The sequence below is a fragment of the Pongo pygmaeus genome, chromosome 9, assembly GCF_028885625.2.
Source record: "Pongo pygmaeus isolate AG05252 chromosome 9, NHGRI_mPonPyg2-v2.0_pri, whole genome shotgun sequence".
Taxonomy (NCBI): Eukaryota; Metazoa; Chordata; class Mammalia; order Primates; family Hominidae; genus Pongo; species Pongo pygmaeus.
In genome coordinates this window covers 12,378,987-12,450,824 of record NC_072382.2, presented here as the reverse complement: position 1 = coordinate 12,450,824, position 71,838 = coordinate 12,378,987, and the positions used below count along the sequence as shown (strand labels likewise).

The following is a 71,838-nucleotide window of genomic DNA, read 5'->3' as shown; positions in this document are numbered from 1 at the left end:
AATCTTGGCTATTGTGAATGGTGCTGCAGTAAACCTTGGAGTTAGATATCTCTTCAAAATCCTGATTTCCTTTCTCTTGGGTATACACCTAGCAATGGGATTGCTGGATCATATGGTAGCTCTATTTTTAGTTTTTTGAGGAACCTCCAAACTGTTCTCAATAGTGGTTGTACTAATTTACATTCCCACCAACAGTGTGCAAGGGTTCTCTTTTCTCCACATCCTCCCCAGCATTTGTTATTGCCTGTCTTTTGGATAAAAGCCATCTTAACTAAGATGAGGTGATATTTCATTGTAGTTTTGATTTGTATTTCTTGGATGATCAATGATGTTGAGCACCTATTCATTTGCCTGTTTGCCATTTGTATGTCTTCTTTTGAGAAATGCCTATTCAGATCTTTGACCCACTTTTAATCAGATTATTATTATTTTTTCCTATAAAATTGTTTAAATGTAGCCAGGCATGGTGGCTCACACCTATAATCCCAGCACTTTGGGAGGCCAAGGCAGATGGATCACTCAAGGTCAGGAGTTCGAGATCAGCCTGGCCAACATGGCAAAACCCCATCTCTACTAAAAATACAAAAGTTAGCTGGGTGTAGTGGTGGGTGCCTATAGTTCCAGCTAATCGGGAGGCTAAGGCGCGAGAATCGCTTGAACCCAGGAGGCGGAGGTTGCAGTGAGCCGAAATTGTACCACTGCACTCCAGCCTGGGTGACAGAGTAAGACTCTGTCTCAAAAAAAAAATTGTTTACATGTAATGTTTGAGCAGACAGGTTGACCTTGGAGGGAAGAGTTTGGATGACAAGTCTGCTGGTGGCAGGAATGGAGTGGGGTGAGAAGTGAGTGGGTGGTGGGATGGGAACACAGGGAGAGAAGAGGTTTTTGGAGAGAAGATAACGCAGTTGGCAGATTCTCTAGAGCCTATCAAGGCATTGCCTTGTGGGATGAAGTCATTATAAGTTTGGGGTCTCAAAAAAACAATGGGCATAGGGATCATGCAAAATCCTGAATTTAGGCACAAAGCCTCAGCTGCCCACGTATAAAACAGGCCAGTGTGAAACTCCCACTTGCTCATGCTTCTGAGGAGAGTGTCTGTTCATCTGACACTAAGGCAACACTGACCTTTATAGCTCCAACCGAAAGCTGATGATTCTGGCTTTCAAGTCAGGGATCTGTGGTTATCAGCCCTGGGTAAACTTGACAAAAGGAGTGACGGGCAGAATTGCCTGGAGCAGTGATGAGAAAATCCAAAACCAAAAAAGATATATAGGATGACTCCTCTGGGATACTTGGACATGCTCCCGGAGGCTCTGCAGTTAACCTGCATATAGGAGGGGAGGAGCCTGGGATTCTGTCGCTGACACTCCAGCTTGTGTTGCATCCCCTCCCCACTTTTCCCAAAGGCACAGCAACTCCTTGGGTCATCGTACATTGGCAGGAGGAAGCTGGGTTTGCCATCAGACAAAGAGGATGTTAACCTCGGTTAACAAAAGTAAAACATTTGGGAGGCCAAGGCGGGTGGATCACCTGAAGTCAGGAGTTCGAGACCAGCCTGACCAACATGGTGAAACCCCATCGCTACTAAAAATACAAAATCAGCTGTCCATGGTGGCGCATGCCAGTAATCCCAGCTACTTGGGAGGCTGAGGTGGGAGAAGAGGCTGAGGTGGGAGAATTGCTTGAACCCAGGAGACAGAGGTTGCAGTAAGCCAAGGTCACACCATTGCACTCCAGCCTGGGCAACAAGAGCAAAACTCCATCTCACAAAGAAACACAAACAAAAACAAAAATAAAACAACAGGAATGCCAACGAGGAAAGGCAGCTCTGGGTCAGCAAGCACACCCTTCTTTGTCCAAAGGGCAGAACCCAACACCAGCAGCAAAGAAGGAGCCCAGGATAAGCTGGAGGAAGACATCAGCTGGCAGCTGGAAAGGCTGCTCCAGGGCATGTCAGGCAAACTAAATGAACTCAGCCACACCTATTTTATAAAATAACAATCATGTCCGATATATTATTCTCGTCTACATCTCAAAAAGTACTTTCACATACATTATTTCTTCTCATTAATCAATGGGGAGGAACATATTCTAGAGTGGCTCCTGGAAGAGAATGGTCTAGATTTATTTGAGCATAGCGAGGATAACAGTGTTGGTCCAGCTCAGAAGAAGCAAGTTAGGCTGCCAGGGTCACCCCAGGCAGACACACAGCATGGAGATTTCAGCACGGGCCCTTGACCCTAAGATGCACAGGAATGGAACACTCAGGCTTCATTTTAAGCTTTCCCTGCTTGTGAAGGTTAATTTCAGGTGTCAGCTTGACTGGATTAAGGGATACCCAGATAGCTGGTAAACCACTATTTCTGGGTGTGTCTGTGAGGGTGTATTCAGAAGAGGTTGGCACTTGAATCACTGGGAAGATCCACCCTCACCCAATGTGGACCCAATCAGCTGAGGACCCACATAGAACAGAAGGGCAAAAGAAGGGTGAATTTGCTCTTGCTGTCTCTCTGCTGGGGCTGGGACACCCTTCTTCTCCTGCCCTAGGCCATAGGAACTTCAGGTTCTCTGGCCTTTGGACTCTGGAACATACATCAGCTGCCTCCCAGTTTCTCAGGCCTTCGGCCTCAGACTTCCATTTCACAATATCAACTCGTCTGGTTCTCAGGCCTTTGGGCTTGGACTGAGACATGCTTCAGGCTTCCCTGGTTCTCCAGCTTGCAGCTGGCCTGCCATGGGACTTCTCAGCTTCCATCCTCACATAAGCCAATTCCCCTAACAAATCCCCCTATATATTTATGCAAATATATAATTATATATAATCTCCTATTGGTTCTGTCTCTCTAGAGAACCCCAATGAACACACTGCTCTACACAGCTCTACAGTAATGGAGGTCTAAATGATAATCTAAGTAAAATGTTTGCTAACTACCTGTCATCTCTAATTAGCTACACCATTAGCTAGATCAAATAGCTAATCAACTAGCTAGACCAACATGCAAAGGAGAGAATCCTCCTCTCATTACACATCCTTCTGGAAAGGCTAATAAGTGTAGAAGAAAGAAAAGTGTCAATCGCCTAACTCAGGATCAGCAAACTTTCTGCAATGGGCCAGGAAGTAAATATGTGAGGCTTTGTAGGCCACCGTGGTCTGTTCCAGCTACTCAACCCTGCCACTCTAGGGTGAAAGCAGCCAGAGACAATATGTAACAAACAAATGAGTGTCAACTAATGAGAAATAAGGGCTGGACATGGTGGCTCATGCCTGTAATCCCAATAATTTGGGAGGCTGAGGCGGGTGGATCACGATGTCAGGAGATCGAGACCATCCTGGCCAACATGGCGAAACCCTGTCTCTACTAAAATACAAAAAATTAGATGGGCATGGTGGTGCGCACCTGTAGTCCCAGCTACTCAAGAGGCTAAGGCAGGGAAATCACTTGAACCCAGGAGGCAGAGATTGCAGTGAGCCGAGATCACGCCACTGCACTCCAGCCTGGGGACAAAGCGAGACTCCGTCTCCCCCCACCAAAAAAAAAAAAACCCTGCAGGGCAGCAAACAAGAGAGGAATTGCAATGCAGGAGACACAAATCTAGCAAGCAGCTAAATCATGTTCCCTCCAAGTGAGGTTGAGCAAGAGCTTTTAGAGGTTTACTGTAAATTTACACAAGTGGGACAATTTAGCATGGTCTATGATTAATGGTGATTGATTGACAGCTTAGAATGTCTCTAGCTGATGATCAGCTTATGTTGGCACAGCTCTCTCCCCAGGAGATTTGTGATCAGGCCCAATATAAATAGGTTAAACTAAATGTACCTGCTTCTTCAGGATGTTTACAGTTTGGCCCAGTTCCACAGGTGACATTCTGTCTGGGTGTGTATAGGCCTGGGTCCAACTCTTCCTGCTCACCCACCAACTTTTTAGATGCCTCTGACACAGCCATTTCCATCCTGGATTTGCTTTCATATAAATATGTTTGTTTCCCAAGAAGACTTTATTTCTGAACCCTGAAATTTGATTTCACATAATTTCCATGTGTCAGAAAGTACTGTTCTTCTTTTGATTTTTTTAACCATTTAAAAATATAAAATCCATTCTTAGCTTTCGGACTGTATCGGAAAAAAAAAAAATGTGTAGGGCTGGTTTGGCCCACAGGCCATGGTTTGTGAACCGCTGATCTAACTCACAAAAGATCGCCAGCCCAGATAAGATTTACTAATTTTCACAAACCTTCAGGGATCAGATAATTTCTATGCCATTTTGACTGTTTCAGAGCACAGGTCAAACAACAATAGCTAACATTTATTGTGCATTTACTATGTGTCAGGCAATGTGTTACGTTCATTCTACCCACTATTTAAATAGTCCATGTTCCAGAATACTAAACTGAGGCTCAGAAAGGGTGATTTGCCAAAGGTCACAAAGCTAGTAAATGAATGAAAGGATCAGGATTTGAACCTGGGTCCTCTGCCTCCCAAGCCCACACTGTTGCTTTGAGGGTATGAAGGCATCACATCTCTTCTGAGTTTTGAATCAAGTGAAAAATATGCCTGGGAGTAAAATATTACTTTTAATGGCAAAAACGCGCAATTACTTTTACACCAACCTAAGAGCCATTACAAGATCTCGACATCAAGTTAGATTCTAGGCCAAAATGAACTTTGCGAACCACCGTGTCTCCATCTCCAGGCCTGCCCCAGTGAGCTTAAAAACGTTCAGAAGGGCCAGGCACGGTGGCTCACGTCTGTAATCCCAGCACCTTGGGAGGCCAAGGCGGGCAGATCGCCTGAGGTCAGGAGTTTTGAGACCAGCCTGGCCAACGTGGTGAAACCCTGTCTCTACTAAAAATACAAAAATTATCTGGGCGTGGTGGCGGGCGCCTGTAATCCCAGCTACTCGGGAGGCAGAGGCAGGAGAATCACTTGAACCCAGGAGGCGAAGGTTGCAGTGAGCCGAGATCACGCCATTGCACTCCAGCCTGAGCGACAAGAGTGAGACTCCGTCAAAAAAAAAAACAAAAAACAAAAACAAAAAAAACCATTCAGAGGGCAGAGCAGAGGATGCATGCACGTGGAAAATGAGAATAACTCTCTTACCTACGTTCAGCAGTGCTCTAACAATTGCAGACGATTATACCCCAGAGGTCGCAGGAGGAAAAGACTTAACCCTGAAGGCAGGCAAGCCCCTGGGAGAGCCAAGAAGAGGCAAAGCTTTACGTGCCCTCTAGCCCGCTACCCACTTCCAGAGCCAGGTAAGTCAGTTCTCCTTCTGAGCAGGTGAGGATTCCCTCCTACGGCTAGATGAAGAGTGATTTCTATAAACAGCCCCGGCTCCGGGCAATGTGTGTACCGCCATGATCATCACAAATATGTTTACATTTGCTAAGATCGCAAACAATCTAAACAACCACCGATAGCGCTGAGAGAGAATGGTGTCCGAGATATACTACTGAGTGAGAAGAGGAAATCACAGGTCACCCAGGACGTTACGCAGGGCGCACACTATTTGTATCAAAGAAGGGTGGTCACAGACGGAGGAGGCTCCCACCAGAGGCCAACGATCCCTGGGGAAACAGCGCCTCCTTGTGGCCGGAGAGCTGTATCTGCACCCCACACCTCCGCGTTGGAGGTGTCAGGATGGCTGAGGCCGCCTTGGAGGGCGCTGCTTCATCTCACCGACCCCTGGTGAAGACGCTAAGAAATGATGGTGCTCTGAAAGAAGTCTCTTCGGCTGTTTCGTTTATCCCATCAGAAAAGAACAGAGATTCAAATCTCACTATCACCATATTGCCTCTTCATCATCAGGATTAGCCACAGCACAAGCTATTGAGAAGCTGCTTGGCAAAACTCCTGTGCCCAAGAGAATTGTGTCTATGGGCTTCAGACACAATCTCTGCCAAGGAGAACCTGCAGTCTAGGATGAGGAAACAATTATAGAGAGTAGATAGATAAAAAGATATAAGTATTTACAAATCCACAGTATAGGGTTGGTAATAAATTACTAGAACAAACAGGAACTGATTTATTACTTACATCTTAGTTCTTTCCAAAAAAAATTGTGAGTTATAATATGAAACTGCAGAGGATGTCAAATCATTTAGGGACAGGGAAAGTGCAAGGCTTGGAGAAGGGAGGACAGAATTCCATCCCTGCCCCTCTCACTTCACACTTGGTGTGACTCTTCACCTCCCTTTGACCGGGAGTTTTGGGGGCACCAAACTCTAGGTGAAAACCTCTCTATACAATCAAGTCAAACTGAGGGAAGAGAGACCCTCTCATATTGTTTTATACTGTTTTATACTCAGTACTTGTTTTAAGAAAAAATGACAAGGAAGTAAAACCAAAGACAGGCAGTAGACGGAATATACAGTTGGGTTTTACTCCGAGACATTCCATTGCCCAGGGACGAGCTGGAGACAGATGCCTTCCTCTTATCTCAACTGCAAGGAGGGCTTCCTCTTTTACTAATCCTCCTCAGCACAGACCCTTTACAGGTGTCAGGCTGGGGTACGGTCAGGTCTTTCCCTTCCCATGAGGCCACAGTTCAGACTATCACATGGGGAGAAACCTTAGACAATACCTTAAAAATCTACATGATTTTTAACTGTGAGTTAAAAATCAACTCATAACTTAGAAATCGATGTTATTCATAGATTCCAGACATTGTATAGAAGAACATTGTGAAGGTCCCCGCCCTGTTGTTTCTCTCTGACCACCGGTGCACGCAGCCCCTGTCACGTACGACCTGCTTGCTCAAATTAATCACGACCCTCTCATGTGAAATCTTTAGTGTTGTGAGCCCTTAAAAGGGACAGAAATTGTGCATCAGGAAGCTCAGATTTTAAGGCAGTAGCTTGCCGATGCTCCCAGCTGAATAAAGCCCTTCCTTCTACTACTCAGTATATGAGAGGTTTTGTCTGTGGCTTGTCCTGCTACAAAACCTCTTGGTATGATACTCAAGACTAATATTAAAACTGACATTAACCATCCTCCAGGAACTAAGTGGGGTAAGTCAGGAAGTCAGATGTTTATGGAATTATCTCTAAAACAAAAATGACTAGTAAAAGGTTTAAGACCTAAGTGATGAGATAATCTGTACAACAAACCCCTATGACACAAGTTTACTTGTGTGACAAATCTGCACTTTTACCCCTGAACTTAAAAGTTAAAAACAAAAAAGGTACATTAGAACCTAGTCCTTTAAAATCTAGACATAATTTTTTAAATATATTAAGTACTTTGAGAATTTTACTTAGAAGGTTCTTTGTGGGGAAAAGAGAGATGAGACTGTTACTGTGTCTATGGAGAAAGAAGTAGACATAAGAGACTCCATTTTGTTCTGTACCAAGAAAAATTCTTCTGCCTTGAGATGCTGTTACTCTGTAACCCTACCCCCAAACCTGTGCTCCCTGAAACATGTGCTGTATCAACCCAAGGTTAAATGGATTAAGGGCTGTGCAGGATGTGCTTTGTTAGACAAATGCTTGAAGGCAGCACACTTGTTAACAGTCATCACCACTCCCTAATCTCAAGTACCCAGAGACACAATACACTGCGGAAGGCCACAGGGACGCCTGCCAAAGAAAGCCAGGTATTGTCTAAGGTTTCTCCCCATGTGATAGTCTGAAATATGGCCTCATGGGAAGGGAAAGACCTGACCGTACCCCAGCCTGACACCTGTAGTAAAAGAGGATTAGTAAAAGAGGAAGGCCTCTTTGCAGTTGAGATAAGAGGAAGGCATCTGTCTCCAGCTCGTCCCTGGGCAATGGAATGTCTCGGTGTAAAACCCAATTGTATATTCCATCTACTGAGATAGGAGAAAACCGCCTTAGGGCTGGAGGTGGGACACGCTGGCAGCAATACTGCTCTTTAAGGCATTGAGATGTTTGTGTATATGCAATCAAAAACACAGCACTTTTGTCTTTACCTTGTTTATGATGCAGAGACATTTGTTCACATGTTTTCCTGCTGATCCTCTCTCCACTATTACCCTATCGTCCTGCCACATCCCCCTCTCCGAGAAATGCCCAATAATGATCAATAAATACTAAGGGAACTCAGAGACTGGTTCCGGCACGGGTCCTCCATATGCTGAGCGCCAGTTCCCTGGGCCCACTTTTCTTTCTCTATACTTTGTCTCTGTGTCTCTTTCTTTTCTCAAGTCACTCATTCCACCCAATAAGAAATACCCACAGGTGTGGAGGGGCAGGCCACCCCTTCAGTTCTTCACTTAATCCAAGCACATTTTTCTGAAGAAAACAGCACAGGAAACATCATAGCAAAATAGGCGAATGAAAAGTGACAGTTCTCTGGAAGAGAACCATCATTATAAAGAAAATTTGGGCTGGGCACAGCAGCTCATGCCTGTAATCCCAACACTTTGGGAGGCCGAGATGGGCGGATCACCTGAGATCAGGAGTTCAAGACCAGCCTGGCCAACATGGCAAAACTCTGTCTCTACTAAAAAATACAAAAATTAGTTGGGTGTGGTGGCAGGGGCCTGTAATCTCAGCTACTCAGGAGGCTGAGGCAGGAGAATCACTTGAACCCGGGAGGTGGAGGTTGCAGTGAGCCAAGGTGGCACCACTGCACTCCAGCCTGGGTGACAGAGTGAGACACCATCTCAAAAAAAAAAAAAAAAGACAAAGAGAGAAAAAGAAAAAGAAAATTTGAATTCATATGAATTACTTTATTATACTTAACGTTTTATATGATTAAAGAAGCTTTTTAAAAATAATTCTTTAGAGAATCCTATATAATCAGTGTAGACAGAATGACAGAAAATCTCCTTTTACACATGTTGTCATTTGTTTCATACTAATTATTGCCAGGCACAAAGTGTGAGGATTTATAGTCCAAGCTATATAGAAATGTCATCATTAATACATAATGCATCACAATAACAACAACAAAAGAATGACTAGTGAAGTCTATAACAACACTTATGTGGAAAGTGCTGGGCCAGGCACGGTGGCTCACACCTGTAATTCCAGCACCTTGGGAGGCCGAGACACGTGGATCACCTGAGGTCAGGAGTTCGAGACCAGCCTGCCCAACATAGTGAAACAGCATCTCTACTAAAACTATAAAACTTACCCAGGCGAGGTGGCAGGCACCTGTAGTCCCAGCTACTGGAGAGGCTGAGGCAGGAGAATGGCTTGAACCTGGGAGGCGGAGGTTGCAGCGATCCAAGATTGTGCCACTGCACTCCAGCCTGGGCAACGAAAGTGAAATTCCATCTCAAAAAAAAAAAAAAGAAAGAAAGTGCTGAAAAAAGTGCTAAAGGAGCTAACGATTTTGACTCAGTAGGAACTGGATTAGGTGTCTTGGAACAGATGAGCTATGATCTTGGGAGAAAGTGGTTCCCAGCAAAGTAAAGGCCTAGAAGAGAAGCCACACATGGTCCCTCAGAAGAATGGATGTCAAATCAGTGTGGCAAGAACATGAAATACACAGAGGGGAAAGGGAGGGAATGGAAGAAAAGTATAGAAAGGTACTTAAGGCTAAATCTAGGAGGGCTCTGAGCGCTCCTTTTTTATATGAGTTTTATTCTAGAGATAGTCAGAAATTATAGAAGGCTTTTGAACAAAATAAGCACACGCTCAGGCATGTGCTAAAGCATAGAACAATTATTCTGTTAGGGAGTCACTTGAGGACATTCTCCAGCAAAATGATGAAGTAAATCAACAATGTAAGATTCATGCGTTGGCTGGGTGCGGTGGCTCACACCTGTAATCCCAGCACTTTGGGAGACCAAAGCGAGTAGATCACGAGGTCAGGAGTTCAAGATCAGCCTGACCAACAAGGTAAAACCCCGTCTCTACTAAAAATACAAAAATTAGCCGGGCATGGTGGCACGTGCCTGTAACCCCAGCTACTCAGGAGGCTGAGGCAGGAGAATCACTTGAGCCCAGGAGGCAGAGGTTGCAGTGAGCCAAGATCACACCACTGCACTCTGGCCTGGGCCACAGAGTGGGACTCCATCTCAAAAGAAAAAAAAAAGATTCATGTTTTAGTCAGGGTTCCCAGAGAAACAGAACCAATAGGATACATACATAGATACATAAGAGATTTATGGGAATTGGCTCACATGATTGTGGAAGCTGAGAAATCCCTCCATATGCCCTCTTCAAGCTGGAGAACCAATCCAGAAGGCGCTGGATCCAACTCTTAAGAAAAATGAGGAGAGATCTTCAGGACAGAGTAGTCAACAGACCTGGGGAACAATCAATGTATATGAACATGGAAAGAAAAGAGAAGGAATCCAAGGAAAGGAGAGGACCCTGGCCATTTTCTACTACACTCGGGAATGGCAACAAATTAAAGATCTGCTTTGGGAGGCCAAGGTGGGCAGATTGGTTTGAGCTCACGAGTTCAAGACCAGCCTGGGCAGCATGGCAAAACTCTATCTCTACAAAACACATAAAAATTAGCCAAGTGTGATGGTGTGCACCTGTAGTCCCAGGTACTCAGGAGGCTGGGGTGGGAGGATGGCTTGAACCCAGGAGGTGGAGGTTGCAGTGAGCCGTGATCACGCCACTGTGCTCCAGTCTGGGTGATAGAGCCAAACCTTGTCTCAAAAAAAAAAAAAATTAAAGATCTGATAAGGCAGATAATGAAAGAAGAAAAGAAACATTGCACACTTACAAAGAACCAGGTGAAAAGAAAGAAATTTTTTAAAAAAGAAAAAAAATGAACAGAACCCAGGGATGGGGAAACACTACGCCCAACAAGAACTATCATCATCGTGCATGATCTGAATCTGCAGTGAACGCATTTTACACAGTCTCAGTAGTGCAAACACAAGTTATTTATCTCTGACTTCTAGAGTCCACCTATGGCCCAATCACATAAGACTTTACAGTAGTTCCATATCCAAGGAGGAAAGAGTTCCATATAAAGGGGAAAGAAATGAAGGGAAGGAAACGACACCAATATCCTGCTCTTACAATGTGGGAAGGCAAGAGATATTGTTTCTAATTGATAGAACTAGAATTTAAGAGTAAGTTTATTACTTAAATTTCCAATGATAGGCTGGGCATGGTGGCTCACGCCTGTAATCCCAGCACTTTGGGAGGCTGAGGCGGGCGGATCATGAAGTCAGGAGATTGAGACCATCCTGGCTAACATGGTGAAACCCCGTCTCTACTAAAAATACAAAAATTAGCTGGGCATGGTGGCAGGTGCCTGTAATCCCAGCTACAGGTGCTGAGGTGCTGAGGCCTCCCAAAGCAGCTACAGGGAGGCTGAGGTCGAAGAATTGCTTGAACCTAGGAGGCAGAGGTTGCAGTGAGCCGAGATCATGCCACTGCACTCCAGCCTTGGTGACAAAGCAAGATTCCGTCTCAAAAAAAAAAAAAAAAAAGAATAAAGCAGAAAAGGAGAAGCAGTAAATGAGCCAATCTGCATCTAGCCAACCAAGAAGTCAGTAAGCAATGTTAAATCAGGGAATTGTGGGTGTATACATTTATCCGTAAAAGATGTGGTGCAGCTTTTCCCTGGTGTCATTCCAACCTGCGTGGCTGTTCTCTTGAGCAGTGGTCATTTATCTCCATCCGCCTTCTCTCCCACCTAAGTGCGTCTTCCCACCACCCGATGGAAGATTCGATGGACATGGACATGAGCCCCCTGAGACCCCAGAACTATCTTTTCGGTTGTGAACTTAAAGGCTGACAAAGATGACCACTTTAAGGTGGATAATGATGAAGATGAGCACCAGTTATCTTTAAGAATAGTCAGTTTAGGGGCTGGTGCAAAGGATGAATTGCACATTGTTGAAGCAGAGGCAATGAATTATGAAGGCAGTCCAATTCAAGTAACACTGGCAACTTTGAAAATGTCTGTACAGCCAATGGTTTCCCTTGGGGGCTTTGAAATAACACCACCAGTGTCTTACGGTTGATGTGTGGCTCAGGGCTAGGGCATATTAGTGGACAGCACTTAGTAGCTGTGGAGGAAGATGCAAGAAAAGATGAAGAGGAGGAGGATGTGAAATTCTTAAGTATATCTGGAGAGCAATCAGCCCCTGGAGGTGGTAGCAAGATTCCACAGAAAAAAGTAAAACTTGCTGCCGATGAAGATGATGATTGATGATGATGATGATGATGATGATGATGAAGATGATGATGATGATGATTTTGATGATAAGGAAACCAAAGAAAAAGCACCAGTGAAGCAATCTATATGAGATACTCCAGCCAAAAATGCACAAAAGTCAAATCAGAATGGAAAAGACTCAAAACCATCGTCAACACCAAGATCAAAAGGACAAGAATCCTTCAAAAAACAGGAAAAAACTCCTAAAACACCAAAAGGACCTAGTTCTGTAGAAGACGTTAAAGCAAACACGCAAGCAAGTATAGAAAAAGGTGGTTCTCTTCCCAAAGTGGAAGCCAAGTTCATCAATTATGTGAAGAACTGCTTCCGGATGACTGACCAGGAGGCTATTCAAGATCTCTGACAGTGGAGGAAGTCTCTTTAAGAAAATAGTCTAAACAGTTTATTAAAAATTTTCCATCTTATTTCATTTCAGTAACAGTGGATATCTGGCTGTCCTTTTTATAATGCAGAGTGAGAACTTTCCCTACCGTGTTTGATAAATGTTGTCCAGGTTCCATTGCCAAGAATGTGTTGTCGAAAATGTCTGTTTAGTTTTTAAAGATGGAACTCCACCCTTTGCTTGGTTTTAAGTAGGTATGGAATGTTATGATAGGACATAGTAGTAGCGGTGGTCAGACATGGAAATGGTGGGGAGAGAAAAACATACATGTGAAATAAAATTCAGTATTTTAATAAAGTAAAAAAAGAGAGAGAGATGTGGTGCAATCTCCCAGAAGATATAACCAAAAGTTGTAAAGTGGCTGCCCCTGGGTAGAAATGCCAGCGTTGGCAGGTGGGGGAGTGGGGGGTCATGATGGGGGAGAGAAGAAGACTATGCCTTTCATTTTAAATTATTTTGTGCCATTTCATTTTTTAACTATATGCAATGGAATAAAATTATGTGCTTTTCCTCTCTCTTGTATTTCTCTTCATATCATGACTCTCCTCCCAATGAGACTTCCAGACTTCAGTTTTGTGTGTATGTGTGGTTTTTTTGTTTCGTTTTGTTTTTGAGACAGGGTCCAACTCTGTCACCCAGGTTGGAGTCCAGTGGTGTGATCTCAGCTCATGCAACCTCTACCTCCCAGACTCAAGCATTCCTCCCACCTCAGCCTCCTGAATAGCTGGAATTACTGGTATATGCCACCATGTCCGGCTAAATTTTTTGTGTTTTTGGTAGAGATGGGGTTTTGCCATGTTGCCCAGGCTGGTCTTGAACTCCTGAGGTCAGGAAATCCACCTGCCTCCGCTTCCCAAAGTGCTGGGATTACAGGCGTGAACCACTATGCCCAGCCATTGATTTTGAGTTTAAAAGAGACAGCCCAGATACAAATCAAAATTTTTACAGGAATCCAAATTCAAGCACCCATACATGTCCCATCCTAATGAAACGGGAAAAGTTCCTTATCCCCCTTGCAGGGCATGCAACAGGCGGAGTGGCTCACTTCTTCAGTGCCCCACTGCTCAAACCTCTAGGGGAAGCATACAGATGGGCAGCTTGTGGGGCTCCGACCCCTCGGCAGCACCTAGGGGTGAATGCTTACAGCTCCCGAAGCCCCGGGGGGGTGTGTTACAGGGTGCTCTTTTAGTTTTGCCATCCACAGGCAGCTTGTGTTAATCAGCTCTATTAGACCTTCTGCCTTATCACAAGGACAGAGGGCTTTCTGTATCCCTGGGTTCTTGCCTTGGTGTACCAGAAGAATCAGATCACACATGGGCTTAGAGAATGAGTGCAAGGTTTTTTATTGAGGAGTAGTTCTCACCGAGGCCAGAAGGGGGATGGAGTGGAAAGGTGGTTTTCCCCGCCGAGCCGGGCTGCCCAGTGGCCAGGCTCTCCTCCGACTGCCCCGGCCAAACTCCACCGTGGCTCCACCGCTCAATGGCCTGCCGGCATCTGTTGGCGCCTGTCAGTGTGCTCTTCCACCGATGTGCTTCTCTAAGTGTCCAGCCGCTTGTGTTCCTGCCCCCTAGGGTCTTGAGGTGTTTTTTTTTGTTTTGTTTTGTTTTGTTTGTTTTGTTTTGTTTTTGAGATGGAGTCTCGCTCTGTCATTCAGACTGGAGTGCATTGGCGCGATCTCGGCTCACTGCAACCTCCGCCTCCCGGGTTCAAGCATCCTCCTGCCTCAGCCTCCTGAATAGCTGGGATTACAGGCACGTGCCACCACCCCCGGCTAATTTTTTGTGTTTTTAGTAGAGACAGAGTTTCACCGTGGTAGCCAGGATGGTCTCGATCTCCTGACCTCATGATCCACCCGCCTCAGCCTCCCAAAGTGCTGGGATTTCAGACGTGAGCCACTGCGCACAGCTGGGTCTCGAGGTTTTTATAGGCACAGGATGGGGGCGTGGTGGGCCAGAGTGGTCTTGGAAAATGCAACATTTGGGCCTGAAGGCAGGAGTGCCTGTCCTCACCTAGATCCATGGGCACAGGCCCGGGGGTGGAGCCCTAGCCAGGGACCATGCCCTTCTCTACCTAGCACTTCCCTGCCTCCATCCCATATCACTAACTGAATTACAATTCTCTGGTCAGAGATGAGGAGAAGAAAGTTAGAAAGAACTGCTATCGCACAAAATGCTGATGTGGGCCTCCTAAAAACAGCCTCAGGCCCTGTTCCTGAACAAATTCATGGGTACTAAATCTGCTAAATAAGCTCAGGGATCTCAGAATTGAAAGGTATGTGTCCCGCTTCTTGTTTGAAAGCCCTGGAAGGCGGCAAGCTCAAGATACTTTTACACATTCTAGAATTTGGAGGGAGCCTCACAGATTCCCATCTTGCCCCCAGTGGGGTCAGCCAAAAGCCTTTTCCTCATGTAGCTGAGATTGGTAGGGATGGGAAGTTGCTAGGCAGTAAGAATGTAGTAAAGGCAGCCTGCCGGTTCCCCAGTGGACCTTCAGAAAATGTTAGTTGCAGCCAGGTGTAGTGGCTCACACCTGTAATCCCAGCACTTTGGGAGGCCAAGGTGGGCAAATCACTTGAGGTCAGGGGTTCGAGACCAGCCTAGCCAAGATGTTGAAATCCTGTCCCTACTAAAAATACAAAAATTAGCTGGGCGTGGTGGTGCATGCCTGTAATCCCAGATACTTGGGTGGCTGAGGCAGGAGAATCATGTCTGAGCCTCGGGAGATGGAGATTGTAGTCAGCCAAGATCACACCACTGTACTCCAGCCTGGGCAACAGAGCGAGACTCCGTCTCAAAGAAGAAAGAAAGAAAGGAAAGAAAGGGAAGGAAGGGAAGGAAAGGAAGGAAATGTTAGTTACTTCTTTCTTTTTTTCTTCTCTTCCTCCGTCCCACCCCCATTTCTTCTTTGTCAGTCTCTCTAATATGCCTCCTTCATTTCTGACCCAGACCCTCCCTACCCAGTCCCTCCTTTTCTGGTCCCACCTCCTCTCCCCAACTCTGGCATTCCCTAACCCAACCCTCCACCTCCTAGAACATCCAGAGCCACTGTAGTTAAAATCACCTCCTTGGGGCTCTAGTCAACCTCCCTAGTCACACAAATAGGTTTCTCCTCCCTTCAAATATCCCTCTAAAATGATAGTAAACAATCTTAAAAAGAATACTACCCACAAAGACAGGAAGAATGGGAGAGATGACAATGGCAGGTAAAAAAGGTCACTTTGGAAGATGAATAACAAATGGAAGATTAAAGGAAGTTGTAATCTACTTGAGAGGTGAATCCATTTGTTCTGGAGAACACTTGAGAGACTCAGTGCTTAGACACACAGGAATCTCAAAGATGGGGAGGCAGGAGTGGCAGGTGTTCCCAGTTGTCTCTCCAATAGCCTGTCACCCTTCCTTCTTGCCAAGAGACCTTGATTTTATCCAGGGCCATGATGTACCCTGCTAAAATAAAAACTCACTCCCCAGACTCTTGCCACTAGGGGCAGCCCCCCAATCCAGTTCTGGCCAATAAAAGTCCACTTGGAGGACTTCTAGGAAAGCTAGAGAGCTTTCCTGAATTAAAGGAACAAAGGGGAGCTGGCAAAAGCCTTCTTCCCTTTGCCCTTCCCGATTCCTCCTGCCCCAATAGTGATCAAACTGCCTAGGAGCGCCATAAATGTGAAAGCCACATGCCGAAGGGAAAGAGAAGGAGATGGGACATCTGTGTCACCTTGAAGCTGCTGCACCAGCCTGGGCAGCAACCACTAGATGTCTTGTTGTTGTTATTGTTGTTTTCAAATCAGCAGTTATCTGGTTAAACCACTGTGGTCACGTTTCATCAGGGACAGTTGAATACAATCCTTAATCCATAACATGGTGGTTGATGGAACATCGTCTACAGAGGAGTTAGCCAGATTCCTTCTCCTATCCACAGAGTCAGACAAAAAGATGCTTCCTCTTTCCTCCGCAAAGACCAGAAGTTTATTTTCTAGAGAATTTATCTAAGAGACTTTGGATTGGGATTGGGAATATGAAGCCCATCAGAGAAGTAGATAAAGGCATGAGCCTGAGATGGGAGGATCAAATGGAAACCAACACTCTATCCGCTTGGGCCACCAGCCACCTTCCCCAGCCTCAGTCAGATCATTAAATTCCAGATCAGTCAGGAAAAACAGTAGAGATAGGGTTTGAGTTAAGGCTAGGCATAGGGTAGGGTTCAGGTTCCTATAAATAGCTGAACCCAAATGATGGTGAGCTGTATTATGATGACACAAGTAGGCTCACGACCAACTGAGACATGTGCTAAAATAACCCTCTTCCAAGAGATGAGTGTGGGAGACAGAATAACGGCCCTCAAAGGTGTCACATCCGAATCTCCACCTGTGAACACTCCTCACGTGGCAAAAGGGACTTTGCAGATGAGAACAGAAATTGTAAGAAAGGGAGATTATCCTGGGTTATCTGGGTGGGCCCAATGTCATCCCAAGGGACTTCCTTTAAGAAGGAGGCAGGAGAGTCAGAGTCAGAGAAGAAAATCGTGATGATGGTGACAGAGAGAGAAGTGACGTCGCAGCAGAAACAGAGTCCAGAAGGAGAGAGAGTTAAAGATGCTAGGCTGCTGGCTTTGGCAATGGAGGATGAGGCCATGAGCCAAGGATACAGGCAGCTTGTAGAAGCAGGAAAAGACAGATTCTCTTCTGGAGCTTCCCAAAGGAACTCAACCCTGCAGACCCAGTTTGAATTTCTGACCACCAGAACTGTAAGATAACGTGTGTTGTTTGAAGCCAATAAATTTGTGGTAATCTCTCACAATAGGTCACTAGAAGGGGAATGACCGATCCTTAGTGGGGTGCCAGGGAGAAGGCTTTGCAGGAGGGGTTCATTTAAACTGGGCCTTAAGGCAGGAAACGAAGGTAAAACAGGAGTAAAGGGAATTCCCAAGAGTGGTAAAATGTATTATTAGTTGTGGGCAAACAAGAAGGGAAGGGATTCTCCTATCCACAGGAGATCAATCACAGTTTGCCTGGATCTGTCCCTGTTTATGCCCATTGTCCCAGTATAATTTTTTTTTTCTTTTGATTCGGAGTTTCACTCTTGTTGCCCAGGCTGGAGTGCAATGGTGCAATTTCCACTCACCGCAACCTCCAGCTCCCAGGTTCAAATGATTCTCGTGCCTTAGCCTCCAGAGTAGCTGGGATTACAGGCATGCGCCACCACGCCCAGCTAATTTTGTGTTTTTAGTAGGGACAGGGTTTCTCCATGTTGGTCAGGCTGGTCTCGAACTCCCGACCTCAGGTGATCCGTCCACCTCGGCCTCTCAAAGTGCTGGGATTACAAGGCATGAGCCACTACGCACAGCCTAGCGTTGCTTTTCAATCTGCAATTACAAAACCGTGGCATGCCACTTCACGCTTCTCGCCACCAACCCAACCACCCAGCCCCTAGCCTGGTCAGGAGGAGGAGTGTCCCCGCATGCCACTAGGAAGCTCGGGCCGGCCAAGAGCATAGACTCTGGAGAGGAGTGAGACAGGTGCGCGCCGGACGGGTTTCGGGGCTTTATGGGAACTGGGCCATGCGGCGGCCCCGCCCTCGTGCGCAGGCGCAGAACCGTTGCGGCTAGAGCGGTTGCTGGCTGAGCGGTTCCGAGCCGGCGTCGGGGAGAGGCTGCACCGGGCGGCTGCGGGGCTGGCTCGACCCAGCCTGAGGTCTCGGCGTCCGCCTCCCGCGGTGCCCTGGGTAAGTCGGCGGCCCTCCCGGAGCAGCCGCCCGAGACGCGGGAAGGCGAATGAAATAAACGAAAATAGACATTTTCCCGAAGGCGAAATAGACATCCTCCTTCGGCGCCGGGGCTTGGAGGCGGGCGGCGGTGGGCGCGGGTTAACGTCCCCGGGGAAACTGAGACCCCAGCAGGTCCGGGCCGGAGGCGGAGAGGAACGCGGGAGGGCGCCGGGCCCCTGGGCTTTTCGTACCAAGCTCGACCGAGCCGCCCCTACCCACCCTCAGCTGCGAACCTGGCCTTTCAGAATAGAGACTGGGCATTGTCCCCACGGGGTCTCCCGAGGACCTTGTACCCGCGCGGCTTCCTTGGGCTGGCTTTGGACGACGCTTTCGCCTTCCTGCTGCCTAGGATTCGCCGACATGAATCCCATCGTAGTGGTCCACGGCGGCGGAGCTGGTCCCATCTCCGAGGATCGGAAGGAGCGAGTGCACCAGGGCATCGTTAGAGCCGCCACCGTGGGCTACGGCATCCTCCGGGAGGGCGGGAGCGCCGTGGATGCCGTAGAGGGAGCTGTCGTCGCCCTGGAAGACGATCCCGAGTTCAACGCAGGTAAATGTGCCTTTCAGCTAGTAAATAATGTGAGTCAGGTCAAGCTCCTTCTTCAGAATAAATAGAACCTACGTAAAGTGTTAGGGAATCTAATGAGCTTTGGGGTGAAACTAAGTATGTAAAAAAGAAACAATATTTAATTTTTCTACCTGTGCTGTAAAGAGTCAAACGCTAAAATATTTGAAGAGATTTATACTGAGCCAAGTATGAGTGACCAATGGCCTGTGATACAGCTCTTGGGAAATCCTGAGAACGAGTGCTTTTAGAGAGACATAAAATGTCAATCAATACGTGCAAGACGTACATTGGTTCCATCTGGAGAGGTGAGACTACTGGGAGAGGGGGAGTGGCTTCCAGGTCATAGTTAAGATTCAAAGATTTTCTGATGAACAATTGATTTAAAGTTTTGTCCAAACACCTGGAATCCACAGACGGGAATGTCTGAATTATATAAGGACTTGTGGCTGCAGATGGAATTAATAGAAGGCGGTTTAGTACGGTGGCTCACGCCTGTAATCTGAGCCCTTTGGGAGGCCAAGGCGGGTGGATCACCTGAGGTCAGGAGTTCGAGACCAGCCTGGCTATCAGGCGAAAACCCATCTCTAGGAAAAATACAAAAAAAAAAAAAAAGCCGGGCATGGTGGCAGGAGCCTGTAACCCCAGCTACTTGGGAGGCCGAGGCAGGAGAATAGCTTGAACCTGAGAGGCAGAGGTTGCAGTGAGCCGAGATCTTGCCACTGCACTCCAGCCTGGGTGACAGAGCGAGACTGTCTCAAAAAAAAAAAAGAAAAACTGAAAAAAGAAGGGAATGTCTGCGTTAAGATAAGGGGTTGGGGAGACCAAGATTTCCCTTATGCAGAGGAAGTCTCCAGGTAGCAGGCTATTGAGAGAATAAATTGTAAATGTTTCTTATCAGAGTTGATTCTCTCCTGAATCAGGAAAAAGGCCTAGAAAAGGAAGGGGATTCTCTTCAGAATGTAGATTTTCCCCACAAGATATAGCTTTGCAGGGCTATTTCAAGATATGGCGAAGAAACATAATTTGGGGTAAAATACTTCACTTTCAGGGCTTGCTATCTGTCATGTGATGTCTTACTAGAGTCCCGCTGGAATTTGGTATCTTACTGCTACAAAGTCTGCTTTGTCAGTCTTAAGATCTGTTTTAATGTTAGTGCTGGTCCGCTGGGCCTGAATTCCAAAAGGGAGGAGGGAACAATGAGGCATGTCCTACCTCCCCCGACAAGGTTCCAAAGTTTTCAGGTTAACTTTGGAGTGCAAAGTGTATTCCTTTGTGTTTCGCTTCTTTCACTCAGTCCACCCTTTTTTGGAATACTAATCTTTATAGCTAATATGAGTATCTACCATGTATCAGGCAGTGGTCTAAGAAATTTGCTTGATTTATTGAATCTGAACATTAAATGAGTTGATCATGTAACTCTCAAGTTGGTTAACTTGTGTTAAACTAACTCAAGTTAACTCATAATGAACATTAAATGATTCATTTCTGAGTTAATCACTTACACTCAGTTGAGTTAAATGAGTTAGGTATAAGTTAGGCATAATTATTATTCTCATTTCTCAGATCAGACTAAGGCACAGAAAGATTAACTTGCTGGAAGACATTCATCTCTTTGTTTTAAAATGGAAAACCTAAGATCTAGGCTAGAGATTGAAATACTTCCTGGAATTGTACCACCCACCTAACATCTGTCAGGGAAAAGAATTTCAGGAAATCTTAATTAATCATCAAATATTTACTGTTTGTTCTGTCCCCTTTACGCAGCACTCTTTAACACTTGTGAAAAACTGTGTAAGTCTTCCTGAGACCGGCGCAGTGGCTCACGCCTGTAATCCCAACACTTTGGAAAGCTGAGGTGGGCGGATCACTTGAGCTCAGGAGTTCAATGCCAGGCTAGGCAACATGGCGAAACCCCATCTCTACAAAAAAAAAAAATACAAAAATCAGCTGAGTGTGGTGGCACAAGCCTATAGCCCCAGCTACTCAGGAGGCTGAGGTGAGAAGATTCCTTGAGCCCCGGGAGGTCAAGGCTGCAATGAGCCAAGACTGCGCCACTGCACTCCAGCCTGGGTGACAGAGTGAGGCCCTGTCTCTGAAAATAAAATTAAGTTCATCTGAATTTAAAATGAGACCTAATAGTGTGCTTTCATAGCTCCATTTGTAGAGCCAGAATTTACCAGATAGGCGCTGACTTTGCCAGCAGAGGGAGCAGCCAGCTCTTTCTGTGAGTGGCTTGTTAAACCTTATGCTTCTTAGCACTCAGCACCCCCTGGGCTGTCAAACCCTCACTTATTTACACAGGACCTCCATTTGAAATGGGTCATTCTGGTTTCCAACCATCTCTTATTCTAACAATTTGTCATCTGCATGCATTGGGAAGCACAGATTAGGGAATTGGAGCAGCTAGTTCTCATTTTTTTGCTATGTATCCAGAGGCCTTCCTTCTCAGTGTCTGCCCTCTCATCTTTCAAATGTCTATTCCGCACATTGAGGAAGAAAAGAGTAGAGCTGAAAAGAGGGAAAGCAAAGATTATGGGGGGAAAGGTGGGACTTTTAACAGCGTACTGTGGACCTTGGCTTTTCCCAGCCGAGGTCAGTACCGTCAAGCAATATTTCCAGCAGCCTCTGCTATAATCCTCTAGAATAAATAACTGTTTGGGAACTTCATACAAAAAGCTGACTCCCAGTAGGTATTGAGTTCAGTGGCAGTAATTAGCATTCATGACACAACTTGCCTGAACATTTGTAAAAACGTTATGTTTATTTACATTCTATTCCTGTTTCAGTATGGATTTGACTTTATGTTTAAAGCTTGTTTCATAATAGTTTATTAAAAAGTGGTTGATTTTTAGATACCAACACCGTAAAGATTGAATTTTTAAATTTGAATGCTAGAAATATTCTTTAAAAACTTACTTAGATTGGCAACCAAATGACCATTTGCTTTCACTGGAGCTCAACGATATTTACACAGCACTTGAGATATTCTCTCTACAATTCAATTTATAAGCTGTTAGAGAATCTTTGAGATAACAGGATTTTTTCTTTTTTTTGAGACTGAGTTTCGCTCTGTCACCCAGGCTGGAGTGCAGTGGCACAATTTCGGCTCACTGCAAGCTCCACCTCTCAGGTTCAAGCGATTCTCCTGCCTCAACCTCTCGAGTAGCTGGGACTATAGGCGCCCACCACCAGGACCAGCTAATTTTTTGTATTTTTAGTAGAGACGGGGTTTCACTGTGTTAGCTAGGATGGTCTCGGATCTCCTGACCTCATAATCTGCCCACCTCGGCCTCCCAAAGTGCTGGGATTACAGGCGTGAGCCACCACGCCCGACTGAAAACAGGATTTTTTTCATTTATCCACTCTCTTTCTGGACTTACAATGTAGAATCAATAAGGTAAAAATCTGTAGTGGCGTCTAGGAATTGGTATTCATTTCTTTGTTTTGAAGATTCCCAGGTGATTCTGAGATACGACCAGGTTTAGAATCTACTAGCCTAATACCATACAGTTTTAATGGGTATGGTGTTGGTTTGTTGGTATAATTTGCATACAGTAAGATCCCATTTTTAGTATACAGTTCCATGACAGTGACATATAGTCATGTAATTACCACCACAATCAAGATATAAAACAGTTACGTTACTCTCCCACATCCCTTTGAGTCCACGCTTCCATTCACTCTGAGCCCCTGGCAACAACTAATCTGTTTTCTATTCCTGTAGTTTTGTCATTTCCAGGATGTCGTATGTTTGAAATGTTTGTTTTTTGGTGCCGTAAAGAAATAGTACTCGAACATTAATTTAATTTATTTAGTAAGGCCATTTTTATTTTTTGTAGAAAGGGTACACTTGTCAGCAGTTTTGTCACGAGAGTATACTGAACAAAGGAGACAGGGTTATTTATAACCTGACGCATTTACCCTATTGCTGTGTCCGGTTTCTATTGGCTGGAACGGGACCTTACATTTTCTATTTGTTTCGATTGGCTAGCAACTTAGAATTTTTTAAAAGAGGCAAAGGTAGAGGAGAACAAAGGAAAGAGGAAGTAACTTGTGGGATGCTGAGATAGGTAAAAACACCTTTAAATAAGGAAGAGGAACAGGCTGTGACCTAATGCTTGCTTGGACCAGTATAAGCCTTCCAGGGCAAATATTTAGGCTAAATTGTGGGAGCTAATACGTAAAGTACAGTGCTTTGTTTATTACGGCTAGCAGATATTTAAGAATGTTAGCACAGGTCTTTGAATAAATTTTGCTTCTAAGAGAAGTTACTATTTATTCCTAATTAGGGAGGAAAGTCTTTGAAGAGGAACCTCCACTTTACTTTTTACATATAAATGGCAGCACTTTTGGAGGCCGAGGCAGGTGGATCATTTGAGACTAGGAGTTCAAGAGCAGCCTGTCCAATATGGCAAAACACTGTCTCTACTAAATATACAAAACTTAGCCAGGCATGGTGTGGCACACCTGCAATCCCAGCTACTCAGGAGGCTGAGGCATGAGAATCACTTGAACTCAGAAGGGGGAGGTTGCAGTGACTCAAGATTATACCACTGCACTCCTGCCTGAGCAGCAAAGAGAGACTCTGTCCCAAAAAAAAAAAAAAAAAGTCATAAATGGAATCACACAATGTGTAGCCTTAGTCTGGATTCTTTGGTTAACATAATGCATTAAAGTGTTACCCGTGTAGTCATGGATATCAGCAGTTTTTCCCTTTTTATTGAGTAGTATTCCATTGTATGAATATACCACAGTTGGTTTAACCACGTAATAGCTAAAGGACATGTTCCATTTGGGGCCATTATAAATAAAATCACTGTAAACATTTGCATACAGGTGTTTATGTAAACATAAGTTTTTATCTCCCTTAGGTGAGTACCCGGGAGTGGGACTGCTGGCTTATGGCAAGAATTTAACTTCAGTAGAAACTACTGGCCGGGCGCAGTGTCTCACTCCTGTAATCCCAGCACTTTGGGAGGCCGAGGCAGGCGGATCACCTGAGGTCAGAAGTTCAAGACCAGCCTGGCCAACATGGCGAAACCCTGTCTCTGCTAAAAATACAAAAATTAGCCAAGTGCAGTGGTGGGCGCCTGTGGTCCCAGCTGCTTCGGAAGCTGAGGCAGGAGAATCGCCTGAACCTGGGAGGTAGAGGTTGCAGTGAGCTGAGATCGTGCCACTGCACTCCAGCCTGGGTGACAGAGTGAGACCCTGTCTCAAAAAGAAAAAAGGAACTGCCAAACTTTTACATTCCCACTAGCAATGTATGAAAGTTCCACTTACAGGCTGGGCGCAGCTCATGCCTGTAATCCCAGCACTTTGGGAGGCCGACATGGGTGGATCACAAGGTCAGGGGTTTGAGACCAGCCTGGCCAACATAGTGAAACCCTGTCTCTACTAAAAATATAAAAATTAGCCAGGCATGGTGGCACGCACCTGTAGTCCCAGCCACTCACGAGGCTGAGGCAGGAGAATTGCTTGAACCTGGGAGGCGGAGGTTGTAGTGAGCCAAGATCATGCCACTGCACTCCAGTCTGGGCAACAGAGCGAGACTCCAGCTCCAAAAACAAAAGAAAGTTCCACTTAATCCACATCTTCACCAGCACTAACTAGTGTCAGCATTTTTTATTTTGGCCATTCCAGTAGGCATATAGTGGAATCTTATTATGGTGTTGATTTGCATTTCCCTAAATGGGAAGTGATATTTAACATCTTTTCATGTGCTTTTTTGTCGTTCATTTCTTTTTTTTTTTTTCTTTTTGAGATGGAGTCTCACTCTTGTTGCCCAGGCTAGAGAGCAGTGGCCCAATCTCAGCTCACCGCAACCTCCGCCTCCTGAGTAGCTAGGATTACAGGGCATGTGACCCCACACCCAGCTAATTTTTGTATTTTTAGTAGACATGGGGTTTCATCATATTGGCCAAGCTGATCTTGAACTCCTGACCTCGTGATCCACACACCTCAGCCTCCTAAAGGGCTGGGATTACAGGTGTGAGCCACTGTGCCTAGCCTGTCATTCATATTTCTTCAGTGAAGTATCAAAGTCTTGCTGATTTTTTTGTTGGTGTTGTTTCTTACTATTGAGTTTTAAGAGTTGTTTATATATTCTAGATATAGCTTTTATCAGATGCGTCAATGCAGAAAAATCTGCAGATATTTTCTTCCAGTCTGTGGTTTGTCTTTCTTTCTCAATATTTTATTGCAAAAAGCAGAAGTTCTCAATTTTGCAGAAGTCCAGTTTATCAGTTTTTTTTAAACCAGTCATGCTTTTTGTGTTGTATGTGAATATTTGCCTAACCCAGCATTGCAAACATTTTTCTTGTGTTGTCTTCTAGAAGTTTTAGGTCTGTGATTCACTTTGAATAAATTTTTTTATACGATGCAAGGTATAGATCAAGATTCCATTTTTGGTTTTTTTTTGTGGCTACATGGTAGGTGTATTTACTTATGGGAGTACGTGAGATACTGTGATACAGACATGCAATGCGTAATAAGGTAAATGGGATATTCATCCCTTCAAGCATTTATCCTTTGTGTTATAAACAATTATATTATTTTAGTTATTTTAAGATGTATAGCTAAATTATCGACTATAGTCACTGTTGTGCTATCAAATATTAACTCTTATTCATTCTATTTTTTGTACCCATTACTTATCCCCCCTTCTGCCCCACCCCCACTATCTTCCCAGCCTCTGCTAACCATCTTTTTGCTCTCTATCTTCATGAGTTCAATTGCTTTGACTTTTAGCTCCCACAAATAAGTGAGAACGTGTGAAGGTTTTCTTTTTGTGCCTGACTTATTTCACTTACCATAATGACCTCCAGTTCCATCCACGTTGTTGCAAATGACAGAATCTCATTCTTTTTTATGGCTGAGTAGTACTCCATTGTGTATATGTATCATTTCTTTATTCATCTGTTGATGAACATCTAGGTAGCTTCCGAATCTTGGCTATTGTGAACAGTGCTGCAAATAACACCTCCATATACTGATTTCCTTTCTCTTGGGTATATAGCCAGCAGTGGGATTGCTATATCATATGGTAGCTCTATTCTTAGTTTTTTAAGGAACTCAGGGTTGTTTTTTGTTTTTTGTTTTTTTTCCTGGAGTGCAGTGGCATGATCTTGGCTCACTGCAACCTCCGTCTCCTGAGTTCAAGCAATTCTCCTGCCTCAGCCTCCCGAGTAGCTGGGATTGCAGGCACCCACCACCATACCTGGCTAATTTTTGTATTTTTAGGGCAGACAAGGTTTCACCATGTTAGCCAGATTGGCCTTGAACTCCTGACCTCAAGTGATCCACCCGCCTCAGCCTCCCAAAGTACTGAGATAACAGACGTGAGCCACCACCCCTTGTCCAGCACCAATTGTTGAAAAGGCATATTGCAAGTCCCCTGGTTATGCACACTTCTGTCCAATGTGGCTACAAATCACGGGTTACCATGACCCCCTCCTCAGGCTTGATAATTTGCTATGATGGCTCATAGAACTCAGGAAAACATTTATGTTTACCAGTTTATTATAAAGAATATGATAAAGCCGTGGTCCCCAACCTTTTTGGCACCAGGGACCAGTTTCATGGAAGACAGTGTTTCCACAGAGACTCTCACAGGCACAGTTCACAACAGGGTTCACACTCCTATGAGAACCTAATGCTGCTGCTGATCTGACAGGAGGCGGAGCTCTGGCAGTAATGCTCACGCGCCTGCCACTCACCTCCTGCTGTGGGACCCAGTTCCTAACAGGCCACAGACCAGTACCAGTACCTGGGGGTTGGAGACCCCTGTAATAAAGGATACAGATGAAGAGTTGCATAGGGCGAGGTCAGTTCAGTTCTGACGCTGTCTGTCTGGGGTCACAGTCCCATCCCACAGGTTCAGGGCTCAGTCCCATAAGACTGCATCCCACTTCAGATGCCAATCTTGAGTAGTAGCTTGTCACTTCTCCTTCTGACCAACCAGCTATAAATTGGGGTTCCCATGACTACCTCCTCGAGTTCAGTTAATTTGCCAGAGCAGCTCACAGAACTCAGAGAAATGTATTTACCAGTTTATTATATGAATAATGGATATAATGGAGGATACAGACAGGGAGATGAAGAGATGCATAGGGCAAGGTATGGGGGAAGGGGTGTGGACCTTCCCTGCCCTCTTCAGCACACCACCCTCCTGGCACCTTCACATATCCAGCAATCCAAAAGCTCTCCTATCATCAGCCCTTACAGGTTTTTATGGAGGCTTCTGTGAGACTGAGTAACAAACGTTAAGAAGCCATGTTTGCTCATTTCTGCATGCCAACATCATTTCATAAAGCCCCGATTCTGACGATGTGCCAACGTGCCGCTCTCTGGAAGAATGATTTGAAGACAAAACTGGATAGAGCACACGGCCCCCATGTCTCTTGCCTGAGTCACTGTATGTCTTAAATGATAAATGATCCTAGTCCTTGCCTTTTCGTGCACTTAAGATAACATCTGGGTCGGGCGCGGTGACTCACACCTGTAATCCCAACACTTTGGGAGGCCGAGGCAGGCAGATCACCTGAGGTCAGGAGTTCGAGACCTGTCTGAGCAACATGGTGAAACCCCGTCTCTACTAAAACTACAAAAATTAGCCTCGCGTGGTGGTAGGAGCCTGTAATCCCAGCTACTTGGGAGCCTGAGGCACAAGAATCACTTGAACCTGAGAGACAGAGGTTGCAGTGAGCTGAGATGGTGCCACTGCACTCCAGGCTGGGCGACAGTGAGACTCCATCTCAAAAAAAAAAAAAAGAACATCTGACAAGGTTAGCGATTATACATACCTCTGTCATCTATAGCCAGATGCACTTTTGCACCCAAACTTTGATGTGATTCTGCTTTAATGTAACTTCTGAGCAAGTCTGATGTAACCTTTGAGCATGTACTAACTCTCCACCACCTGTATATCAGCTCTGAGCGGAGACACAGTTTTGAAGCAGTTTGACAGCACCTCTCTGAAGGACCCCTCCGGACTATAGTCATCAGTCTATAGTCCTCAGTAAGATTTCTAAATAAAACTAATTGTTTAAAAGCTCAAAATTTTTTTTCTCTAGTTGACATTTCATGGCATAGGCACAGTTGATTAAATCGTTGGCCATTGGTTATCAACTCACCCTTCAGTCTGTCTCCCCCTCCCCGGAGATAGAGGGGTGAGACGGAAAGTTCAGGCCCTCTAATTACACAATTGGTTCCCTGGCAACCAGCTCCCCATTTTGAGGCTCTCCAGCCGCTAACCATCAGTCATCTCATTGGCATACAAAAAGATAACTTACCACTTTGGAGCTTCCAAGTATTTTAGGAGCTGTGTGTCAGGAAACAGGAAGACCAAACTTTGTGTCCAGGCCTTCCACATCTGTGAATTTACCCAATCTCAGGTTGAAAATATTTGGGAAAAAAAAAAAATCCATGTAAGACTGCCTTTGCAAGCCAGGTGTGTTGGCTCATGCCCATAATCTCAGCACTTTGGGAGGCTAAGACGGGTGGATCACATGAGGTCAGGAGTTCAAGACCAGCCTGACCAATATGATGAAACTAAAAATACAAAAATTAGCCGGGCATGGTGGCTCCTGTAGTCGCAGCTACTTGGGAGGCTGAGACAGGAGAATTGCTTGAACCCAGGAGGCAGAGGTTGTAGTGAGCCAAGATCACCCCACTGCACTCCAGCCTGGGCGACAGAATGAGGCTCCATCTAAAAAATAAAAAAATTGCCTTTGCAAAACTTTAAGTTCCAAAAAAGCAAAACTTGCCTCACACAAAGTACTACATTGAATCCGCACTAATAAACTGATATGGTAGACACTGTATCAGGTATCATAAGTGATGTAGACGTTGTATCAGGTATCATAAGTGATCTAGAGATGATTTAAAGTATACAGGAGGATGTGCATAGATTATATGCAAATAGTATGCCATTTCATGTAGAGGACTTGAGCATCCATGGATTTTGATATTGTAACTGCCCAAGGGGTTTTTCGTGCCTGCTACACAAATAGAGATCGTGGCATTGTAGTAAGGAAAAAATTTAATAGACCACATGGCCAGCCACACCATGTGGGAAATGGAGTTAGTACTCATCATCTCTTCCAAAGCTCCTGGGTTAGGGGTTTTTCAAAAGCAGTTTAGGGAAAGGGGTGCGAATGGCAAGGCTTGCTGCTGATTGGGACAGAGATGAAATGAAAGGGGGTCATGGCCGGGCGTGGTGGCTCACGCCTGTAATCCCAGCACTTTGGGAGTCCAAGGCAGGTGGATCACCTGAGGTCAGGAGATCCAGACCAGCCTGGCCAACATGCGAAACCCTGTCTCTACTAAAAATACAAAAATTAGCCGGGCCTGGTGGCTCACGCCTGTAATCCCAGCAACTCAGGAGGCTGAGGCAGGAGAATCCCTTGAACCTGGGAAATGGAGGTTGCAGTGAGCCGAGATCGCACCACTGCACTCCAGCCTGGGCGACAGAGCGAGACTCCCCCTCAAAGAAAAAAAAAAAAGAAATGAAAAAGAGTTAAAACTGTCCTCCTGTGCACTGAATTGTTTCTGGGCGAGGCCACAGGGGAGAGGGTTGGCAGGTCCAGGTGGAGCCATGCATATCAGACATGTATAAAAATCTGAAAAGATATCACAAAAGGCCAATCTGCAGTAGTGGTGGTACCCGAAGGAATGGTTGGCAGTCTGTGTCTACACCTCATTAGAATCAGGTTCCTCTCCTCCCCCAGCTTGATTGACTTTTTTGTTTTTTTGTGTTTTTTTGTGTTTTGTTTTTTGAGATGGAGTCTCACTCTGTCGCCCAGGCTGGTGTGCAGTGGCACGATCTCGGCTCACTGCAACCTCCACCTCCTAGGTTCAAGCGATTCTCCTGCCTCAGCCTCCTGAGTAGCTGGGATTACAGGCATGCACCACCACGCCCAACTAATTTTTGTATTTTTAGTAGAGGTGGGGTTTCACCATGTTGGCCAGACTGGTCTCGAACTCCTGACCTCGTGATCCTCTCACCTCAGCCTCCCAGAGTGCTGGGATTACAGGCATGAGCCACCGTGCCCAGCCTAGATGAACTTTCATTCACTTTACAAAAGCAGTTGCGTTTGGGGCAAGGCCTGTTATCCTTTTCACTATAGCCTAAATGTCTCTCAAAGTTAGCTCCACCCAATAGCCCAGGAATAATTAAGGGAAAGGCAGGATGGGGTGGTATGTTAGTTCAGATCTCTTTTACTGCCATAATTTTCTCACTGAAATAATTTTTGCAAAGGCAGTTTCCATATTTCCAGGGGTCCTACATCCAATTCCCCACGGATACTGAGGGACAGCTGTATGTGTTTCTCCATGTAAATCACAGTATGACATCCTCCCTAACAACTAGCAATCACTATCTGTTTCTTATCAGTATTATTTTGAGAATGTTCTGTAAATGGAGTTGTTACCAGACCCCAAGAGAAGGTTCTTCGATCTCACGCAAGAAGGAATTCAGGACTAGTCCATAGAGTAAAATGAAAGCAAGTTTATTAGGAAAGTAAAGGAATAAAGCATGGCTACTCCATAGAGCAGCCCCGAGGGCTGCTGGTTGCCCATTTTTATGGTTATTTCTTGATGATATGCTAAACAAGGGTGGATTATTCATGCCTCCCCTTTTTAGACCATATAGGGTAACTTCCTGACGTTGTCATGGCATTTGTAAGCTGTCATGGTGCTGCTGGTAGTGGAGCAGTGAGGACAACCAGAGGTCGCTCTCGTGGCCATCTTGGTTTTGGTGGAGTTTGGCTGGCTTCTTTACTGTAATCTGTTTTATCAGCAAGGTCTTTATGACCTGTATCTTGTGCTGACCTTGTGTCTCATCCTGTGACTTAGAATGCCTTAACCATCTGGGAATGCCTGCCACCCAGTAGGTTTCAGCTTTATTTTACCCAGCTCCTGTTCAAGATGGAGTTACTCTGGTTCAAACGTCTCTGACAGAATCATACAGTATGTGACCTTTTGGAAATGGCTTTTCTCATTCAGCATTTTTGCCCTTGAGATCCATCTAAGTTGTTGCCCATATCATTTATTTCTTTATTGCTGAGTAGTATTCTCTAGTATAGTTGTACCACAGTTTATTTAAACATTCACCTGGTAAAGGATATTTTGGTTGTTTCTAGTTTGGGACTATTACAAATAAAGCTGCTATGAACATTCATGAACAGGTTTTTATATAAACATAAATGTCCATACCTCTGGGATAAATGCCCAGGAATGTGATTTCTGGGGCAAATGGTAGACCCCATATAGTTTGGTCAAATTTTTTATCCAGGCCGGGCACAGTGGCTCACGCCTGTAATGCCAGCACTTTGGGAGGCCAAGGCAGATGGATCACTTGAGGCCAGGAGTTCAAAACCAGCCTGGCCAACATGGTGAAACCCCATCTCTACTAAAAATACAAAAATTAGCCAGGCGTGGTGGCACATGCCTGTAGTCCTAGCTACTCAGGATGCTGAGGCAGGAGAATTGCTTGAACCCGTGAGGCGTAGGTTGCAGTGAGCCGAGATCACACCACTGCACTCCAGCCTGGGCAACAGAGCAAGACTCTGTCTCAAAAAATAAAAATAAAATTATCCACTTTGCCTATATCTGTCTTCTAATTAGTATATTTAGAAGATTTACATATTATATAATTACTGATATGTTGCGATTTAAACCTGCTATTGTATGTCTAGTGTTCTGTTTGTTGTTTTTGCTTTCTTTTTCTTGCCTTTCTATGGGTTGAGCATTTTTTAGAATTTCATTTTGTTTTAGCTGTAGTATTTTTGAGTGTATCTCTTTATATAGATTTTTTAGGTGTTTGCTCTGGATATTATGCTGTACATGGATAAACACATGTAACTTATCACAGTTTAAAAATGTTAACATTTTACCAGTTTAAGCCGACCCTAGAGACCTTACCTTTCTTTATAGTCCCTTTACCCTCCCCTGCTGATTATATAATTGTCTTAAATATTTCCACTATGTACATTGAGAACCACTTCAGACAATGTTACCATTTTGCTTTAACTGGCAAACATAATTTGGAAAATTCAAGAGGAGAAGGAAAGTCTATTATATTTACCCATTTTTTTTCTCCTTCCTTTATTCTTTCTTCCTTCCCAATGTTCCAAGATTCCTTTTTGGCTGAGCCTGGTGGCTCACGCATGTAATCCCAGCACTTTGGGAGGCCGAGACAGGTGGATCACCTGAAGTCAGAAGTTCGAGACCAGCCTAGCCAACATGGTGAAACGCCATCCCTACTAAAAATACAAAAATTAGCTGGGTGTGGTGGCGGGCGCCTGTAATCCCAGCTGCTCAGGAAGCTGAGGCAGGAGAATCACTTGAACCTGGGAGGCGGAGGTTGCAGTGAGTCGAGATCGTGTCACTGCACTCCAGCCTAGGCGACAAGGGCGAAACTCATCTCCAAAAAAAAAGAAAATCCTTTTTTTTTGGTGGGGGTGGGGACAAGGTATTAATTTTACTCTGACACCCAGACTGGAGTGCAGTGGCACAATCAGAGCTTACTGCAGCCTTGACCTCCTAGGCTTAAGTGATCCTCCCACCTCAGCCTCCCAAATAAAGCTGAAATTGCAGGTGAGCACCACCACACCCAGCTAATTTTTTATCATTTTGTAGAGACAGGGTCTCCCTGTGTTGGCCATGGTGGTCTCAAACTCCTGGGCTCAAGCAGTTCTCTTACCTTGGCCTCCAAAGTGCTGAGATTACAGGCATGAGCCACCTCACCCAGCCAAGAACTTCTTTTAGCCATTCTTTTAGGTTAGGCCTGCTGGCAACAAATTCTTTCCATTTGCCCTTATCTGTGTTATGGACTGAATGTTTATGTCCCCCTCCAAATTTAAGTGTTGAAGCCCTAACCTGGCTGTGTTTGGAGATGGGGCCTCCAAGGAAGTAATTAAAATTAAGTGAGGTCATAAGGATGGAGTCCTGAACCAATAGGATTAGTGTCCTTATAGGAGACACCAGAGAGCTTGCCCACTCTCATGGGCACAAGAAGAGGTCATGGAGCAGTGAGCACACAGGGAGATAGTAACCACCTACAAGCCAAGAGAGGAAGCCTCAAGGTTGGGCGCAGTGGATCACTTGAGGTCAGGAGTTCGAGGCCAGCCCGACCAACATGGTGAAACCCTGTCTCTACTAAAAATACAAAAATTAGCTGGGTGTCATGGCACACCTGTAATCCCAGCTATTCAGGAAGCTGAGGCACAAGAATCACTTCAACCCAGGAGGCAGATGTTGCAGCGAGCCGAGATCACACCACTGCACTCCAGCCTGGGCGACGGAGTGAAACTGTCTAAAAAAAAGAAAAAGCAGCAGCCTCAGAATGAAACCTACCCCTTTTTGGCACCTTCCTAATACAATCTGAGAGTATCTTGGTTTCTTCTTCATTCCTGAAGGATATTTGCTGAATATAGAATTCTGAATTGATAGTTCTTTTCTTCAGCACTTGAAAAATGCTGTGCTTCTTCCTTCTGGCCTCCGTGGTTTCTGGTGACAAATTCTTTGTCATTAAAATTGGTTTCTCCCCTGTAGGTAAGGTGTCATTTCTCTCTTGCTACTTTCAATGTTTTTTTGTCTTTAGTTTGTGGTGGTTTGGTTATGATGTGTCTTAGTGTGAATGTCTTTGTGTTTAGCCCTATTTAGGGCTTGCTCACCTTCTTAAATTGGTAGATTTATGCTTTTTGCCAAATTCAAGGAATTTTCAGCCATTATTTTTTTTGAATACTTCTCATTCCCACCCATTTTCTCCTCCCATCTAGGAGTCTAATGACTTGAATGTTAGCTCTTTTGTTATGGTCCCACTGGTCGGCTGGGCGCTGTTCATTTTGGTTTTTTCCAGGCCCTGTTCTGTTGTTCAGACTGAGTGATTTCTTAGTCCAGTAATTCTTCTGTCTTGTCTGTTCTGCTGTTAAGCCCATCCATTGAGATTTCTTATTTTGATTATTATATTTTTTCAGCTCTAACTTCCATTTGGTTTTTCTTTAAATCTTATATTTCTTTGCTGAAACTTTATAATTTTTTTAGTTATTTCAAGTTCATTGAAGCATTTTTATGATGCTGCTTTTTTATTTTATTTTTTTTAAAGGGACAGCGTCTCAGTCTGTCACCCAGGCTGGAGTACAGTGGTGTAATCACAGCTTACTGCAGCCTCGAACCCCTGGCTCAAGTAATCCTCTTGCCTCAGCCTCCCAAGTAGCTAGGCCTTTGGGTGTATGCTACTATGCCCAGCTAATTTTTTTTTTTTAAGAGATGGGGTCTTGCTATGTTGGCCAGGTTGGTCTTGAACTAGGCCTCAAGAGATCCTCTTGCCTCAGCCTCCCAAAGTGCTGGGATTACAAAGCACAGGTATGAGCCACCATGCCTGGCCAATGGCTGCTTTAAAATTCCTGTCAGGTAATTCCAACATCTGTGTCATCTTGGTATTGTCATCTGTTAATTCTTTTTCCTTAGGTTGAGATGTTCTTGGTTCTTCGTATGATGAGTGACTTTCTCTTGTATTCTAGACATTTTGCATATTATGTTTTAAGACTTTGGATCTTATTTATTTAAATCTTTTATCAGGTCTTCTCTAACCTGTGCTGATCAGTGCAAGGGGATGCTGCCTTATTATTGCCAGATGGAAAAGATGTGAGCTTCTTTGGCAGAAGAAAGTAGATGTCTAAGCCACACACATGGATTTGATTCCTTGCTCTTTACCCAGAAGACATTTGATATTGGGAAAGTTGCTTTTTTGGTTTCCCCACCTGTTAAATTGGCATGTAATCAGGGCAGCAAACACTGTTTGCCTACACATGCTAGACATTATTCTAAGTGTTTAATATGCAATACCTACCTCATTGATGGTTGTAAGGATTAAATGAGTTGATGTTCTTACTCATTTTACACATGAAGAAACAAGCACAAAGAGATTGAGAAGCATAGCTAGATTTGTAGGCATTATCTGGGCAGAGAAATATAGAGAAAGGGTGCTAGTGGTAAAAACAACAGCATGTGCAAAGGCACAGAGACACGCGGGCTCCTGGTATATAGTAGCCCTCCCTTATCTATGGGGGATGTGTTTCAAACCCCCAGTGGGTGCCTGAAACCACCAATGGTACTCAACCTTATATCGACTGGGTTTTTTTTCATACATACATACATACATATGATAAAGTTTAATATATTAATTAGCCACAGTAAGAGATTAATAACAATAACTGATAATAAAATAGAACAATTATAACAGTATACCAGCATCACTACTCTTGTGCTCTGAGACCATTATTAAGTAAAATAAGGGTTTCTTGAACACAAGCACTGAGGGGTGCTACTACAGTTGATCTGCTTGGTATTCGAGACAGCTGCTAAGTGACTAAGAGGCAGGTAACCTATACAGTGTGGATATGCTGGACAAAGGGAGGAATCACATCCCTCTGAAGGACAGAGTGGGATGATGCAAGAAGTGTTTATTTCTGGAATTTTCCATTTAATAATTTGGGGCCATGGTTGACTGAGGATAACTGAAACCTCAGAAGCAAGGCTGTGGATAAGGGGACTACTGTCTTCAGGGAAACCTTATTTCAGTAAAATATAGCGAAGGAGAGAAAATGAAGCTGGAAAAGCAGGTCAAAGGCCAGGTTAGGAAGGGCTTTGTACTTTTTATTTTATAGGTCATGGAGTGCCAAGTCAGATTTCTTTCTTTTTTTTTTGAAACGGAGTCTCACTCTGTCACCCTTGGCTCATGGCAACCTCTGCCTCCCGAGTTCAAGTGATTCTTCTGACTCAGCCTCCCAAGTAGCTGGGATTACACGCACCACCACGCCTGGCTAGTTTTTATATTTTTAGTAGAGACAGGGTTTCACCATGTTGGCCAAGCTGGTCTCAAACTCCTGACCTCAAGTGATCCACCTGCCTCGGCCTCCGAAAGTGCTGGGATTACAGGCGTGAGCCACCACACCCAGCCTCCAAGTCAAGATTTCTCTCTCTTTTTTTTTTTTTTTGAGACGAAGTCTCGCTCTGTCGCCCAGGCTGGAGTGCAGTGGTGCGATCTTGGCTCACTGCAACCTCCGCCTCCCAAGTTCAAGCAATTTTCCTGCCTCAGCCTCCCGAGTAGCTGTGACTACAGGTGCAGGCCACCATGCCCGGCTAATTTTTTGGATTTTTAGTAGAGATGGGGTTTCACATGTTAGCCAGGATGCTCTTGATCTGGCCTTATGATCTGCGCGCCTCGACCTCCCAAAGTGCTGGAATTACAGGCATGAGCCGCTGCGCCCGGCCAAGATTTCTCTCTTGAAAAAAATGTTCCTCTGGCAATGGAATAGAGGGATGGATTAAAGGGAGCAAATTAGAGGAAAATCTGGAGCCATTTCTGAATTCTTAATTCTTGCTTTTCAACTTCTTTTTGGTTTCAGGTTGTGGGTCTGTCTTGAACACAAATGGTGAGGTTGAAATGGATGCTAGTATCATGGATGGAAAAGACCTGTCTGCAGGAGCAGTGTCCGCAGTCCGGTGTATAGCAAATCCCATTAAACTTGCTCGGCTTGTCATGGAAAAGGTATATGTGACCAAAGCAGCATTTTCCTAATGAATTGTTATCGTTATACTGCAGTGATAAGGGCTCCAACTGTGCAGAAATACTTGAGATCACTGTTCTCCTAAAAATATATACAAAACAGAAGCAGTGTATTTGAGTTTCTCAAATCAGCCACGATTTTTGACTAGGAATCACTTGACCAGTGAATGATTACTTTATCTTCCTGTATTTTCTTCACACCGCATACAAACTGACCAGACCAGCTATTTAATAGCATGTGTTAAAGATGGATTGAGTTCTCTAAATTTAACGTATATGTAAATCACATCTCTAGTAATGTCCCATCAATTGGGGTCTTTTCTTTCTTTTTTTTTTTTTTTTTTTTTCTTTTGAGACAGAGTCTCTCGCTCTGTCGCCCAGGCTGGAGGGCAGTGGTGTCATCTCGGCTCACTGCAACCTCCGCCTCCCAGGTTCAAGCAATTCTCCTGCCTCAGCCTCCTGAGTAGCTGGGATTACAGGCGCCCGCCACCACACCCAGCTAATTTTTGTATTTTTAGTAGAGACGGGGTTTCACCATGTTGGTCAGGCTGGTCTCGAACCCCTGACCTCATGATCCACCCGCCTCAGCCTCCCAAAGTGCTGGGATTACAGGTGTGAGCCACTGTGCCCGGCCTAATTGGGGTCTTTTCTTTTTTAATACAAAAACTCAGTCAGGCTTTTTTCAGCATACAGAAAAGCAAACCACTGGAATTTGTATTTTTGATCCTTTGCACCCAGAGAGAAGTAATTATTTCAACACAGTTGGAACAGTTAAAAAGATGTAAAATTTTCAAAAAAACAATCATTTTCTGTTTTCTTTCTGGCTCAGACACCTCATTGCTTTCTGACTGACCAAGGTGCAGCACAGTTTGCAGCAGCTATGGGGGTTCCAGAGATTCCTGGAGAAAAACTGGTAACAGAGAAAAACAAAAAGCGCCTGGAAAAAGAGAAGCACGATAAAGGGGCTCAGAAAACAGATTGTCAAAAGTAAGTCTTACCTGTGGCTCACATTATTTGGGAGTTATTAAAATATGAAAGTTTGGCAAATACCTGGTTATCTACAATTCTTTTGTTTTGTTTTGTTTTGTTTTGTTTGTTTGAGACGGAGTCTCCCTCTGTTGCCCAGACTGGAGTACAGTGGTGCGATCTCAGCTCACTGCAACCTCCGCCTCCCAGGCTCAAGTGATTCTCCTGCCTCAGCCTCCTGAGTAGCTGGGACTACAGGCACACACCACTGCACCCGGCTCATTTTTTTTTTTTTTGTATTTTTAGTAGAGGTGGGGTTTCGCCATGTTGGCCAGGCTGGTCTCAAACTCCTGACCTCAGGTGATCCACCTGCCTCAGCCTCCCAAAGTGCTGGGATTACAGGCGTGAGCCAACGAGCCCAGCCTTTGACATGATTTAGTAGAAGAATTTCATGTATTAATGTATCAGTTATCTGGATTCTTCTTGATCAGTTTATCTTAAATAGACTAAACAGGTTATCTGTGATCTAGTGTACCTTATAAACTTAAGTACTCTTTCATAGTTTAGAGAAATCAGCACAACTCTTAGAAATTCAAATTAGTCATTTTCTGAATTACGGTTTTCTGTTACAGATTTTGAAATCCTAAATAAAGGACTGCTTATTTAAAGCAAAATTTGAAAGTAAAATGTGAATATGGCCTGGGAGTTTATAATGGAATTAAATCTATTGACTCTGCATACTTTTTAGAGTAATAATATTTAACCAGAGGTATACCTTATATCACCTAGGGAGCTTTTTCAAAATATACATGTTTAGGCCACCCCACCAGAAGAATCAGATTTAAATAGATCTGAGGTGGAGAGGCCAGACAGGTATATTATAAAAAGGGTTCCCAGGTAATTCTGATGTGTTCCTCAGATTTAGAGTCTGTTTTAAAAGATTGGCCTTGGTCAGGTGCGATGGCTCACGCCTGTAATCCCAGCACTTTGGGAGGCCAAGGCGGGCGGATTGCCTGAGCTCAGGAGTTCAAGACCAGCCTAGGCAACACGGTGAAACCCCATCTCTACTAAAGATACAAAAAATTAGCCAGGCATGGTGGCGCATGCCTATAATCCCAGCTACTCGGGAGGCTGAGGCTGGAGAATCGCTTGAACCCAGGAGGCGGAGGTTGCAGTGAGCCGAGATCCCACCATTGCACTCCAGCCTGGGCAACAAGGCAAGACTCCGTCTCAGAAAAAAAAAAAAAAAAAAGATTGACCTTATGTTGGCAGCTGTTGACAGCCTGACTGAGTGTGCTTTTGCGTCTGTGGGCTAGAGTCATAGGAGTGGGGTTGCCTTATGCATGATTTACGTTCATTTTGAAAGATGTCACCACGTTGTTTTCCAGAAATTCATTAACACCTCTCCACCCGCCACTGCTGCTTTACACGTAAGCAAGAGGGTCTCCTGCTGTGGGCCCTGCACTTTAAAGGACCCTCATATCATAAACACACAAAACAATTGACTTATTCCAGAACACATAGGACCCCTTTGTCACTCAACATTGGCACAGCTTGACCCATAACCCCAATCATTGCTCTTGTGACTGACACCATTCAGCCAGCAAGGAACTCTCCACATCCCTTGCTCTATGTCTTGGAAGCAAAAGGCACCTGAGTTCAGAGTTTGTGGGTAGTGCCCCTGTTGACATCAGAAATGGACATTGCTTTGGAGTGTGGGGAAGATTCAAACAGCAGAAGGACTTAGGTAAGAGAAAAAGACAAATTAATTAACTGATGAAATAGATTCTTGCATCACAAAGTATTATCTCCCCGTAGTGCCAGGTATCCATTTTCTTGCCTCTCTGCGTGTTGGAATGTGTAGTTCTGAAGATTGTCACAGGGAGGGTTCTGTGGTGTAATGGTTAGCACTCTGGACTCTGAAGATTTTCATGAGTTAGTGTAGTGTCTGTAGAAGTTGCACATGGAGACTGTTACTCTTCAGTTTGTGTATGGGTAGGTCTAGAACAGCACTGTCACTGTCCAATAGAGATACTGTGAGAGCCACAAATGTAATTTAACATTTTCTAGTGGCCATATCCACAGTGGCTCACGCCTGTAATCCCAGCACCTTGGGAGGCCGAGGAGGGTGGATCACATCTGAGGTCAGGAGTTCAAGACCAGCCTGGCTAACATGGTGAACCCTGTCTCTACTAAAAATACAAAAATCAGCCAGGCATGGTGGCGGGCACCTGTCATCCCAGCTACTCGGAAGACTGAGGCAGGAGAATCGCTTGAACCCAGGAGGCAGAGGTTGCAGTGAGCCAAGATAGCGCCATTGCACTCCAGCCTGGGCAACAAGAGCGAAACTTTGTCTCAAAAAAAAAAAAAGTGAAATTAATAATATATTTTATTTAACCAAATATATCCAAAATATTTCAACATGTAATGCATATAAGAAATTATAAGATGTCTTGCTCTTTTTTTATACTAAATCTTCAAAATCTGATGTGTTTTACACCTACAGTACGTCTCACTGAGGACAGCCACATTTAGCTAGCAGCCACTCAGTAGCCACATGTAGCTGCAGCTTCTGTAAGTGCACAGCACAGGCCTAGACAGAACCTGTGTGAGAAAAACTGATAACAGAGAAAAACAAAAAGCTCCTGTAGTTGCTAACTCTCCGTGTTAGCAACTACATGGACGTTGACTATTAGAATTATGAATGGTTTTATTTTGATGAAAATATTTAAAAGATGTAGTTAATTTCAAAAATACAGTGGTAAAATTTTTAGCTTTCATGTAATTTTAGCCTTTATGTATTATATTTACTAATTATAATTCATGTTTTAACTTTAACATTAATAAAAATTTTGTATATTTTACAATTACTTTTGTAACTTTTTGGAAATTATATCTGCAAATTACTTCTTTTTTTTTGTTTTTTGCTTTTTTTTTTCTTTTGGTTTTGTTTGTTTTTGAGACAGAGTCACACTCTGTTGCCCAGGCTGGACTGCAGTGGCACGATCTCGGCTCACTGTAACCTCTGCCTCCCAGGTTCTAGCAATTCTCCTCAGCCTCCTGAGTAGCTGGCATTACAGGTGTGCGCCACCACGCCTGGGTAATTTTTGTATTTTTAGTAGAGAGAGGGTTTCACCATGTTGGCCAGGCTGGTCTCGAACTCCTGACCTCAGGTGATCCGCCCACCTTGGCCTCCCAAAGTGCTAGAATTACAGGTATGAGCCACCATGCCCGGCCAACTTTTTTTTTTTTTTTAATTTTTTTAGATTAGCTTTTTATTTTTTGATGAAAATGCATTCTCATTTTTTATACTTTGGATATAATTATATTTTACTTTTAATCCCTTAGATTATTGAAAATGAGTATAAGTCAAGATTTTGGTAGAATAAGAATGCTAAAGTGGAGCTCACAAAAGAAAAATGAAAAAGAAAGTAAAAATCTTCAAAGAAGCAGGCTGCTTGCATTTTCCAACACTGGAAGCAGTAAAAGTAAGCAGTCTTCTTCCAGGGTGACCCACATAAAATTCACAAACAAGACATTACAAAGGTTTTGTTCAATTAAGATCTACTTATTAATCAAAACAATGAAAATTAGTAAGAAAATTATTCTCACCAAATCCACAGTTTGAACAAGTCAGATGAAATCCTTGCAACTTCCTTCTTTACGAAAGGAAGATTTAATTGCTAATCGTGAAGAATCACACACAAAAAAACACACATCCGGTTACAGGAATTGAGGGAAAGAGGCCGAATAAACAATTTATTTTACCGGAAACAGAAAACAATATAAAATACTGATGTAATGTTCTTGAAAGAATAATACAGTGTGTCCAATATTTAGCCAAGCCTAATCATTCTTTTCATGACACCATCAGTACAGTGTATGCAAAAAACAATGGAAATTTTCTAGGTTTAGTAAAAGAGATTTCAAAATTTGGTAAAATGCCAAACATATAATTAAGACAAAAATAATGAAAGTAATGATCATTACCTAGGATGGAGAATTCCAACAGATTATGTGTTTAATGGAGAATAAAGTGAGACATGAAATCATATATAAAAATTTTTTTGTCAATAAATTTTTTGGTTTTGTGGGGTTTTTTTTTGTTTGTTTTTTTGAGACAAGGTCTTACTTTGTCACCCAGGCTCGAGTGCAGTGTTACTACAGTCATAGCTCACTGCAGCCTCAATCTCCCAGGCTCAAGTGATCCTCCCATCTCAGCCTCCCAAGTAGATGGGACTACAGGCATGCACCATGCCTGGCTAATTTTATTTTTAGTAGAGACGGGGTCTTGCCATGTTGCCCAGGCTCGTCTTAAGCTCCTGAGCTCAAGGGATCTTCCCTCCTGCTTGGCCTTCCAAAGTGCTTGGTGAGCCCCACCAAACCTGGCCAATTTTTTTTTTTGAGACAGAATCTTGTTTTGTCACCAGGCTGGAGTGCAGTGGTACAATCTCGGCTCACTGCAAGCTCCTCCTCCAGGGTTCCCGCCATTCTCCTGCCTCAGCCTCCCGAGTAGCTGGGACTACAGGCACCCGCCACCACGCCCAGCTAATATTTTGTATTTTTAGTAGAGACGGGGTTTCACCATGTTAGCCAGGATGGTCTCTATCTCCTGACCTCATGATCTGCCCACCTCAGCCTCCCAAAGTGCTGGGATTACAGGCGTGAGCCACCATGCCCAGCCGATTTAAATTTTTTTTAAGTTTATAGAAACAAAATCAAAACTGCGTGTGAGATATACAACAAAAATGATGTTCCAACAAAATCCAGGGAAATTGAAACAAGGGAACAAAAATATTTACCTAGCTTGAAGAAAATTCATAGACAGATAATCCCTAAACCAGTTTCTATAGAAACTATTTTTCAATTCATTATAAATCAGAGCATAGTATCATCTGAAGAGAGATTTGAACAAAATTGAATAACATTTTCCTGTTTTTGATTTTCTTCAGAATATACCAGCATCAAAACTTAAAAGAACTTATCTGCATAGACCTAGATACTGTTTAAAAGATTATAAAAATGACTGTAAGTGATTGTGATTTATATGATCAAGTTAAAAATTTTAATACACTCTGCAATCACAATTTATATATAAATCCATATGGTATTTGAATGTGATAATGTAAAAATCAGTATTCATTTCTAAATCTAAGTACTGCTTTGAGAATTTTGTTGGTAATTCCAGTTGCTGCTGCTTCAACAGAAGGAAGCTTCTCTAAATTAAAATTAATTAAAAACTTGCTAAAAACTATGTTGACTCAAGAAAGATGGTCTTTTTTGCCATTTTGTCAATAGAATTCACGTTAAGTATAAGAACATCATCAGGCCGGGCTTGGTGGCTCACACCTGTAATCCCAGCACTTTGGGAGGCCGAGGCGGGTAGATTGCCTGAGCTCAGGAGTTCACGACCAGCCTGGGCAACATGGTGAAACCCTGTCTCTACTAAAAAATACAAAAATTTAGCCAGACGTGGCAGCGTGCACCTGTAGTCCCAGCTTCTCGGGGACTTGCTAGAACCCAGGAGGCAGAGGTTGCAGTGAGCCAAAATCAAATCACTGCACTCCAGGCTGGGCGACAGGGCAAGAGTCCATCTCAAAAAAAAAAAAAAAAAAATCATCAGTACTCCCTGGAATGAAGCCAAGAAAAAATATTTTTATGGAATAAATACATAATTTATTAAATGTGTCTGTGTGTGTGCACGCATGTGTGTGCGTGTATGTGTGTGCGTGCACGTGTGTGTGTGTATGTGTGTGTGTTTGCCATTCATCTGCCATCACCAGCCGATTAACAAATGACCCTGGTGTACACAATAATAACTAACTTAAGTCATTGGTAGTTTGTCAGCTTTCGGTCATGTGAAAACCATAGCTTTTCAATATTTTTCTAGATAAAATAGTATGGAGGTTCCTAAAGAAATTAAAAATAGAACTACCTTGTAACCCAGCAATCCCACTTCTGGACATATACCGAAAGGAAATGAAATCACCATCTAGTAAAGATATCTGCACTTCCATGTTCACTGCAGCATTATTCAAAATAGCCAGGATATTGAAACAACTACCAGTGTCTGTCCATCAATGAAGAATGGATAAAGTATAATGTATATATACAGTGGAATATAATTCCTTGGTAAGAAAAGGAGGAGATCCTGCCATTTGCAGCAACATGATACTAAGTGAAATAAGCCAGACACAGAAAGATACTACATGATCTCACTTAAATATGGAATCTAAAACAAAAAGAAACATTGAGGCTGGGAGTGGTGGTAGCTCACGCCTGTAATCTCAGCACTTTGGGAGGCTGAGGCAGGCAGATCACCTGAGGTCAGGAGTTCGAGACCAGCCTGGCCAACATGGTGAAACCCCGTATCTACTAAAAATATAAAAATTAGCTGGGCCTGGTGGCGGATGCTTGTAATCCCAGCTACCTGGAAGGCTGAGGCAGTGGAATCGCTTGAACCTAGGAGGCAGAGGTTGCAGTGAGCCGAGACCACGCTGTTGCACTGCAGCCTGGGTGACAAGCAAAACTCCATCTCAAAAAAAAAGAAAGAAACATTGAATACATAGAAACAAAGAATGGAATGGTAGTTACCAGGAGTGGGAGAAATGGGAAGGTGTAAGCCAGAGGGTACAAAATTACTGTTATGTAGCATGCGTATGTCTGGAGAAGTATAATATTAGGACTGTAGCTAATAATATTGTGTACTGGAAATTTGGTAAGAGTAGATTTTAGAGGCCGGATGCAGTGGCTCATGCGTCTAATCCCAGCACTTTGGGAGGCCAAGGTGGGCGGATCACCTGAGATCAGGAGTTTGAAACCAGCCTGGCCAACATGGTAAAACCCCATCTCTACTAAATATACAAAAATTAGCTGGGCATGGTGGTGGGCACCTGTAATCCCAGCTACTTGTGAGGCTGAGGCAGGGGAATCGCTTGAACCTGGGAGGCAGAGGTTGCAGTGAGCCAAGATCACGCCCCTGCACTCCAGCCTCAGCAACAGTGCAAGACTGTGTCTCAAAAAGAAAAAAAAGACTGGGCGCGGTGGCTCACGCCTGCAATCCCAGCACTTTGGGAGGCCAAGGCGGGTGGATCACGAGGTCAGGAGTTCAAGACCAGCCTGGCCAAGATAGTGAAACTTCATCTCTACTAAAAATACAGAAAAATTAGCTGGGCGTGGTGGCACCCACCTGTAATCTCAGTTATTCAAGAGGCTGAAGCAGAGAATTCCTTAAACCCAGGAGGCAGAGGTTGCTGTGAGCTGAGATGGTGCCACTGCACTTCAGCCTGGGCAAAAGAGCAAGACTCCATCTCAAAAAAAAAAAAAAAAGTAGATTTTAGGTACTCTTACCACAAAAAATAAAGAAAGGTAACTGTGAGATGATAGGTATGTTATTTTGGTTGACTGTAATCATAATTTCACTATGTATATCAAAACATTCATGGCTGGGTGCAGTGGCTTATGCCTGTAATCCTGGAACTTTGGGAGTCCAAGACAGGCAGATTGCCTGAGCTCAGGAGTTCAAGACCACCCTGGGGCCAACATGGTGAAACCCCGTCTCTACTGAAATACAAAAAAATTAGCCGGGAGTGGTGGTGCATGCCCATAATCCCAGCTACTCGGGAGGCTGAGGCAGGAGAATCACTTGAACCTGGGAGATGGAAGTTGCAGTGAGCCGAGATCACCACTGCGCTCCAGCCTGGGCCACAGAGCAAGACTGTCTCAAAAAAAAAAAAAAAAAAAAGTTAACCTTATATACAGTGAAACATATGTACAAGAAAAATACCAATTTTTCAAGATACGTTTACCACAGTAACAGGATAGAACATACTTATAACTTCCAAATATTAAATATATGGTATGTAGGCCTCCAGTTGTATTTGTATTGTTGCCATGGCCCCTTGCAAATGTTAGAGGTGGGCCTGCCACCAGCAGGGACTGGGAGAACCCTCCTTCCTTATCTAACAGGTAAAGGGTAACACTGTTACTTTAATTTGCTCTTCCCTGACAATGAGTTTGAGCATTTTACATTTGTTTATGGATTTTTCCTTTTTACGAATTTGCCTATTTTTGTCCTACACTCATTTTTTCCTTTGAATTCTTTTTTCCCTTATCAGTCTCACTGTTTTTTCTTTTACTTTTTTAATATTCTTTATAGATAGATGGGATTTCTCTATGTCGCTCAGGCCGGCCTTGAGCTCCTGGGCTCAAGTGGTCCTCCTACCTCATCCTCTTGAGTAGCAGGAACTACAGGCACAAGCCACTGTGCCTGGCTCTTTCTTATCAGCCTTAAGATTATGTTCTGCTGTCAATAAAATCAAAAAACCCAAATCTGCTGCTTTTATTTTGCTTTTGCTATGGTATTTTCGCCATATAAAAGATTTTAGGGCCAGGCGCAGTGCCTCACACCCGTAATCCCAGCAGCTTGGGAGGCTGAGGCGGGTGGATTACGAGGTCAGGAGATCAAGACCATCCTGGCTAACACGGTGAAAACCCATCTCTACTAAAAATGCAAAAAATTAGCCGGGCATGGTGGTGGGCGCCTGTAGTCCCAGCTACTCGGGAGGCTGAGGCAGGAGAATGGCATGAACCCAGGAGGAGGAGCTTGCAGTGAGCCGAGATCGTGCCACTGCACTCCAGCCTGGGCAACAGAGCGAAACTTTAGGGCTAGGCGCAGTGGTTCACACCTGTAATCCCAGCAGTTTGGGAGGCTGAGGCAGGTGGATTACTTGAGGTCAGGAATTTGAGACCAGTTGACCAACATGGTGAAACCCTGTCTCTACTAAAAATACAAAATTAGGCGTGGTGGCACATGCCTGTAATCCCAGCTACTTGGGAGGCTGAGGCAAGAGAATCACTTGCACCTAGGAGGTGGAGGTTGTGGTGAGCTGAGATCACAGCATTACACTCCAGCCTGGGCAATGCTTTGCTTGTTAGAGCAAAACTCCATCTCAAAAGTGAAATAAAATAGGCTGGGTGCAGTGGCTCACGCCTGTAATTCCAGCACTTTGGGAGGCCGAGGCGGGTGGATCACAAGGTCAGGAGTTCGAGACCATCCTGGCCAACATAGTAAAACCCCATCTCTACTAAAAATACAAAAATTAGTTGGGCATGGTGGCACACGCCTGTAGTGCCGCTACTTGGGAGGCTGAGGCAGGAGAATAGCTTGAACCCGGGAGGCAGAGGTTGCAGTGAGCCGAGATCGTGCCACTGCACTCCAGCCTGGGCAACAGAGCGAGACTCCGTCTCAAAAATAAATAAATAAAAATAAATTTTAAAATATTTTAATTTTTTTTTCTGGCAGGTGGATTACTTGATGTCAGGAGTTTGAGACTGTAACCACTTTAGGGTTACAGTAGCTCCCCCTTATCTGCGGTTTCACTTTCCGTGCTTTCAGTTACCCACACTCAACCGCAGTCTGATGTTTTGAGAAAGAGACCACATTCACATAACTTTTACTACAGTATATTGTTATAATTGTATTATTTTATTGTTAATCTCTTACTGTGCCTAATTTATCAATTAAACTTTATCATAGGTATGTACATACAGTATAGGGGAAAACATAGTGTTTATAGAGGTCAGTGCTAGCTGAGGTTTCAGACATCCACTGAAGGTCTTGGAGCGTATCCCCTACAGATAAGGGGGGACTACTGTTTTACACCTACTGCTGCTGTGAACACTTGCGTATGCTCTTTTGGTGAACACCTGTCCACATTTCTGATGGACAGATACACAGGTGTGTAACTGCTGAGTCATGGAATGTGCATATGATCAGTTCCAGTAGATATTGTGAAATGATTGAAGGGGTGGCCTGCCCCTCCACACCTGTGGGTGTTTCTCGTCAGGTGGGACGAGAGACAAAGAAAGAGACACAAAGTATAGAGAAAGAAAAGTGGGCCCAGGGGACCGGTGCTCAGCATACAGAGGACCCACGATCATTATCTCTACCATCTCGGAGAGGGGGATATGGCAGGACAATAGAGTAATAGTGGGGAGAGGGTCAGCAGGAAAACATGTGAACAAAGGTCTGTGTCATAAACAAGGTTAAGAAAAGGTGCTGTGCCTTGATGTGCACATATACAAACATCTTGGTGCATTAAAGAGCAGTATTGGCTGCTAGCCCATCTCACCTCCAGCCCTAAGGCTGTTTTCTTCTGTCTCAGTAAATAGAACATAACAATCGGGTTTTACACCAAGACATTCCATTGCCCAGGGATGAGCAGGAGACAGATGCCTTCCTCTTATCACAACTGCAAAGAGGCCTTCCTCTTTTACTAATCCTCCTCAGCACAGACCCTTTACAGGTGTCAGGCTGGGGGACGGTCACATCTTTCCCTTCCCACGAGGCCATATCTCAGGCTATCACATGGGAAGAAACCCTGGACAATACCTGGCTTTCCTAGGCAGAGGTCCCTGTGGCCTTCAGCAGTGTATCATGTCCCTGGGTACTTGAGATTAGAGAATGGTGATGACTTTTAACAAGAGTACATCCTGCACAGCCCCAAATCCATTAAACCTTGAGTCAACACAGCACATGTCTCTGCAAGCACGGGGTTGGGGCTAGGGTTACAGATTAACAGCATCTCAAGGCAGAAGAATATTTCTTAGTACAGAACAAAATGGAGTCTCTTATGTCTACTTCTTTCTACATAGACACAGTAACAGCCTGATCTCTCTTTTCCCCACATTTCCCCCTTTTCTTTCTGACAAAACTGCCATCATCATCATGGCTCGTTCTTGATGGTCGCTGTCTCTTTGGAGCTGCTGGGTACACCTGCAGACTAACAACAAACAGAACAGGCACACAGGGATTAATATGAAATTTACAATAATAGTACTTCCGATGGTCTTAACCTAAGGGTCAGGGTTAAGATTTGTGAGACCATCAGCAACTCCTGATTGCCTCAGTTCCTGGTACCAAATTTAAATGGGCTTTTGATGCTTTGAACATTTGTTCTTTTAATTTGGAAATGTCTAAAGTGAGATTATCTTCTCTTCCCTGTGGATGGCGTCTAACCGTGTCCCAGTGATGCTCAGACTCATTATAAACTTGGGGTGTAATACAAAAATCTGACGTATTCCAGTCACACTGTAACTGGAAACAATGTTCTAAGCTCATGAGCCTATCTTCCATCCAAATGACAGTTTGTCTAAGATCATTAACTTGATTTGCCAATTTTTTATCAATACCAGATTGTGAATTCCACAATCTTGTAGAATTCTTTTGCCAATGGTTAACAAAGTTTACTGTCTGAACAGAAGAGTGCAATGCAACTCCTGCCACAGTGGCCGTAGCTGTGACTGCAATTAATCACATAATCACTGCAATTAAAGTAAAATTGAATCTTTTGGATTGATTTAAAATGCCTTTTAGTACTTCAGTCAAAATATGGATGGATGGTGAGGCCTCCCACAGACGGTCTATGGACACAGGGATCCACATGCCTTCTCTTGCTCTCACTAGCAGAATATGTTGCTGCCAATTAAAAGTCGAATCAATGCAAGTAAACAATCTGCAATTTTCACAGGTTATAGTTTGGGAGTCTGGTTTAATAACTATATTTCCTACAACTAGCATATAAGAGGGCTTTACACAACTTTGCAAAGGAACTGTTAGACTGGAATTTAGGTCGATAGTATAAAATGGCTTACGATCTCTTGTTTCTATAGTTTGATTTCCAGACCAAATTCTAATGCAGTATGAGGCCACAGTAAGCCTCCATAATTCTGGATGTTCAGGACCAGAAACAGGACTTAATATTTCTGGTCTCGGAGTAGAGATTCCTTTTTCTCCCCATTCCCAAGCGTAGAAATACTGTAATTTTTTGTGCTTCTGTTCGTCTAAACTTTCTGTTAAGTCACTATTAACAGCTGGACTCACTTGTGCACTGGGACACAATTGAGTTTGTCCTGTGCAATTGTGGTACCACTGACCTCAAGATGCCCAATCTATAATAGTTCTGAATTCATCGTTTTGTAATATCACCGCGCTGTTGGCCACACACTCTTCCCAAACTAAAACTTCTGTGTCTTTTGATCCTTTGGGAATTTCCTTGGGGCAAGGTTTTCCTTTAGACCTAAATTTTAATGATCTTTGATAAGGAAAGTCCTGTAAATAATTTACCTGTGGCCTGAGTGACATTCTGCTTACCATGTGATAAGTAAGTCTACTGGTGGTACTGACAGTAGGTACTTCTACCAACCAATTTTGGATTGCGGCATTAAACATCCTGGTGCATTTTTAAGTGTATCTGATGAGTGCCCTGGAGCCCTCCTCTGGGCCAGAAAAAAAAAAAAAAAAAGCCCTCCGATCCGTCTTTCAGTTGCTTCTCTTCCTTTTTTCTCTCCGGTTTCTCATCACTCCAACCAGCCGCGACCATGCCCAGGAAGAAGGCGGCGGTGGCGGCCTGGGAGGAGCCAAGCTTGAGCAACGGCACTGCCCGCGCCGGGCCCAGGAAACGTGGCGGCCCCGTGGGCCGGAAGCACGAGGCCCCAGCGCTGCAGTAGCAGCGTTGGTGGCAGCAGCAGCGGCGACGAGGACGGCCTGGAGCTCGACGGGGCCCCCAGCAGGGGCAAGTGCATGGTGCAGCCTGTGGCGGCAGGCAAGGTGGGCGGTGCAGCTGTGGTCCTCACCGAACCCGAGCCCGCCAAGAAGCGCGTCAAACTTGAGACATGTGCTGTGTTTACTCAAGATTTAATGGATTTAGGGCTGTGCAGGGTGTGCTTTGTTAAAAAAGCGCTTGAAGGCAGTATGCTTGTTAAAAGTCATCACCATTCTCTAATCTCAAGTACCCAGGGACACAATACATCGCGGAAGGCCACAGGGACTTCCTCACAAAGTGCAAAGGGGAGCTTTTGATTTTGGGGGCAACCAACTAGGACTTGATTGGTCGAAAATAAGTGCCTAAACAAGGCCCGGTGCGGTGGCTCACGCCTGTAATCCCAGCACTTTGGGAGGCCGAGGCGGGCGGATCACAAGGTCAGGAGATCCAGACCATCCTGGCCAACATGGTGAAACCCCGTCTCTACTAAAAATACAAAAAAAAATTAGCTGGGCATGGTGGCGGGCGCCTGCAGTCCCAGCTAATCAGGCCCGTCACCGACCTTTGGGGAACTGGGCTACAGGGACCACAAGCCCAAGTCTTCCACTGCAGCCCAGGAGGTGAAGATGCTGCATGGCATTTTCTCAGAGCAGGTTGCCGTGGGCTACTCACACTCCTTGGTGATAACAAGAGATGAAAGTGAGACTGAGAAAGAAAAGATCAAGAAACTGCCAGAATACAACCCCCGAACCCTCTGATGCTGCTGGAGACTCTTCTGACTCCACAGCTCTCACGGCAGCTGTCATTTCCATGTGCACTGGGATGGGAAGTCAGACGAGGAATTTAAAAAAGCAAAACTTGATCGAAGGTGCATTTTTGTTAGACTCCCTGAGGTTCCGTTTTACAAATGATCCAACATTAACTACCTTTTTTTCTGTATGCTTTCCAAAGTCCCTTTTTTCCCCTTAATGTCGAATGAGCAATGTCCCCTTGCTCATAGTTGACTTACCATTCCTACAAAGAGGCAGAAACTTTGAGCAATCTAGGTGTTTTTTTTCTTTCTTCTTCTCCTGAGTACACTCCCCAAAACACTCCTTTCCAGTTATAATTAGCATCGTGATCTAAGTGGATACTACATGGAAGAGGAATCGCCATTTACTCAGAAAAAATGTCCCTTACAGGAACCAGCAGCAGCTTGGCGAAGTCACCGGCCCACCTCCATCCGAAATCATGCTCACGTGCTTCGGAAGCATCCGGGTCACTCCTTTCCCGCTTTTTCTTGCAGATCAGCCTAGGCCAGTGTCAGTTCTGTTTCTCCTCTTGGCTGCCTGTACGCCCACAGCCTTCTGGCTGCAACATTATAGAATCAGCCGTGTCTCCCCTAGTGGGGGATTGGGGTTCTGTGTTTAGCCATTTATATCTACTTTAGCTGTTAAGTCCAAATGAAAATCAGGTGATTGTGGAACCATGGGGACTTGGGGGTGGGGCAGAGGTGGGAACATTTGTATCAGTTGAGTCAGCTTCATGGCTCCCTGCAGAGCCAGGGCTGAGCCTTGTCACGTGCACTCGCCAATTAGAGATTGATCAGCCAGCAGTCAAATGCATTCTCCAGTCCTTGCAAGAAGGATCAGCCCTTTCTGTACCAGCCTCAATGGCCTTGTGCTTTGGTCTCCTTTTCTCCCCCGCCTGGATCCTGCCTCGTGCGGGCCATCCTGTTGCTGAGACTCGGGGTACCGTTCTGCTGACCCAGCTCCCTTTAGTCACGTTTGCTTGGCTCTGGTACCAAATAGTTGGGATTACCGAAGAGTCCCCTTCCTCACGTGTCAGCACGGATGCCCTGACTGCCACACGTGTCCCCGTCAAGTGCCCGAGCTCGCCGCCATGTGTGCTGCGCTGAGTGAGTTATGAGGTGCCTTTCCCGGAACCCTCCTCTCACCTGGACCCAAGAGAGGCAACAGCTGTGGCTGGGGCTCTTGGTTTCCAGAGGGTCTGGACTGGTTTGGGTGCTTTAAAATAGATATTTAGTTCAGTGGTGCTTATGGGGAAGATGGGACTAGAACTTAAGTGTCAGATTTGGGTGGATGGGAAAGTTACATATTGGTCTCTTGAAATTTTTTTTTTCTTTAGCTATTGTTACCATTTGTCACTATCTCCATGTTAAAATGCCAAAAATGATCTAGTTGTTGCTTTTTTTCCCTATTTTCCACCCCAGTTGCTCCTTACTGTGATTCCTGCCCTTGGAGGGCATGTAGCAGTGTCTGTCCTGCCAGTCCCAAGGCCCTGTGGGAGGAGACTGGCCTGCATCTCTCTAAGACTTAGTCTGACACCACACGCATCTCTTGATCTGTGTTCAGTCAGTAGTCCAGGGGAGAAGCTTCTGCCACTTCAGAGCTTTGCTAAACTAACCTAATTTGTCCAAATCACCCCAAAACCACCATGTGTGACAAGCTTCCATGCGACAGCCTGATCCATTTCCCTGGACAGGTCTCTTTCCTGGAATGCAGCCCAGGCACCTGTGCTCCTGGCACCCTTGAGGTCTCTCCTTTGAGTCGTGGTCACCGAGAGGGTTGAGGATGCAGCACCCGAGGTCCCAGCCTTTGCAGGAGCCGCCCTGGGCAGAGCTGGACTTAGATCTTCGGTGGCCTCACGTAAACCCAGCAGCCAGCCTCTTCTAGAACCCTAGCCCAGGGACTGGAGCAGGAAAGGGACATTCAAAGTGAAGATTGCCTTGTCCCGCACCTCCTTCTGGCTTAGATTGAAAAATGGGCTTCCTAATGGGTTAAATCCTTTAAAACAAGGAGTTGTGGGGGAAGGGTGTCGTGCACTTCTAGAGAAAGGTACACAGTTGCCCAGCTGGGAACATGCTTGGCACGACCCTGCAGGCATCTGACTGGTCTTCCAGCTCAGGAAAAAGAATTTGAAAGAGGCTTAGCATGAAGGGGAATCAAAGAGGAGGTTGTGATTTTGTCAGAGGTTTCTGGTTTAGTGCTGTAATTGTCTTTATATATATATATATATTTCTTGGAGTAAACATTTTAAATAAACAATATCGTCTACTGAAAAAAATTAAAAAGTAAAAAATAAACATCCTGGTGCTCTCCCTAGGCAAATAGGAGGATAACGATAACCAGTGGAAATATTTATCATCATTCCTTCTTCCTCAGGTTTGTCAGGGCAGCAGTCATCTGTGGGGCCAGTTACCCATACACTATTGTTAACATATATTTCAGTAGGATTATCCATCCATGTGACTGCCCGAATTAAAGGCGGGAAAGGCACATAGGCCCAGTAGGTATAATTAGCTGCAGCTGCTCATGCAGGCGTGGGGAGACTGACCACCATTGATACAATCATCAAAGCTGCAAGCGGCCAGGCACGGTGGCTCATGCCTGTAATCCCAGCACTTTGGGAGGCCGAGGCGGGTGGATCACGAGGTCACGAGATCGAGACCAGCCTGACCAACATGGTGAAACCCCGTCTCTACTAAAAATAGAAAAATTAGCTGGGCGTGGTGGCGCGTGCCTGTAATCCCAGCTACTCGGGAGGCTGACAGAATTGCTTGAACCTGGGAAGCGGAGGGTGCAGAGAGCTGAGATCGCGCCACTGCACTCCAGCCTGGTGACGGAGCAAGACTCCGTCTCAAAAAAAAAAATGCTGCAAGCAGCCTACTCTCAGGAGTTTGTGTCAACTTTGTGTTCTCAAGGCTTTTTTTTTTTTTTTTTTTTAGCTAACTGTGTCAGCTTCTTTAATTGTGCCCAAGTCAGTGGCTCTGCTTTCTTGGTGGATGGCAACTTCATCTGTTCTTCTGACATCACCATTCCGTTCATCATGTGAGTCGATGGTGCTCGATTGCAGTGTTTCTGTCTCCACGGAGGCGCTTTTCTTTGCATCTCCGATGGGTTCACTGCAGAACTTTAAATGTCTAGTGGGTATCCAGACAGGAAGCTGATTTTCTCCTGGTGAAACAGAAGCAAAACCTCTCCCCCACATTACCACCTTCCCTATTTCCCATGTCTTATTTTGTCTTTCCACCAAATCAGTTTTCCTTCATGTGGGCTGTTCTTTTTACCAGTAAGATGTTCTGCAGAAGTAGTAGTCTGATTTCTATAAATGTTTAAAAAATTTAAAGTATAGAGTGCTAGATTAAGTTGCATCTGAGGAGTGGTACACTCCTTACTGTCTTCCCCTTCTCTTTGTTTAACTAATTGAGTTTTGAGTGTTCTATTAGTTCTTTCAACTATGGCCTGTTCTTGGGAATTATAGGGAATTCCTGTTGTATGTGTAATTTTCCACTGATTTAAGAATTTTTGGAAAGCTTTACTATAGTATCCTGGTCCATTGTCAGTTTTAATTTTTTCTGGAACTCCCATTACAGCAAAACGATAATAAATGTTTTTTTAACATGGGAAGTACTTTCTTGTGTCTGGCAGGTTGCCTATATGAAATGTGAATAAGTATCAACCGTTACATGAACATATGATAATCTTCCAAATGAAAGTACATGTGTGACATCCATTTGCCATAACGCATTAGGACATAGACCTCTGGGATGAACTCCTGCCTCTTGAGTGGGCAGGTGTAGGACTTGACACTGGGTGTAGTGTTGTACAATATCTTTTGCCTGTTTCCATGTGACATCAAATTTGTTTTTTAATCCTGCCGCATTTACATGAGTCAAAGCATGAAGTGCTTGCGCTTTTATGAATGCAGATGATACCAGTAAGTCAGCTTGTTCATTTGCTTTAGTTAAAGGCCCTGGTAGATTAGTGTGTGCCCAAATATGAGTAATATAAAATGGGAAATTTCTTTTTCTTACAGTTTGTTGTAATAAAATGAACAGCTGGTTTAACTGATCATCCATGCTATATTTAATTAGAGCTGCCTCAACATCCCTTGTAGCCTGTACTACATATGCAGAATCTGATACAATATTAATAGGTTGATTAAAATCTTGTAACACTGTAATGACTGCAACCAACTCTGCTCTTTGAGCCAATTGATAATGAGTTTTGATTACTTGCTCTTTTGGCCGTGTGTAAGCTGCCTTTCCATTGCTGGAACCATCAGTAAACACCGTCAGAGCATTTTCTAAAGGTTCATGTCTGGTAATTTTAGGTAAAATCCAAGTAGTCAATTTTAAAAACTGGAAGATTTTTGTTTTGGGGTAATGATTATCAGTAATTCCCACAAAATCAGTAAGACCAATCTGCCATGCACCAGAATTGATAAAGGCTTGTCTAACTCGTTCCTTGTTTAAAGGAACAACTATTTTGTCTGGGTCATTTCCACACAATTTTATTACTCGTAATTTTGCCTGACCAATTAATGTAGCTATTCGATCCAAGTACAATGTAAAAGTCTTAATTGTACCATGAGGAAGGAATGACCACTCCACAAGATCAGTATTTTGAACATTTGATGCCTGTTGGAGAATGTGCAGTAGCAAAAATCAAAAGTTGGAGTGGGGCTAAGGGATCTATTCTGTTTATTTGTGCTGATTGAATTTTTTCCTCCACTAATTTAATTTTTTTTGTTGCCTCTGGAGTGAATATTATTTTACTATTTAAATCTGGGTCTTCTCTTAAGATAGAGAACAAATTTGACGTGGCATAAGTAGGAATGCCTAGAGTTGGCCAAATCCAATTAATATCTCCTAGCAATTTTTGAAAGTCATTTAATGTTTTTAATGTGTCTTTTCTTATTTCTATTTTTTGTGGCTTAACTTTTCTATTTTCTATCTGCATCCTTAAATAATGAAAAGGAGTAGAGGATTGAATCTTATCAGATGCTACTGCCAGTCCTGCGTTGGCAACCTCTGCTTGCAGAAATGTATAACAGTCAATTAATTTGTCTCTCGTTTCTGCAGCACATAAAATATCAGCAACATAGTGAATGATATAACAGTCTGAAAACTTGTCTGTAACTGGTTGAAGAGCTCGACAAATAGTTGGACTATTAAGCATTCCCTGAGGTAACACTTTCCACTGAAATCTGGTGGCTGGTTCTTTATTATTTATGGCTGGTATACTAAAGGCAAATTTTTCACAATACTGCTCTGCCAGAGGAATGGTAAAAAAGCAGTCCTTCAGATCAATTATATTAAAGGCCAGTCTTTTGGGATCATGGCCGGAGAGGGCAACCTGGGTTGGAGAGGCCCCATGGGTTGAATTACGGCATTTACGGCTCTTAAGTCAGTTAACATATGCCATCTGCCGGATTTTTTTTGAATTACAAACACAGGAGAATTCCAAGGCAAGAATGAAGGCTCAATATGTCCCTTTTCTAATTGTTCCTTTGCTAATAAATGTAAAGCCTCCAGTTTTTGTTTTGGTAGCGGCCACTAATTTACCCATACCGGTTTTTCTGTTTTCTAAGTTAATGGAATGGGTTTAGGAGGCTCTACAGTGGCCGCCCCTAAAAAGGATACCCTATTCCTTTTCTTTCTTGATTTCTCTCAGTCTCAAGTGGGACTTTAATGCTATTTTCATTTTTTCCTAGTCCCTTTCCTGGTATATATCCCATCTTAGTCATGATTTTTTGACTCGTGGGGCTGTATAATGGAGCGGGCATAGTGATTCCTGCACCCCATTGTTGTAATAAATCTCGACCCCACAGATGAACAGGAATTGAAGTAATCATTGGTTGAACAGTACTTTCTTGATTATCCGGCCCTAAACAATGTAAAATCATGGTACCTTGATACACTTCTGAGGAGTGCCTATGCCGACAAGTCCTGTAACAGCCTTTTGTTTAGGCCAATTTTCTGGCCACTGATTTAAAGCAATGATAGAGACATCTGCTCCAATGTCTACTAACCTTTCAAACAGTTTTCCTTGAATAATGGCCTTACACACAGGTCTGCTCTCTGAGACCTGACTTGCCCAATATGCAGCCTTTCCTGCTGGATTAGTGCTTCCAAACCCTCCTGTTCTTTTTATCTCACTGTTTCCAACCTTAATATAAGGCAGGAGTAATAATTGAGCAATCCTGTCTCTTGGACTGGCACTGCAAGGAATTGAGGAGCTAATAACCAATTGAATTTCACCTTTGTAGTCTGAATCAACCACACCAGTATGAATTTGAACTCCCTTTAGATTTAGACTTGATCTCCCCAAGATTAGTCCTACAGTCCCCTCAGGCAGTGGGCCATATACCCCTGTGGAGATTTTTTTGTGGGGGCTCCCCTGGAAGCAGAGAGACTGCTTGTATAGTACATAAATCTGCTGCACTGCCGCTTGTGGCAGGGGACAATTGTTGTATTGTGGTAACTGGCTCGTTCCCTGAGGCACTTGTGACAGTGGGGGTTGTTGTCCCTGAAAAACCTGAGGAACAAAGGGCTAAATTGGGAATGCCCCAGTTTGTTGCAGGGCCTGAGGCTGGCCCCTCTTCTCGTTTCCCGTTTCCCATTTCCCGTTTCAGATGGTTGCCCATTTTTATCAAATTCAGAATGATATTGATTAGCCCAATGTTTTCCTTTTTTACATCTTGGATATAAGTCAGGTGGCTCTTTATCTGTTGTTGTAGTAGCTTGAATAGTTATATTTTGTTTATTTGAGGCTGGGCAATTCTTTTTTAGATGACCAATTTGACCACAGTTATAACATTTTCCCCCAAATGTTCTAACTTGTCCTCCTAAAGCAACTCCTGTTACTGCTTGAGCCATAAGCATAGCTTTATGCATAGCTCATCCAATTCCGTCATAGGCTTTTACATACTCTGACATTACATCTGATCCTGCGGGAACCTTTCCTTTTAATGGCTTAGTGGCTGATTGACACTCAGGATTGGCGTTTTCGTTTGCCATCAACTCCACTATGACCTTACGGGCATTTTCATCGGTAATTGACTTTCGAGCAGCATCTTGGAGCCTTGCCACAAAATCAGGGCAGGGCTTTTTAGAGCCTTGTCTTACTGTATTGAATGAGGGGCAGGTGGTTCCTGGATCTCGGATTTTTTCCCAGGCCCTAAGGCAGATAGCTCTAACTTGCTCAATGGCCTCATTTTGCATTATTGCTTGTTGATTAGTAGTGCTCCGATTTTGACCTGTTCCTAATAGTTGATCTGCGTCTATATTAACTGGAGGATTGGCAGCCCTGTTTCTTCAGACCTGTTCTTGTGCCCCATCAATCCACCAAGTCTTAAATTGTAAAAACTGAGAGGGTGAGAGTGATGATTTGGCCAAAATCTCCCAATCATGAGGAATGAGTCTATGTCCATGAGCAATGGAACCTAATAATGTTCTCACATAAGGGGAGTTGGGTCCATACTGTTTTACTCCCTCTTTCATATCTTTTAACATTTTTATAGAAAAGGACTCATCTGGCCCCAGCTAGGGGAGGCGCTCCTTCTTGGGCCGCTTCTCCAGGTGGCATCGGTTCTAATATTACTGGGAATTGCCACGCCTCAATATCTCCTTGTTTTCTTGCCTTATCAATAATTTTATGTAATGCACTACCTTGTCCACTAGGTGGTGCTGTAGGATTGTCTTATAGCGGGCGGCTGAGACTATAACGCCCTGCCCTGTGGTGCTGGAAACATTCCTTGCTGTCCATACTGATTTTCTGGGGGCGGCCGATACTGAAGTTCAGCTGGCGGCCAGTATTGATAGGCTACTGGCAGTTGGGTCTTATTTTCTACCGTCTGATATTGTGGATACTGTATTTGGATTGGCATTGCCGTGACAGAGACTCTGTCTTTCTCTATTTGATATTCTCTTGGGGTTTGTACTTGTCTAACCCGCATTTGAGGTTGTAATGTTACAGGCATCTGAACCGCTGGAAGAGGAGTTGGCCATCGTGGTTTAGACTCTGATGGCCCCCACTAATTCTGGACCTTTTTCTTCTAATTCTAATGTTTCAGGATATATTACCTCCTGTAATTGATTGTAGTCAACATTTTGCATTGACCGAGCCATTACAGACTCCGCTACATATTTACAATGTGAACTTTTGAACTTTCCGTTCCTTTCTGGGATTCTATCCCTGCCTGTTCTTCACAATCTATTACACAGCTTCCAGGGGCATCAGAAACTGAAACACTGTCTTCTGTTTGAAACAGTTCTAAAGCTGCTTTAATAATGGCCCAATCATTCCATACTGTAAGTGGGATGATTTTACCCTCCCTACTTGCTTGTTTTAATTCTTTGCCAATTTTTTCCCAATCTTTTAGATCTAAACTTCCCTGTTCTAGAAACCATGGGCAGAATTGTTCTATTGTTTGAAATAGCATGATTAGATTTTTTTGTAGAGACTCTAACTCCCCCTCTTTTTAAAAGAATTTTAATAAAGCTGAGATAAGAGGCATATTTACTTTCAGTTTGCCCCATTGTTACCCTAGGTTCTTCTGAGGGCACAAGCTTACCGCAAGGCTGACCGTAGACGTACTCGGGAGTCTCTCGTCAACTTGTCCTCAATAACCACACTCTAGCGTACCTTCACCCTAGAGAAAAGCACCCACGTTGGGCACCAGATGAAGGGGTGGCCAGCCCCTCTACACCTGTGGGCGTTTCTCATCAGGTGGGACGAGAGACTGAGAAAAGAAATAAGAGGCCGGGCGTGGTGGGTCACACCTGTAATCCCCGCACTTTGGGAGGCCGAGGCGGGCGGATCACAAGATCAGGAGATCGAGACCATCCTGGCTAACACGGTGAAACCCCGTCTCTACTAAAAACACAAAAAATTAGCCGGGCCCGGTGGTGGGTGCCTGTAGTCCCAGCTACTCAGGAGGCTGAGGCAGGAGAGACAGAGACAAGTATAGAGAAAGAAAAGTGGGCCCAGGGGACCGGTGCTCAGCATATGGAGGACCAGTCTCTGAGGACCAGTCTCTGAGTTCCCGCAGTATTTATTGATCATTATCTCTACCATCTGGAGAGGGGGATGTGGCAAGACAACAGAGTAATAGTGGGGAGAGGGTCAGCAGGAAAACGTGAACAAATGTCTCTGTGTCATAAATAAGTTTAAGGAAAGGTGCTATGCCTTGATGTGCATGTATACAAACATTAAAGAGCAGTATTGCCCCTAGCACCTCTCACCTCCAGCCCTAAGGCTGTTTTCTCCTATCTCAGTAAATAGAACATACAATCGGGTTTTAAACCCAGACATTCTATTGCCCAGGGACGAGCAGGAGACAGATGCCTTCCTCTTATCACAACTGCAAAGAGGACTTCCTCTTTTACTAATGCTCCTCAGCACAGACCCTTTACGGGTGGGGTGTCGGGCTGGGGGATGGTGTCGGGCTGGGGGACGGTCAGGTCTTTCCCTTCCCACAAGGCCATATCTCAGGCTATCACATGGGGAGAAACCCTGGACAATATCTGGCTTTCCTAGGCAGAGGTCCCTGCAGCCTTCCGCAGTGTATTGTGTCCCTGGGTACTTGAAATTAGAGACTGGTGATGACTTTTACCAAGCATACTGCCTTCGAGCACTTTTTTAACAAAGCACAGCCTGTATAGCCCTAAATCCATTAAACCTTGAGTCAACATAGCACATGTCTCTGCGAGCACAGAGTTGGGGCTAGGGTTACAGATTAACAGCATCTCAAGGCAGAAGAATTTTTCTTAGTACAGAACAAAATGGAGTCTCTTATGTCTACTTCTTTCTACATAGACACAGTAACAGCCTGATCTCTCTTTTGTTTCCCCACAAATCCACATAGTATTTGAGTGTGATAATGTAAAAATCAGTATTCATTTCTAAATCTAAGTACTGCTTTGAGAATTTTGTTGGTAATTCCAGTTGCTGCTGCTTCAGTAGAAGGAAGCTTCTCCAAATTAAATAAATTAAAAACTTGCTAAAAACAATGTTGACCCAAGAAAGCTTGTCTTTTTTGCCGTTTTGTCAATAGAATTCACGTTAAGTATAAGAACATCATCAGGCTGGGCTTGGTGGCTCACGCTTGTAATCCCAGCACTTTGGGAGGCCGAGGTGGGTGGATTGCCTGAGCTCAGGAGTTCGCAACCAGCCTGGGCAACGTGGTGAAACCCTGTCTCTACTAAAAATTAGCCAGGCGTGGTGGCGTGCACCTGTAGTCCCAGCTTCTCAGGAGGCTGAGACAGGAGAATTTCTAGAACCTGGTTGCAGTGAGCCGAAATCGCACCACTGCACTCCAGCCTGGGCGACAGGGCAAGAGTCGGTCTCAAAAAAAAAAAATCATCAGTACTCCCTGGAATGAAGCCAAGAAAAAATATTTTAATGGAATAAATACATAATTTATTAAATGTGTCTGTGTGTGTGTGCGCACGTGTGTGCGTGTGTGTGTGTGCGTGCGTGAGTGTGCGTGTGTTTGCCATTCATCTGCCATCACCACCAGCCAATTAACAAATGACCCTGGTATACACAATACTAACTAAGTTAAGTCATCATTGGTAGTTTGTCAGCTTGCAGTGAGCCAAGATCACACCCCTGCACTCCAGCCTGGGCAACAGTGCAAGATTCCATCTCAAAAAGAAAAAAAAGGCCGGGCGTGGTGGCTCACACCTGTAATCCCAGCACTTTGGGAGGCCAAGGTGGGCGGATCATGAGGTCAGTAGTTCAAGACCAGCCTGGCCAAGATGGTGAAAGTTCATCTCTACTAAAAATACAGAAAAATTAGCTGGGCGTGGTGGCACATGCCTGTAATCTCAGCTATTCGGGAGGCTGAAGCAGAGAATTCCTTAAACCCGGGAGGCGGAGGTTGCTGTGAGCTGAGATCGCACCACTGCACTTCAGCCTGGGCAACAGAGCAAGACTCCGTCTAAAAAAGAAAAAAAAAAGTAGATTTTAGGTACTCTTACCACAAAAAATAAAGAAAAGTAATTGTGAGATGATAAGTGTGTTATTCTGGTTGACTGTAATCATAATTTCACTATATATATCAAAACATTCATGGCTGGGTGCCGTGGCTTATGCCTGTAATCCTAGAACTTTGGGATGCCAAGACAGGCAGATTGCCTGAGCTCAGGAGTTCAAGACCACCCTGGGGCCAACATGGTGAAACCCCATCTCTACTGAAACACAAAAAATTAGCCAGGCGTGGTGGAGCATGCCCATAATCCCAGCTACTCAGGAGGCTGAGGCAGGAGAATCACTTGAACCTGGGAGATGGAAGTTGCAGTGAGCCGAGATCACCACTGCGCTCCAGCCTGGGCCACAGAGCAAGACTGTCTCAAAGAAAAAAAAAGTTCACCTTGTTTACATGAAACATATATACAAGAAAAATACCGATTTTTCAAGATACGTTTACCACAGTAACAGGATAGAACATACTTATAACTTCTAAATATTAAATATATGGTATGTGGGCCTCCAGTTGTATTTGTATTGTTGCCATGGCCCCTTGCAAATGTTAGAGGTGGGCCTGCCACCAGCAGGGACTGGGAGAACCTTCCTTATCTAACAGGTAAAGGGTAACACTGTTACTTTAATTTGCTCTTCCCCGACAATTAATGAGTTTGAGCATTTTACATTTGTTTATGGGTTTTTCCTTTTTACGAGTTTGCCTATTTTTGTCCTACACTCATTTTTTCCTTTGAGTTCTTTTTTCCCTTTCTTATCAGTCTCATTGTTTTTTCTTTTACTTTTTTAACATTCTTTATAGACAAATGGGATTTCTCTTATGTCACTCAGGCTAGCCTTGAGCTCCTGGGCTCAAGTGGTCCTCCTACCTCATCCTCTTGAGTAGCAGGAACTACAGGCACAAGCCACTGTACCTGGCTCTTTCTTATCAGCCTTAAGGTTATGTTCTGCTGTCAATAAAATTTTTAAAAATCCCAAATCTGCTGCTTTTATTTTGCTTTTGCTATGGTATTTTCACCATATAAAAGATTTTAGGGCCAGGCGCGGTGCCTCATGCCTGTAATACCAGCAGCTTGGGAGGCTGAGGTGGGTGGATTACCTGAGGCCAGGAGTTTGAGACCAGCCTGACCAACATGATGAAACCCTGTCTCTACTAAAAATACAAAAATTAGCTGGGCATGGTGGCACACGCCTGTAGTGCCAGCTACTCAGGAGGCTGAGGCAGGAGAATAGCTTAAACCCGGGAGGCAGAGGTTGCAGTGAGCCGAGATCGTGCCACTGTACTCCAGCCTGGGCAACAGAGTGAGACTCCGTCTCAAAAATAAATAAATAAATAAAAAATAAAATATTTTAATTTTTTTTCCTGACAGGTGGATTACTTGATGTCAGGAGTTTGAGACTGTAACCACTTTAGGGTTACAGTAGCTCCCCCTTATCTGCGGTTTCACTTTCCGTGCTTTCAGTTACCCACACTCAACCGCAGTCTGATGTTTTGAGAAAGAGACCACATTCACATAACTTTTTCTACAGTATATTGTTATAATTGTATTATTTTATTGTTAATCTCTTACTGTGCCTAATTTATCAATTAAACTTTATCATAGATATGTACATACAATATAGGCGAAAACATAGTGTTTATAGAGGTCAGTGCTAGCTGAGGTTTCAGGCATCCACTGAGGGTCTTGGAACGTATCCCCTGCAAATAAGGGGGGACTACTGTATTACACCTACTGCTGCTGTGAACACTTGTATATGCTCTTTTGGTGAACACCTGTCCACATTTCTGATGGACAGATACACAGGTGCATAATTGCTGAGTCATGGAATGTGCATATGATCAGTTCCAGTAGATACTGTGAAATGCTTTTCCAAAGATGTTGGTACAATTGACGCTAACAGCAGTACTGAATGAGAGTTCCAGTTCCTGCACACGCTTGCCAGGTTTGATGTGCCTCTTCATTTTAGCCATTCTACTGAAGGGCGGGTGGAGTGGAAAGCATGATTTTTTTTTTTTTCTTTCTGAGATGGAGTCTCACTCTGTCACCCAGGCTGGGGTGCAATGGCACAATCTCAGCTCACTGCAGCCTCCGCCTCCTGGGTTCAAGCGATTCTTCTGCCTCAGCCTCCCAAATAGCTGGGATTACAGGCACACGCCACCACACTCAGCTAATTTTTTTTTTTTTTTTTTTTTTTTTTTTTTTTGTATTTTTAGTAGAGACAGAGTTTCACCATGTTGGCCAGGCTAGTTTCAAACTGCTGACCTCAGGTGATCAGACTGCCTCGGCCTCCCAAAGTGCTGGAATTACAGGTGTGAGCCACCGCGCCTGGCCAAGAATGATTATTTTTAAGATTGAACTCAGATTGTGTCACTTCTTAACTCAAACTACCCAGTGTCCTCCCATTTAACTCAGAATAAAAGCCTTTGCAATGGCCTAAAGGTAGGATGATTCTATTCTTTAGTGTTTAAACTGGAACTTAATTTTGAGAGTAAAAGTGGCACTATTAATAATTAAGCCATGACAACAGGCATACATTTGAACTGGCCTGGGTCACTAGTGTGTATGGTCACCCCAGTTGTCAAGAGATATCGTGATCTGGCCTCGGCTGTCCCTCTGATCATTCTCCTACCACGCTCTCCCTCATTTTATTCTCTCCAACCACACTGGCCTCCTTCAAATTCCATGCACATGGCAGGCATGTTTGTGCGTCAGGAACACTCCTCCCCAGCAGCTGGGATGGCAGGATTGCCCCTCTGTCCTGCAGAGACACCCTGTGTAAAACAGCACCTCCCCACCATCGCTCTTCCCTGGTGCTTCTTTGTTTTTTGTTCGGGTTTTTTGTTTTTTTGTTTTGTTTTTGTCACCTGACATATTATGACATATTATTGCCCTGTTACTACCACCGTCTACCCCAAATGCAGGCTCCACGGGAGAAGGGACTTTGTTTAGCTTACCACTGTGTCCCAGCACTTAAAACAGTGCCTCAAATACAATTCATTATAGAACCTTGCTGGTAGGTATGGGGTGTTCGTGTACAATTTCTTCAACTTTGTTACAGTCACGCATCTCATGACAGGACGAGAAATGCATCCTGAGAAATGCATAGTTGAGCAATTTCATGGCCGTGCAAACATCATAGGGGTGCCCTCACACAAACCCAGATAGGAGAGACTAGTACACATCTAGGCTATGTGGTCCGGCCTGTTGCTCCTAGGCTGCAAACCTGTACAGCATGTGACTGTCCTGAATACTCTAGGCAGTTGTCACACAGTGGTAAGTACTTGTGTATCTAAACATAGAAAAGGTACAGTAAAAATAGAGTATTACAATCTCATGGGACCACCATCCTATATGCAGTCTGTTGATCAAAACATCATAGGTGGCACATGACTGTATTTGACAATTCATAATAAAATGTTAGGGGAAAATTAACGGGTTTGATCTTTACAACAACCCCATGCACGGGGCCCATAGGCAGGCAGCATCAGCGACACCCAGGAGGTTGTCAGAAACGCAGGATCAGCTGGGCGCAGTGGCTCACGCCTGTAATCCCAGCACTTTGGGAGTCCAAGGTGGGCGGATCACCTGAGCTCAGAGGTTCAAGACCAGCCTGGCCAAGATGGTGAAACCCTGTCTCTACTAAAAATATAAAAATTACCCGGGTGTGGTGGTGCATGCCTGTAGTCCCAGCTACTCGGGAGGCTGAGGCAGGAGAATCACTTGAACCCGGGAGGCGGAGGTTGCAGTGAGCCAAGATTGTGCCACTGCACTACAGCCTGGGCAACAGAGTGAGACTTCATCTCAAAAAAAAAAAAAAAAAAAAAGCAGGATGTTGGGTCCCACCCTGTATCTACCAACTCACTTTTCCTTTTCCTTTCTCTTCTTGGTGGCAGCTTCAGCATCTCTGTGGGCCCAAGCATCCCAGGGATTCTTATACACACTGAAGTTTGAGAAGCACTCTTACTTTTGTCCCCATTTTATGATGGGGACAGTGAGACACAAAATAAAACTTAGGGTCACAGCTAGAAAGCGGTGGTGTTGGGATTGGATGTACTCTTAAAGCTGAGGTGTGGAGGAGTGTCCAGCAATCCACCTGTAACTTACACATAGAATGAGAAGCAAGCAGGTTCTCTCTAGAATGTTGGAATTAAATGGGTGCCCCATCAACATATAACATGAAACTTTAAGTGGTTTTAAGCTACATTGTTGGTTATGGTGTTCATTCTCATTTTCAGCCTGTCGCTTTTTTTCTGTTTATTTTTGGCAGAAACTTGGGAACCGTGGGTGCTGTTGCCTTGGACTGCAAAGGGAATGTAGCCTACGCAACCTCCACAGGGGGTATCGTTAATAAAATGGTCGGCCGCGTTGGGGACTCACCGTGTGTAGGTAGGACCAAGGGATGGCTCCTGCCCCTTCCCCTCTTCTCACGCCCTCAGGCTCTCCTCACTCTCTATTCCCTGCTCCTCTCCCTTTCTTGCTGTGTTCCCTTTCTGCTTTTGGTGCAGCTCCAGGATGTCTGGGAGTGACAATGGGGTTGGAAGGGGTTGTTTGGGGTGCTGCTTTGAGAGGGTGTTTGTATCTGGCACCACTGTTTTTACTAGATTGCGTGCCTTTTTGGAACAACTTGGGGAGAGAAGTGGAGACAGGGATGCTAACGTTGCCCCCAGTCTACCCTGTCATGATTCTGTCTTCTCTTTAGCCACAGTTTCAGGATCTGCAGACTTACTTGAGTAAGACTTACTCCCAAGACGTGGGCTCTGATTAGCAATCTGAGAAATCTGAGACTGCAGTTATTAGATTTGAGCAGCATGAAAGTGACATACTTCTACAGACACATTACAGATTGAGATGTTGTTTACATTAACGAGGAAGCGCGCCATCTCATTCCCGGGAGTGGGTGAGAGGCAGGGCCGGGGGTCTGTATGTTTCACACTCTGTGCAGACTTTCACACTTGTCATGCAGGAATCCTCATGAACCCCTGCAGGTGACTGAAGTTTTGAGAAGCAGCTAAATTGTTCCATCTGCCCTAAAGAGCAGCTTATTCTTTTAGAGGAAAACTAGCCCTACCTTCCCTTTTTAATGTGTTGCTCTAGTCTTTAGTAGTAATCTACACTCTTGACAATTCTTGACACCCTTTTTCTGTCATGAACTCAGAGACACTGGAAGCTTCCTTAAAGAGTAGAGGCTTGGTAACTCCTCTTCTCCTTGGTATATCACCCAAGAGATGTGAAGTAGTCTACCTTTCTTTCTCCTTGGCAAAAATCCCACCAAACTATGCCTGGTCAGTAGTGCAGCTTGCTTCAGCTGTGTTCTGACCAGGCCATGGGGCCACTCCAGGTTAGATCCTAGAAATTCATTTTAAGCTTGAGTTACAGTGGTAAATCTTGACAAAAAAAGGCATAAGCTAAATTCTCAGAAGTCTTTGTCCAGCTGTGAGCACCAGGTGTGCTCTGCCTGGCCTTCTGAGGAGCCTCCCCAAGGAGCACTGCCACTGGCCAGGCCCCCGCCTGGACAGTCGGGGGGACGGTGCTAGGCACAGCAGTGGTCACCTCAGGCAATGCACTTGTCCTGAGAAGTGCATGTGGCGGGGAGGACACCTTCACACACCCGATGCCTGTGCCAGGACCACCCTTGGAGACACCTGGCCTTCTGTGGTCCTAGAGTAACTGAAAAGTAAGCAAAGACTTGGCTGCTTCCAAATATTAGGGCACATTGACACCATGGGACCTGGTCAGTTAATTCCCCAGCAGAAGCTTATAAGAAAAAGTAAAGGCACCTCCTCCCACTGCAGCAGTTCATTGGCTGCCCAGTGTCAGCTCCCTCCAGAACCAGAGCCAAGGATTATCTGCCTTTGAGAACCTCTGCGGCCTTGTGACAATCCAGTGCAGCATCTCAACTTCTGAGTCCTTGCCCCATGTCCAGCATCAATAAGTAAGGCAAATGTCAATCTTCTGTGCTTCTGTATCAACTGTGGGAGGGTAAACGCAAATTCTTCCAAGGCTAAAGGACTCTCAGGCTGGTAGCTGTGTGTGAACAGATACAAGAATGACTTAAAGAAGGCTGTAAGGTTGCTTAATCCAAGACCAAAATAAGGAAGAAATCTTATCAAAGTAGCTTTCACTCCAGACCCCCACTTAAGTGGATAGCCCAGAATAGTTCCCTCAGGTCCAATTATGCCCACCCTCAACAAATGCAACTCCCCTCCATTGGACAGTGTGCATGGATGTTAGGTTGTGGGTATCGTTTTCCCCAAATCACTGGAACATGATGGCCTTGCTAGAGATCCATATAATGCAGTCATGCTGTTTCTTCCTCCATAGTGTGTGGGGCATGAGGAGGAGACAGGGAGAGGGTGGCTTCATTGAGCAAAAAGGAATGGCTATGCTTTGGGGCTAAGGAGATGCTGTCCTGCTGTAGCAGCTCTGTGAAAGGTCAGGCCTGCCCCTCTGAGGCTCCCTTTATCCTCCTAAATTCTCGGGCATCTACATGACGCTTTCTGGTCCACCTTTGCATCCGCAGATCATGGCTACTAACCTGACCTTTGTCTGTACTTGGGTACCCTTCGAGATTTAACTTTCATGTAGTGTCCGACTTCTAATATGGATTTGAATTTCTTGACTGTTACTGCTCAGAACAATCACCCTTTTTGAGCAGGAGCTGGAGGTTATGCTGACAATGACATCGGAGCCATCTCAACCACAGGGCATGGGGAAAGCATCCTGAAGGTGAACCTGGCCAGACTCACCCTGTTTCACATAGAACAAGGTACACAGACCACAGGACAAGTAAAAGAATTTGTGAAGATAAGTGCATAGAAGGTATTTGATAAGTAAGCTCATGGAGAAGTGTAGGAAATCCTTTCCTGTTGGCTACAGATGTTGCTTTCAGGCCATTAACACCTTGTTTTGACTCTCCGCCTTCCCTTAGGTCTGGAATGGGAGAGCATTGAGTACTGTTGTCTTCCACATCTCAGGAGAAGGGGGCAGTAGAGAGACATTGAGCCTGGATGTGGGAGGGAAGACCCCTCTGCTCGGGCTGATGCTAGGGCGCTGTCTCAGGGCAAGGAGGTGAGGACCCTCCTTTTAAGCGTTCAGGCGTTCATTTACCAAAAATCCTTGCTAGCTCACTTTGGCATTTCAAATGGCAAGTGATTTTCCCATGAGATTCCTTTCAGTAACGTGTGTTGTTTCTCAACCCTTCCTTGTTTTCAGGAAAGACGGTAGAAGAGGCTGCGGACCTATCGTTGGGCTATATGAAGTCAAGGGTTAAAGGTTTAGGTGGCCTCATCGTGGTTAGCAAAACAGGAGACTGGGTGGCAAAGTGGACGTCCACCTGCATGCCGTGGGCAGCCGCCAAGGACGGCAAGCTGCACTTCGGAATTGATCCTGACGATACTACTATCACCGACCTTCCCTAAGCCGCTGGAAGACTGTATTCCAGATGCTAGCTTAGAGGTCAAGTACAGTCTCCTCGTGAGACATAGCCTAATCAATTAGATCTAGAATTGGAAAAATTGTCCCGTCTGTCACTTGTTTTGTTGCCTTAATAAGCATCTGAATGTTTGGTTGTGGGGCGGGTTCTGAAGCGATGAGAGAAATGCCCGTATTAGGAGGATTACTTGAGCCCTGGAGGTCAAAGCTGAGGTGAGCCATGATTACTCCACTGCACTCCAGCCTGGGCAACAGAGCGAGACCCTGTATCAAAAAAAAAAAAAAAGGAAAAAAAGAGAGAAAGCAGCAGCATGATCCTGACACGACAGATGTAGGAGACCCACAGCCTGCAGACACTGTGGGCTGAAAGGTGGGAAGGGAGGGGCCGGTGGAGGTGGAGGCGTTTGAAAGTGACACAGCAGCAGTAGAAGCACCAGTGGGCGAAGTCCAGGTGACCCTCAGAACGTTGCACAAGAACATCAGGGAAAAGAACCAGAATCCTTTAAGGAAAATGTTCTTCATGTATGAGAGACTAAAGTGATTTTTCTAAGAAAGTTCAGTTCTTCTCTGACTTACCTGGACATTTCTAGATACTTCGAAAGGACCTTCTGGGAATCCATAGCTTCCTAACCTGGAGATGGGAGGTCACAATGGAGACGCTGTGGGGTTCCTTGAAGTTTCTTGGGTTCACAGAGGAGCCCCCTCACTTGGTGTTCTCCCATGAGCCAGCCTCCACCTGCCAAAGACACTCTGGCCCTCGTATAGTGAGTAATGGGGCTCAGGGCCTCTCCAACAACAGAGAGGAGCTGACTGCTGTAGGGCTGACCCCATGACTTCCTGAGTCCTCACCCTGTCCAGTGCTTTGAGATTCTTCCCACCTCCCCATCCTCACCAGCCGGATCGGGTGCTGTGCAGTGTGGTCAGTATGGTGAAGAAAGTCATTTCCTCGGTGGACAGTATTCCCCTTTATCTCTCATTACACTGGAAACGTTATTTCTGCTGTATCATCCGTGCTCAATGTTTTAGTCTGTCAGGCTCACCTTCTCTCTGGAAAGAATTTGCTTAACTTGACATTCCGTGTGCCGCTAATAAAATATATTTTGAAAGAATAAGGGTGTAGTTGGGAGTCACTGTTGACAAAGACCAGAATGTACACGAGCTCCCCCCTTGGTCTCAGGTGTACTACAGAGACCTCGAGATGAGGATGGTGTGGAGGGTGATATGTGCCACCTTGTGGAGTACTCCTGAGTTTCTCAGAAGAACTGAACTTTTTCTGAGTGGGTCAATGAAGAAGCCAAACCATGATAGGGTTTATGGCTCAGTCTTCCTGCGGTTTGCCAGCATTCACCCAAGACAGAGATGCACAGTAGAAACCTCAACATGCAACAACTCCCCCTTTAGAAACAAGTATATTATTAGGAGGTGTGTTAGTTGAGGATTGCCACAACACGATTCCACAGACTAAGTGACTAAGTGACTAAGTGACTTAACCAACAGAAATTTATTAATATTTTCTCAGCTCTGGAGGCTGAAAGTCCAAGATGAAGGTGTCGGCTGCGTTAGTTTCTCCGGAGGCCTCTCTCCATGGCTTGTGTAATAGCTGGCCATCTTCTCGCTGTGTCCTCACGTGGTCTTATATTATATATTATAATTTACATATTATATATATAATATATTATATATAATATATAATGTACATCTATTATAATAGACGTCTATTATATATTATATATAATAGACGTATATTATATAATAGATGTATATTATATAATAGACGTCTATTATATATTATATATAATAGACGTATATTATATATTATATGTAATAGACGTCTATTATATATTATATATAATAGACGTCTATTATATAATAGACGTATAGATAATATATAATAGATGTCTATTATATATTATATGTATATTATAAGATAATATATAATATATAATAGATATTTATATTATATATAGTATATAATAGATATTTATATATTTATAGTATATATAGTATATATTATATAATATATGTATATTATATGTAATATAAATAATATATGCATATTATATGTAATATAAAATATATGCATATTATATGTAATATAAAATATATGCATATTATATGTAATATAAATAATATATACATATTATATGTAATATAAATAATATATGCATATTATATGTAATGTATAATATATGCATATTATATGTAATGTATAATATATGCATATTATATGTAATGTATAATATATGCATATTATATGTAATGTATAATATATGCATATTATATGTAATATATAATATATGTATATAATATGTAAATTATAATATTAGTCATATTAGATTAAGGTCCACCCTAATGACCTCATTTAACCTTAATCACCTCTTTAAAGGCCCTGTCTCCAAATACACTCACATGCTGAGGTATTGGGGATTAGGGCTTCAGCATGTGAATTTGGGAGAGGACAGAATTCAGCCCATAACAGGAGGCAAAACAGAATCATGTTGGGGTTTGGAAAGGGGAGACACTTTGGAGAAGACAACAACCGCTAAGGAGATAGAAAAAAGGAAGGAGGGAGCTGGGGGATAGGGAGGCCAGTTGAAAGATCTGGTTTTGAGCTTGTCTTATCAATTCTCCAGTTCACAAGGAAATTGACTCTAGTTATTAAAGACTACTGTAGGCTCAGCTTGTGGCCACTTGACCTCTTTGGCTGGGCAGCCCAGGTACTGG

General features: G+C 44.3%; 1 protein-coding gene and 1 pseudogene across 3 annotated transcripts; both read left to right on the top strand.

The window, feature by feature from the left end:
- The first annotated feature begins 11,596 nt into the window (after positions 1 to 11,596).
- On the top strand, positions 11,597 to 12,491 carry LOC129027237 (nucleophosmin-like; annotated as a pseudogene).
- A 5,582-nt stretch (positions 12,492 to 18,073) lies between these two features.
- Positions 18,074 to 70,226, top strand: ASRGL1 (asparaginase and isoaspartyl peptidase 1). 3 transcript variants are annotated; one of them, XM_054473863.2, is made up of 7 exons: positions 18,074 to 18,217; positions 18,609 to 18,809; positions 36,239 to 36,381; positions 37,229 to 37,386; positions 65,951 to 66,069; positions 68,339 to 68,449; positions 68,896 to 70,226. In XM_054473863.2, exons 2-7 carry the CDS (start codon positions 18,620 to 18,622, stop codon positions 69,099 to 69,101), a joined length of 927 nt encoding a protein of 308 aa, XP_054329838.1. In that variant the 5' UTR covers positions 18,074 to 18,217; positions 18,609 to 18,619; the 3' UTR covers positions 69,102 to 70,226. The 3 variants fall into 3 exon arrangements, with proteins under 3 accessions (XP_054329838.1, XP_063527838.1, XP_054329840.1); XM_063671768.1 differs by lacking the exons at positions 65,951 to 66,069; positions 68,339 to 68,449; positions 68,896 to 70,226 and adding an exon at positions 49,739 to 53,629 and having other exon boundaries at positions 18,105 to 18,217; XM_054473865.2 differs by lacking the exons at positions 65,951 to 66,069; positions 68,339 to 68,449; positions 68,896 to 70,226 and adding an exon at positions 40,714 to 41,791 and having other exon boundaries at positions 18,105 to 18,217.
- Positions 70,227 to 71,838: the final 1,612 nt, after the last annotated feature.

Bases quoted from the DNA above. Each gene is read 5' to 3' on its own strand.
- ASRGL1 (XM_054473863.2), top strand. From the start codon at position 18,620: ATGAATCCCATCGTAGTGGTCCACGGCGGCGGAGCTGGTCCCATCTCC. The intron at 36,382-37,228 runs GTATATGTGACC...TTTCTGGCTCAG, and splicing joins CTCGGCTTGTCATGGAAAAG to ACACCTCATTGCTTTCTGAC. The intron at 68,450-68,895 runs GTACACAGACCA...CCTTGTTTTCAG, and splicing joins CCTGTTTCACATAGAACAAG to GAAAGACGGTAGAAGAGGCT.